The sequence below is a fragment of the Narcine bancroftii genome, chromosome 12, assembly GCF_036971445.1.
Source record: "Narcine bancroftii isolate sNarBan1 chromosome 12, sNarBan1.hap1, whole genome shotgun sequence".
Lineage (NCBI taxonomy): Eukaryota > Metazoa > Chordata > Chondrichthyes > Torpediniformes > Narcinidae > Narcine > Narcine bancroftii.
Genome location: NC_091480.1, coordinates 53,581,810 through 53,649,557, shown reverse-complemented (window position 1 = coordinate 53,649,557; position 67,748 = coordinate 53,581,810). Strand labels below are relative to the sequence as shown.

At 54.8% G+C, this 67,748-nt stretch overlaps 2 protein-coding genes across 2 annotated transcripts; both read right to left on the bottom strand.

The window, feature by feature from the left end:
- Positions 1–25,549: 25,549 nt before the first annotated feature.
- Positions 25,550–36,663, bottom strand: LOC138746624 (uncharacterized). The gene is made up of 3 exons (XM_069904914.1): positions 36,428–36,663; positions 32,210–32,495; positions 25,550–25,864 (listed from the first exon to the last, which is right to left on the bottom strand). Exons 1-3 carry the CDS (start codon positions 36,661–36,663, stop codon positions 25,550–25,552), a joined length of 837 nt encoding a protein of 278 aa, XP_069761015.1.
- A 3,047-nt stretch (positions 36,664–39,710) lies between these two features.
- Positions 39,711–50,141, bottom strand: LOC138746623 (uncharacterized). The gene is made up of 4 exons (XM_069904912.1): positions 50,098–50,141; positions 46,760–47,040; positions 40,885–41,154; positions 39,711–39,823 (listed from the first exon to the last, which is right to left on the bottom strand). Exons 1-4 carry the CDS (start codon positions 50,139–50,141, stop codon positions 39,711–39,713), a joined length of 708 nt encoding a protein of 235 aa, XP_069761013.1.
- Between the last annotated feature and the right edge of the window lie 17,607 nt (positions 50,142–67,748).

Here is a 67,748-nt window from a genome sequence, read left to right as displayed (position 1 = left end):
GTGAACACGGGTCCAAGACCTTGCTGTGTGCAGAGGTCAGTGGCATGTGGTTTGTGTAGGTGACAAAGACCCTTCCTTCTAACATGTACCGGAAATATCGTATTGCCAGTTACAGGGCCAACAGTTCATGGCCAAATGCACTGTATTCGAGTTCTGGTATCCAGAGATGTTTGCTGAAGAAGGCCAGTGGGACACCACTCTTCATTGACCCACTGGACTGTGCCAACCGCTCTGTTCAATGCTTCTGCAGTAAGGACTGGGGGGTGGGGAGGAAGTAAGAAGAGTCAGGATGAGCCAAAGATGTGGCATCTGCGAGTGCCTCTTCAGTGACCTGGAATGCTTCATCAATTTCGTGTCAATTGGAGGGCCTTGGTGACGAGTTTGAGGAGGTCAAATAGAGGTTGCATGAGGGTGGCTGCTCCCGGGAGGGAATGCTGATAAAACTTCACCATCCCCAGGAATTCCTGTCAGCCTTTGATGGTGCTTGACCTGGGGAAATGTCAGATGGCTTCTACCTTATCCGGCAGCAGTGTGGCCCCCTCTCGGGTGATACTGTGTCCCAGGAAATCAATGGTTTCCAGACCAAATTGACACTTAGCCAGGTTCATCGCATGTCCAAAATCCTGATGTCAGGGCTGGTGATGAGGACGTCATCCAGATAGATGAAGATGGAATTGAGGTCCCTGCCAACCATGTCCATGAGACACTGAAATGTCTGGGCTACATTCTTAAATCCAAAAGGCATCTGGAGGAACTCAAAGAGGCCAAAAGGTGTAATAATGGCCATTTTAGGGACATTGTAAGGATGCACCGGAATCTGATGGTGCCCTTGGATGAGGTCCACCTTCAAGAAAACCCAGCAGACCTGGAGCCATGTAGCAAAGTCTTGGATGTGTGGGATGGGGTATCTATCCGGGATGGTGACATCATTGAGCAATCTTTAGTCACCACATGGATCCCAACCGCTGGAGTTCTTCTGGACCATGTGCAGCGGGGACACCCAGGAGCTGTTTGAATGGCGGACGATACCCAACTCCTCCATGGCAGCAAACTCTGTCTTGACTTGGAGGAGTTTGTCCTGCAGGAGGCGCCGTGCACGTGCATATGCCTCATGCTGGTTTAGCGTCTGTAATGGAGGATTAAAACCATGTGCCCAGATGCTTTTTGCTTATGTGGAACTGACGACATTGGGTCCACACTCAGGTCACCTTACTTTCAGAACTAGCAGATGTAATTAAACTCAGCCATGGGGATTTATCTGAAGATACACTTTGAAATGGAATTCCACTGTGAGGCCCAGGGAAAGCAGTTGTCAAATGCAACACTCTGAAATTGACGAATTGGTCACAACCTGTCTTGCTCGAGAAGTTTTAATAAGTCTTTGTATCTACGAGATAAACCAGGAAATTATAACATCCTGGTTCCATAATAATTAATCTTCTAAATTGTACAATAGTATGTTCAGTTTTGATTTTGACTGACAAATGTTAGAAGGAGTAGGCGCATGATTAATTGTTTTTGGGGTATATAAGCCTGTGGTCCTGCTGCTGAAGCTTAGACTCTCCAAGGGGTGGGAGCACCCATTGTCAAGAAGGAAGAACAGCCAGAGTCCGAGCAATGTCCCGGTCAGGGGAGGTGGAGAAGCTGCTACCGGCGCCCTGACTACCTACTACAAGTGTGCAGTCGTTGCCTCGCTTCAGCAGTTGGGACCAGTCCAAGCGTTGATAAGTATAGTTGAGAAGGGCTTGCATATTGTAGTGTGAAATCAGCTTTTGAATTTGTAATAAACATTTGTATAAACTGAACTGCTCTCGGTGTGTGTGTCTATTTTCTTTCGGTAGCTCAAACACTGTGACCAATCTAAAACTTACAAAATGAGAGGTATAAGTTTACCCAAGACAATTGGTGCTGCGAGCAGGGTTGGTCTCAAGATGTTTCGCCGAAAGAAAGAGGTGAGCCCTGAGCAGTTCTTGATTCTTGGATGGACTTCCAAAGACGATGGGTTTGGCATGTTGGCCAATACCCTGTCTTTGTTGGGACCACCCATTAGTTGGGATGAGAAGTTAGACCCATCAAGTGCACCTCTGGGAGAGCGGGTTGCCACTCTCCTTCGAGAAAGTAAATTTCCTGATAAAAAGGGAATGCTGACGGATAGTTTTTGGTTGCTGGCCACAGCCTTATGCCACTCCGTTCAGCGTGAAGCAGAATCAGTTCAAAGAGAAGTAGAATCTCAGTGCAAGAGAAAGCAATTAGAGGAGGAGCTAAAAGCCATGCGACAACGCTGTTCCATGATGAGCGAGATTGTTCGCACCAGTCAGGACAGAGCCAAAGAATGGGAAAATAAGCATGTCCAAACAATCTGCCGTAATATGAAACTCCGGCAGCAGCTCTATGCAGATAAGGAAAGGCATGGAGTAGAAACCGATTCATATCGTATTCGTGCCATGATAAGGAATGGTGACGATCCTGATGTAATTGAGGATTGGGATGCGAATATCTGGAATGACAATGGTAATAATGCAGATACTCCTCAGCATGTGTCTAACATACTACCCTCTCCACCTGCTGTTCATGCCCACCCTATAAGGCAGCAGATTTCCCAAACAGACGGAAGGGGGAATGATGTAAGGGTAGAGATTGAAGGGATAGATACCCCAGTCTCCCATGTGGACCCAGGGGAAAATACCCAAACCCCTGCTTATGCTCTATGGCCTACCCCCTCTATGGGATGGCTTCGGCATCCTCCCCTAGACTGGGTGGAGGGCCCTGTGGGCCAAAGTGGGAATAGGGGTTGGAAGCAGTCATTGATATGTGACTTCTCTGTAAAAGAGCTGGCTGCCATTGGAGATCGATTTAGGCAAAAGGCAGGAGAAACTCTGGCAGCCTGGCTCCTGCGTGTCTGGGAACAAGGGGGGGGTAATGTATTTTTAATCCCTGAGGAATTGTTGGGATTAGGAACATTGTCTACTGATATCAGGGTCACTGCTGAGCTGCGGGGTAGAGGGAGAGAGATGGATTACATACTTACTACTCTAGGGGATGCCCTGCTACGAGTATACCCCTCACCAATAGATTGGGATTTACATTTGCAAAACAATTGGAGCACCCCAGAGGAGGGTATAGCAGTAATTCGTCAGCAGGCCCTAGCCTCTGCCTTGTATGCAGGGCGTTTGAGGCTGTGGGTAGATGGGGGGAGCCCTGATGAAGAGATATTCACTGCTGGAATGCATACCAGATGCATACCAGATTGGTTCGTTCCGCCCAGCCCACCACACGGGGATTGGTTCTGTCCGTGCTAATTGGGCACCCTGTGTCTGAGGCGATGCACGCCTTATCTGGGCTTCGAGAATTAGAATTGGGAGGTAAAATCCACTCACGTTCAGCCCAGGTTACATCAGACAAGCAGGATGAAAAGAGAGGGACTGCTGCTAACAACGGACCGACAAGAAAGGACCTTTTTCTAACCTTGTTAAAGTTAGGCGTACCTAAAAGTGATATTGATGGGAAACTTACTGCAGTCCTTTATAAGAGGAAGTCAGGGGAACATCTTCCCCAGCTGTTGAGTCCTCCTGGCACAGCTGTGCCTTCTGCTCCCACTGCTGCTTCTATCGAGCTGGCTTCTCCTGCTCCAGTTACTCGTGATGAGGTAAAACAATGGGTTAAACAGGCTCTTAAGGATAACAATAGCATGTGTTCCTGGAAGCCCCTGAACCCTTCTGAAGCCTGAAGGTGTGGGCAGGATTCCCGTGTCTACTCCATCGAGACACGGCGCACACACGGGAATCTGCGGCCCTACATACCGTTAACAATCCACTGGGGTGGGGGTAATGATCGCCAATGCTTGTCTTTGGTCGACACCGGTGCCGAGCACTCAGTGATTCCTGGTAACCCCGACCTCTGGACTGGACCGGCCTTTTGAATAGAGGGGTTGGGAGGAGCGGTCACCCTGGCAAAGGAAATAAAAGTCTGTGCCACGGTGGGTGATAGCCCTTCCCCTGTCTGGTTACATGCCCTGGTGGCTGCTACTGACAAGTGCATCCTGGGTATTAATATGTTGGACGGTATGGCCCTTAATACTAGCCAAGGGGGATTTGAATTTGGAATTCGAACTATTACAAAAAAACTAGTAGTGGGTCAGGCTAAGTGGGATCCTGTGATGGTGCCACCCCCCATGAAACCAGTGTGCATTCCACAATATCGTCTCCCCGGGGGGCAGGAAGAGATTACTGCCAACATCGATGCTCTGCAAGAAGAAGGGGTAGTGAGGCCCGCAACGTCGCCCTTTAATACCCCTGTTTGGCCGGTCCAGAAGCCGGACGGCTCCTGGAGAATGACAGTTGATTATCGTTTTTTGAACAAACATGTCCCACCACTTGCTTCAGCAGTTCCGGACATTGTCACCCTTATTGAAAACATTGCTACTGGGAACTCAGGAACATGGTATGCTGTCATTGAACTCGCTAATGCTTTCCTCAGTATTCTTATAGCTGAGGACTCACAGTATCAGTTCACCTTTACCTGGAAGGGGGCGCCAGTATACCTTCACCCACCTTCCTCAGGGTTATGTACACTCTCCCACTATTTGCCACAGCCTAATTGCCCATGATTTGGAGACCATTATATTGATGATGTGGCCTCCTGGAGCCTCTGGCAGAAACAAGAGGGTCGCTGAGTCCCACTGGGATTCTGGTCACGTACCATGCCCGAGGCTGCCACTCGTCATTCTGCTTTTGAACAATAGTTACTAGCCTGTTACTGGGCCCTGCTGGAGACTGAAAGAATGACAGGCGATGCAGATGTTCAATTGCGACCTGCACTTCCAATAATGAATTGGGTCCTGGCTAATGATGCTAATCTAAAGATCGGGAGGGCTCAGCAGTCTTCTATTGTTAAATGGAAGTGGTATATTCAGAGTCGTGCGACCAGAGGGCCTGAAGGGGTGGGCCACACACACAAACAGGTGGCTGATCTTCCGTCTCGTCATGAGGATGTTGAACCCACCTTGCCCCCTCCTTTACCCCCTTCACCAGTTCAGTGGGGTAAACTATATGATTTGCTCACTCCAGCAGAACAAGGGGATGCCTGGTTTACTGATGGTAGCAGCCGGTGGGTGAAAGGAAAGCAAAAGTGGAAGGCGGTGGCTTACCATCCCAGGTCAGGAACTCAGTCAGTATGCTGAGTTGAAGGCAGTCACTTTACCACTAGATCCTCATGATCACCCTCTTCGCCTGTTTACTGATTCCTGGGCTGTGGCTAATGGACTTGTGGTATGGATGCCTGATTGGCAAAAGAACAACTGGATGATACATGACCGCCCAGTATGGGGCAAAAGAGTTGTGGCAGCTGTTGTGGGATGCTTCCCACCACTGTGAGATAACCATTTATCACGTTGATGCCCATACCAATATGGCGACTAACATGGCACAACATAATGCAGTAGCAGATCAGCTTGCCACTATCAGCCGTGCTGATACCATCCCCCTGGCTTGATGGACACATGAACAGAGTGGTCATTTGGGGGAGAAGGGATCAGCTATGTTGGCCCGTACACATGCTTTACCCGTCCATCAGGATGATGTCCGCATGGTCGTACGTACATGCCCAGAATGTCAGCTTGTGAAGTTCCATACCGTTCCACCTGGTCCGCATGGCCGAATAAAACGGGGTGCTCACTCAGCTGCGGTCTGGCAAATTGATTACATAGGCCCCATGCTAGACTGTATGGGTAAACATTATGTCCTAGTAATGGTTGACACCTTTTCGGGCCTGGCTTTTGCTTTTCCCACCAAGACGACTGACCAAGCTAGCACTATCCAAGGACTAAACCATTTGATTTCTCGTTATGATATTCCAGAGGAGATTCACTCTGATAATGGCTTGCACTTCTCCGGGAAAGCAATCTGTGATTGGGCAAATGACAACGGTATTTTATGGGTTCACTATATTCCTTATTACCCGCAGGCTGCCGGGTTAGTTGAACGAATGAACGGCTTACTGAAGGAACAAATTCGTTTGTTAACACCACTGGGGACCCAGAAGGGGTGGTGCCATGTACTGCAGCAGGCAGTCGACAATTTGAATCATCACCCTTTAAAAGGAGGTACACCTTTCCACTGACTTCTTCACGCTCCTGAATTACAGCCTATTCCAGAGGAAAAACAGTCATTTCCCCCCATTCCCGAACTAGAGAATGTTGGACAAAAGGTATGGGTGGCACCACCAGGTAGTGGCCCTCCTGTAAAAGGGGAAATAGTGACACCTGCCCAGGGTAACACTCAGTGGGTAGCTATTGAGGGACAGGATGATTTTGTCTGTTTAAACACTGAACGCTTACGGTATCGTGAGTGACATGTGTCAGGTTTCTTTGTTCCAGGTTCTCCATTTTACACTCCTGGTGATCTGGCTTAACAGCTGCTTTGATGCCAGCAATTGGATTTGTAATGTCAAGGACGTTCCGAGGGAGTTCCCCGTGGGAAACACGGTCCGATGCATTACACCAAGGAAGTCCTCGGTCACCCGCCTCAAGTGCAGCTTATTGTTATTGTTATTGTTCAGCTTGTTTCAAAATCTGTTCGTGAGCTCCAGTATCTGGGTATTGTGGCCAACAAGGATAATTTGAGCCTTGGTTGGAATCCTTTCTCATGGCTAACTGCTACATTTGGGGGAGTGGGCCACACTATCCTACGTTGGTTGCTCGCGTCATTGCTTATCTTTGTAATTGTTGTTTTGATTTCTCTTTTTTCGCTCCCTCTGTACTCAAATACTGGTTAGGCCTCGCAAATGACAGATTGTGACCAAGGGGTGGAATGTAATGGAGGATTAAAACCATGTGCCCAGATGCTTTTTGCTTATGTGGAACTGACGACATTGGGTCCACACTCAGGTCACCTTACTTTCAGAACTAGCAGATGTAATTAAACTTAGCCATGGGGATTTATCTGAAGATACACTTTGAAATGGAATTCCACTGTGAGGCCCAGGGAAAGCAGTTGTCAAATGCAACACTCTGAAATTGACGAATTGGTCACAACCTGCCTTGCTCGAGAAGTTTTGATAAGTCTTTGTATCTACGAGATAAACCAGGAAATTATAACATCCTGGTTCCATAATAATTAATCTTCTAAATTGTACAATAGTATGTTCAGTTTTGATTTTGACTGACAATGTTAGAAGGAGTAGGCGCATGATTAATTGTTTTTGGGGTATATAAGCCTGTGGTCCTGCTGCTGAAGTTTAGACTCTCCAAGGGGTAGGAAGAAGGAAGAACAGCCAGAGTCCGAGCAACGTCCCGGTCAGGGGAGGTGGAGAAGCTGCTACCGGCGCCCTGACAACCTACTACAAGTGTGCAGTCGTTGTCTCGCTTCGGCAGTTGGGACCAGTCCAAGCCTTGATAAGTATAGTTGGGAAGGGCTTGCATATTGTAGTGTGAAATCAGCTTTTGAATTTGTAATAAACATTTGTATAAACTGAACTGCTCTCGATGTGTGTGTCTATTTTCTCTCAATAGACAATCTTTCTTCTTTCTTCTTTGGCTTGGCTTCGCGGACGAAGATTTATGGAGGGGGTAAAAGTCCACGTCAGCTGCAGGCTCGTTTGTGGCTGACAAGTCCGATGCGGGACAGGCAGACACGGTTGCAGCGGCTGCAGGGGAAAATTGGTTGGTTGGGGTTGGGTGTTGGGTTTTTCCTCCTTTGCCTTTTGTCAGTGAGGTGGGCTCTGCGGTCTTCTTCAAAGGAGGTTGCTGCCCGCCAAACTGTGAGGCGCCAAGATGCACGGTTTGAGGCGTTATCAGCCCACTGGCGGTGGTCAATGTGGCAGGCACCAAGAGATTTCTTTAGGCAGTCCTTGTACCTTTTCTTTGGTGCACCTCTGTCACGGTGGCCAGTGGAGAGCTCACCATATAACACGATCTTGGGAAGGCGATGGTCCTCCATTCTGGAGACGTGACCCATCCAGCGCAGCTGGATCTTCAGCAGCGTGGACTCGATGCTGTCGACCTCTGCCATCTCGAGTACTTCGACATTAGGGATGAAAGCGCTCCAATGGATGTTGAGGATGGAGCGGAGACAACGCTGGTGGAAGTGTTCTAGGAGCCGTAGGTGATGCCGGTAGAGGACCCATGATTCGGAGCCGAACAGGAGTGTGGGTATGACTACGGCTCTGTATACGCTTATCTTTGTGAGGTTTTTCAGTTGGTTGTTTTTCCAGACTCTTTTGTATAGTCTTCCAAAGGCGCTATTTGCCTTGGCGAGTCTGTTGTCTATCTCATTGTCGATCCTTGCATCTGATGAAATGGTGCAGCCGAGATAGGTAAACTGGTTGACCGTTTTGAGTTTTGTGTGCCCGATGGAGATGTGGGGGGGCTGGTAGTCATGGTGGGGAGCTGGCTGATGGAGGACCTCAGTTTTCTTCAGGCTGACTTCCAGGCCAAACATTTTGGCAGTTTCCGCAAAGCAGGACGTCAAGCGCTGAAGAGCTGGCTCTGAATGGGCAACTAAAGCGGCATCGTCTGCAAAGAGTAGTTCACGGACAAGCTTCTCTTGTGTCTTGGTGTGAGCTTGCAGGCGCCTCAGATTGAAGAGACTGCCATCCGTGCGGTACCGGATGTAAACAGCGTCTTCATTGTTGGGGTCTTTCATGGCTTGGTTCAGCATCATGCTGAAGAAGATTGAAAAGAGGGTTGGTGCGAGAACACAGCCTTGCTTCACGCCATTGTTAATGGAGAAGGGTTCAGAGAGCTCATTGCTGTATCTGACCCGACCTTGTTGGTTTTCGTGCAGTTGGATAATCATGTTGAGGAACTTTGGGGGACAATAAACAATAGACAATAGGAGCTGGAGTAGGTCATTTGGCCCGTCGGGCCAGCACCGCCATTTTAGATCATGGCTGATCATTACCATCAGTACCCCTTTCCAGCCTTATCCCCATAACCCTTAACTCCGGTACCCACAAGAGTCTTATCTAACTCTCTTTTGAACATAGTCAGCGAATCCGCCTCTACCACCCTCTGTGGCAGAGCATTCCACAGATTCACACTTCTCTGGGTAAAAAAATGCTTTCTCATCTCCGTCCTAAAGGGCCTACCCTGTATTCTTAAACTATGCCCTCTAGTCCTCGTCTCCCCCATCATTGGGAACAAGTAATCAGACTTCACCTTGTCTATCCCCCTGATGATTTTGTATACCTCAATCATGTCCCCCCTCATCCTTCTAAACTCCAATGGATACAAGTCCAGTTTTTCTAGCCTTGCTGCATATGACAACCCTGCCATCCCTGGAACTAACCTTGTAAATCTGCGCTGCACACCCTCTATAGCTAGTATGTCCTTCCTCAAGTTTGGAGACCAGAACTGGACGCAATACTCCAGGTGGGGTCTCACCAGGGCCCTGTATAACTGCAGAAGGGCGTCTCTGTTCCTATACTCCAATCCCCTCTTTATGAAAGCCAACATTCCATTTGCCTTCTTCACAGCCTTCTGAACCTGCATGCTAGCCTTCAGTGACCGGTGAACAAGTACACCCAGATCCATTTGCACTTCCCCACTCCCTAGCTTGTCTCCATTTAAATAATACTCAGCTTTCCTATTACTTCCCCCAAAATGAATAACCTCACATTTGTTCATATTGAAATTCATCTTCCATTTAGCCGCCCACTCCTCCAGCCTGTCCAAGTCCCTCTGCATTTTCCTTACATCCTCCTCACACCCCACACCGCCACCCAGTTTAGTGTCATCTGCAAATTTGCTCATGTTATTTATAATCCCCTCATCCAAATCATTAACATAAATTACAAACAACTGAGGACCCAACACCGATCCCTGAGGCACTCCACTCGTCACATCCTGCCATTCTGAAAAAGACCCATTTACTCCAACCCTTTGTTTCCTGGAGTGGTGGGGGTCCTTGAGGCTGCTTTTTGAGACTCCGCCTCTTAAAGATGGCCTTAATGGAGTGAAGCCTGGAGCCTATGATGGCACTGGCTGAGTTCAAACCCCTATTCCTGCCCTGTGCATCCTTTGCTGGTTTCTAAAACTCTCCCAACCCTCGTCACCATTGCTTTTGTTTTCAAGTTGGAGCTCGTTCTTGTACCATCCTTAACTACTTTAGTTAAACCACAGATGGATAACTTGATAGGCTCTATCAATAACCACAAAGTTGAGAGCAGGGGACTGATAGGTTTTAATAAATACAAGACTGTGGCTGGCCCTGATCCAGGTATAGGAATGCCAGAAGGGGGAAGGGAGGTCAACCTTTAAGGCCAGGTCATAAGGGGAGAAGACATAGGAGATACGAATCACTAGTGGGTGGACCAGCCCCATACATACAACAGCACACAGGTAAGGAACAATGTACAAGGAGATAACATATCACTACATAACTATTCCCCTTGAGTCTGTTTTTTCCGAGAAATAGACATTAATTGAAACTGATGGCCTGTTTCCCTCACAAATTAAAATGGAAAAACTGTAAATCTGAAATAAAACAGACAAAGCTGGAAACCCTCAGCAGGTTGGAAGGTTTTCAAACTGAAGCATTAATTCTGCTTCTCCCTCGACAGATGCTGCCTGACCTGCTGAGTGTTTGCATCTGCTTCTGTTTTTATCAACTATTTCTTCAAAATGTCTGATCAACCAAGATACTTTTTATATAGGTTCACTCTATCTTAGCCAATTCGACTTTCAACAAATGACTTTATTTGTTTTTTCAAGTCCTGTTTTGACTTGGGTTTTTCATTCTCAAACCAAATATGAGATTTAGATTTCAGGTTTATTGTCCAAGTACATACAGGACATCACATACAACCCCTAGATTCTTCTTCCTGTGGGCCAGGCAGAATTGCCACTTATTGGTAGTTCTACCTCCCCCCATACCCCACCCCCAGGCTTCCCCAACTCTCTACTTAATTCTCCCATCACCGGTCGGCCCAACACCCTCCCTCATGTGCCTTCCCTCCCTTATCCATCTATTACCTCCTGCCTGTGGGATTGTGCCTCTCCCTGTCACCATTTTGTTCAGGCGCCTGCCAACACATTGGTCACACCTTGATGAAGGGCTCAAGCCCAAAATATCAGTTATGAATCTTTATCTTTGGTACACTATGTAACCTGCTGAGTTTCTCCAGCCTCGTGTTTTTAACAACACAATCAAATTACTGGGTTATTGGCTAATTGTTACCTAATTACATTTTTCCCTACCAGTCCATCAGTTTTCCCAAACTTTTGAGATTTTAATTCAATTACTTTGATAATGAAATTGTCCTTCTGTTATTTTCCCCTATTGGAATATGCAGGAAAAAAATGGTACATCCAACATCAAATGTTGGTAAGGCAAAAAAAAACAGGAAACAGGATGGCATTCCTCTCTTTACCTTGGAATTGTCCTAACATGGGTGATAATAAACATAAATGTCGACAAGTGAGTTTGACCAAGTTTTGGCATAACTGTACTGATGTTTTCCTGCAAGCAGTCTCTCAGGGTCGAGGGATGTCTTCCACTCCAGTGCTGAGGGGACCGGTGAGATCAATGTTGGACCCATAGGCTCCACGATAGGTACTTGTAGCCAACCAAAATCAGGATTTATTGTCATGAACAAGTCACGAAATTCATTGTTTCGCGGCAGCGTCACAGCGCAAACATTTCTATAAACTGCCTTACAGAATAAATAAAAACAGTGCAAGAAACAGTCAAAGTAAGGCAGTGTCTGTGGTTCATTGATTACTCAGGAATCTGATGGCAGCGGGGAAGAACCTGTCCTTGTGTCACTGAGTGCCCGTCTTTAGGTTCCTGTACCTTTTTTCCAATGGAGGCAGAGCGAAGTAGGCATGGCCTGGGTGATGGGGGTCTTTGAGGATAGAGGCTGCTTTTTTAAGACACTGCCTCTAATAGATGTCCTCAATGGAGTCTGGTGCCCTGTCGCAGGCTGAGTTAACAACCCTCTGGAGTTTATTCTTCAACTGAGAGTTGGCGACTCCATACCAGACAGTGATGCAACCAGCCAGAATGCTCCCCACTGTCCACCTGTAGAAGTTTGCGAGAGTCTTTGGTGACATACCGAATCTCCTCAACACCTCACAAAGTAAAGACGCTGGTGATCCTTCTTCATGGGCTGATAGGGCCTGTTACTGTGCAGCATGTCTAAATTTAAGTTAAATAACCTGACATCACTAAGGGTATATATTTTTTTATTTAGACATACAGCAGCATGGTAACAGGCCCTTTCACTCCAGAGTCCATGCCGCCTAACTACACCCAACCAACCTACACCCCCAGTGCATTTCGAACAGTGGGAGGAACCCGGAGCCCCCCAGGGAAAACCCATGCAGACCCGGAGAGAATGTACAAATTCCTTACAGACAGCACGGGATTCAAACCCCAGTTCCGATTGCTGGCGTTGTAATGGCGTTGCACTGATCGCTTCGCCAACCACGCCACCCCATTTTACCATTGTAAAAGTAAAATACTGCAAATAGTGGAAAAATTGAAGTCAAAGGCACAGAAAAGCTGGAAAATCTCAGCAGGTCGGGCAGCAGCTGTGTGGAGAAGAAATATATTTACATTTCAGCTCAGGACCTTCCATCGGAACAGTTCTGACTACTTTCAGGTTTTATTTCAGTAACCATATAACCATTTACAGAGCAGAAACAGGCCATATCGGCCTTTCGAGTCCACACCAGTTTACTAGAACAATTCCACTAGCTCAAACCTCCCGCTCACCGCCAATAACCCTCCAATCCCCTCACCTCCATGTACACATCCTTTTTCTTTGGCTTGGCTTCGCAGATGAAGATTTACAGAGGGGTAATGTCCACGTCAGCTGCAGGCGCGTTTGTGGCTGACAAGTCCAATGCGAGACAGGCAGACACGGTTTCAGTGGTTGCAAGGGAAAATTGGTTGGTTGGGGTTGGGTGTTGGGTTTATCCTTCTCTTAAATGACAGAAGGGACCCTGATGCAACTATCTCATTCGGAAGTTCATTCCATTCTGCCACCACTCGCTGAGTGAAAAAGCCACCTCTAATATTTCTCCTAAAGTGTTTCCCCCTTACCCTTAACTCATGGCCTCTTGTTCCAACCTCCCCTGCTCTCAGGGGAAAGAGTCTGTTTATGTCTAGTCTATCTATTCCTTTCATAATTTTAAATATCTCAATCAAGTCCCCTCTCAGTCGTCTACGTTCCAATGAATAAAGTCCCAGTCTCCTTAATCTCTCCCTGTAATCCAGATACTGTAAGCCAGGCCACATCCTTGTAAACCTTCTCTGCACCCTCTTCACCTTATCTATATCCTTTCTATAATCTGGAAACGAGAACTGAGCACAGTACTCCAAACCTGGCATCATCTCCCAGATCCTATACTCTATACTATGATTCATGCAGGCCAGCATACCATATGCCTTCTTAACCACTCTGTCTAAAGCATGACGTCTCTGACATTTCCAGTCCCACAACAGCACAGCATAAGGTTGGCTCTGTGAAAGGGGCTCAGAGTTAGTCAGAACTGTGTGCAGACAAGCAAAATCAATTTCAACCAAGATGATTACAGCCAGCAGACGTAGCAGCTTCATTGTATCAATTCAGCCTCCAGCTGAAATATCAAAACGCCACTTATAATCTGGAAATAGGAAGTAACAGAGTCGTTGGAATAAACATGATGATTTGGTTCATTTGGAAGCTCTAAAACATGAGAACAAGAACGTACATATGGCCTCTTGGGGTGTGAATGGATTGCAATGGCTCTTCCATTCATTGATTGGGAGTTATTGAGAACTGATTTGCCTATTGACGATTAAATTGAATTTTATATTTTAAAAATGCTTTATGGATTAAAGCTATTGGATTCAGAAGTTAAGCAGGTTTTTTAATGTAAAAAATGATTTTTTCAAATGTCAAGATCACAGAGGTATGCTAGAAAGGTTTTTGTACAGAATTGATTTTGCAAAGCAATGTGCACAATAGAAGAGGGGATTGGACATTCATCAATATTCTTTAGATGAGCTGAAAAATGCTCATCTAACTACACACACTGACAGGCTGAGAAATGTTACTGTGGGTCCTCGGAGGGTTAAATCTCGGATGATATGCAGCTGAATATTCAGCAATTCAAGTGTGCAGACTCGACGTGTGGCATTTCCATCTGTGATTTATCTAAAGAGTTTAGACAGGTGCTTGACAAGCAGTCAGCTGATCAGCCTACAGGCTGTCAAACTCACTGAGACATCGGTTTGTTTCCCAATCGTGTCAAAGCTGTGATTACAATGTGTTTTACAATTAAACTGGTTCTGCAATACAGTGGTACAGTGGACCTTCAATTATCCCAAACCCTTGGAAGCAAGGGTTTTTCAGCGGGGTGGGGATTTACAATATGTAAGGGTTGCCTCTCTCTCGCAGTTGCAGATCATGCTTGAATCTAAAATGTCTCGGTTAAGATTTTAAGATTGACATGGTAACATAACAGCTACAAACGTTCAGTTCTTCAAGCTTTTTGATATCAATAACTCTCAATACTTATTAGGGGGAATCATCTCAGCAAATAGATCACAACCACCAAAAAAGGACATTGAAGGAGACAACTTATAAACTTTATATTTGTTATCAACCTTCTCTATGGAAAGAAAGCTTAATTATTGGAGCAAGTTTAGCTATTGTTACTGGATGGCAACAGTGGGCCAACTAGCAGAGACACCGCTCATAGCTCCAATGATCAAGTTCAAGCGGATTCTCATCCGATTGTACCAGAACAACCTGACGGAACAGCATCTCTGGTACTCAGTGTAAAACACACAGTCACACGCCCAGACATAACACACAAACAGACACACAATACACATGCACAGGTCATACGTACAAATATTAAAATGAATAAATATTTATTGTTAATTAAATAGTAGAGCCACGGAGGGGAAGTCGGAGGGAAGTGGTGATAATGGGAGGTCAGGGGTGAGGTGGAGGGAAGGGGAGGTCGGTGGAGATGGAGGGAATGTGAGGTCGGAGAGAGGAGGAGCGAAGGGGATGTTGAGGAGAGTTAGAGGGAAGGGGAGGTCAGAGGGGGAGGTGTGGGAAGGAGAGGTTGTGGGAGAGGAGGAGGGAAGGGGAGGACAGAGGGGAGAGGTGGAGGGAAGGGTGGTCAGGGGAGAGGTGGAGGGAAGGGGAGGTCAGGGGGAAGTGCAGGGAAGGGAAGGGCAGAGGAGAGAAGTAGAGGGAGGTCAAGGGGGTTGTGGAGTGAAGGTGACACCAGTGGGGTGGTGGAGGGAAGTGGGTGTCAGAGGGGGAGGTTGAGGGAAGGGGAGGTCAGAGGGGGAGGTTAGTGAAGGAGATGTCAGGGAGAAGTGGAGGGAAGGGGAGGTCAGTGGGGAGTTAAGGGAAGGGGAGGTCAGGGGAGAGGTGGAGGGAAGGGGTGGGAAGGAGAGGTGGAGGGAACGGGAGGGGGGTGGTGGGGGGGGTGAGGGGGAGGTAGAGGGAAGGGGAAGTCAGGAGGAGGTGGAGGGAAGGTGAGGTTAGAAGGGTGGAGGGAAGGAAAGTGCAGAGGATTGAGATGTAGGGAAGGAGTGGTCAAGAGAGGTGGAGGGAAGGGAACAGCAGAGGGGAGAGGTGGAGGGAAAGGGAAGTCATAGGAGAGGTGGAGGGAAGGGGAGGTCGGGGGATGGTGAAAGGAAGGCACGGTGGGGGGGAAGATAGAAGGAAGGGGAGATCAGAGTGGAAGTGGAGGTTAGTGGGAAATGGAGGGAAGGGGAGCAGGGGGGAGATGGAGGGAAGGGAAAGTGGATGGAAGGGGAGGTCAGAGGGGAGAGGTGGCAGGAAGGGTGGTCAGAGGGGAGAGGTGAGATAAGGAGAGATCAGGGTGAGGTGCAGGGAAGGGGAGGTAGGGAGAAAGCAAGATGAAAGGGGAGATCAGAGTGGAGAGGTGGAGGGAAGGGGAGGGCAGTTGAGAGGTGAAGGCAAGGGGATGTCAGAAGGGGAGGTGTATATAGGGGATGATGGGGAGAAGTGGAGGAAAGGGGAGGTTAGAGGGGGATGGACAGGGGAGAGGTGGAGGGTAGGGGAGGTCAGAGGGGTGATGAGGAGGGGAGGTGAGGTCAGTGGGAAGGTGAAAGGTAGGCGAGGTTGGGGAAGGAGGGAAGGGGAGATCAGAAGGGAAGCAGAGGTCAGTGGGAAATGGAGGGAAGGGGAGTTCAGGGGGAGATGGAGGGAAGGGGAGGTGGCGGGAATTGGAGGTCAGGGGAGAGGTGAGGGAAGTGGAGGGCAGGGAGAGGTGGAGGGAAGGGGAGGATAGAGGGGGAAGTGGAGGGAAATGGGGGTCGGGGAGAGGTGGAGGGAAGATGAGGTCAGAGTGATGAGGAGGAGGGAAAGTGGGAAATGGAGGGTAGGGGAGGTCAGCGGGCAGATGGAGGGAATGAGAGATCAGAGGGGAAGTGGTCAGTGGGAAATGGAGGGAAGGGGAGCTCGGGGGAGGGAGGGAAGGGGAGGTGGAAGGAATGGGAGGTCAGGGGATAGGTGGAGGGAAGGGGAGGTCAGAGGGGTGATGAGGAGGGGAGGTGAGGTCAGTGGGAAGGTGAAAGGTAGGCGAGGTTGGGGAAGGAGGGAAGGGGAGATCAGAAGGGAAGCAGAGGTCAGTGGGAAATGGAGGGAAGGGGAGTTCAGGGGGAGATGGAGGGAAGGGGAGGTGGAAGGTTTTGGGAGGTCAGGGGATAGGTGATGAAGGGGAGGTCGGGCAGAGGTGAAGAAGGGGAGGTCAGGGAGAGGTGGAGGGAAGGGGAGGTTAGAGGGGGAAGTGGAGGGAAGTGGGGGTCAGGGGAGAGGTGGACGGAAGGCGAGGATGGGGGGAAGATGGAGGAAAGGCAGAGATTGATGGAAGGGGGCGTCAGAGGGGAGGTGGAGGGAAGTGGAGGTCTAGGGGCTACAGTATGGAAGGGAAGATCAGAGGAGAGACGTGGTGGGATGGGAGTCAAAGGGGTTGTGGAGATAAGGGGACATCAGAGGGGTGGTGGAGGAAAGGGAAGGCCGGGGAGAGGTGGAGGGAAGGGGAGGTCAGGGGAGAGTTAAGGGAAGAGGAAGTGGAGGGAAGGGGAGTTCAGAAGAGAGGTGGAGTGAAGGGGTGGGGAGGTGGAGGGTAGGGGAGGGAAGGTGGTGGGAAGTGGAGGTGAGGGGAGGTGGAGGGAAGGGGAGGTGGAGGGAATGTGAAGTTAGAGGGGGAGGTGGAGGGATGGGAGGTCAGGGGAGAGGTGAAGGGGATGTCAAGGGAGATGTGGAGGGAAGGAAAGTGCAGAGCATTGAGGAGTAGGGAAGGAGTGGTCAGGGGAGGTGGAGGGAAGGGAACAGCAAAGGAGAGAGGTGGAGGGAAAGGGAGGTCATGGGAGAGGTGGAGGGAAGGGGGAGGTCGGGGAGAGTTGGAGGGCAGGTAAGGTCAGGGGGTGGTGAAAGGAAGGCGAGGTGGGGGGGGAGATAGAAGGAAGGGGAGATCAGAGTGGAAGCGGAGGTTAGTGGGAAATGGAGGGAAGGGGAGCTCAGGGGGTAGATGGAGGGAAAGGGAGGTGGGGGGAAGGGGAGGTCAGGGGGGAGGTGTAGGGAATGGGAGGTTCTGGGAATGGAGGAGGAAAGGGGAGGATAGGGAGAGGAGCAAAGAAGGGGAGTTGAGGGGGAGGGAAAGGGATGTCGGAGTGAGAGGCTGAGGGAAGGGAGGTCGGGTGGTGGTTGTGGGAAGAGGAGTTCAGGGTGAAATGCAGGGTAGGGAGGTCAGATTGGAGGTGGAGGGAAGGGGAGGTTGGAGGAGGTGTAGGGACGGGGTCATCGTGGGTAGATGGATGGAAGGGTTGGTCATGTGGAGGTGATGGAAGGAAAGTCGGGGGAGAGTTGGAGGGAATGGGAGGTCAGTGAAGAGGTAGAGGAAAGGAGAGGACAGAGGGGAGAGGTGGAAAGAAGGGTGGTCAGAGGGGAGAGGTGGAGTGAAGGGAGGTCAGGGGAGAGGTGGAGGGAATGGGAAGTCAGGGGGAAATGCAGGGAAGGGAAGGGCAGAGGGGAGAGGTGGAGGGAAGGGGAGTTCAGGTGGAGTGAAGGGGTGGGGAAGTGGAGGGAAGGGTAGGGGAGGTGGTGATGGAGGGAAGGGTAGATCAGAGTGGAGAGATGGAGGAAAGGGGAGGGCAGTGGAGAGGTGAAGGGAAGGGGAGGCAGTGGGGGAGGTGTGTATAGGGGATGATGGGGAGAGGTGGAGGAAAGGGGGGCTAGAGGGGTGGTCAGGTGAGAGGTGGAGGAAAGGGGGGGCTAGAGGGGGGTGGTCAGGTGAGAGGTGGAGGGTAGGGGAAGTCAGAAGGGTGAGGAGGTCAGTGGGAATTGAAGGGAAGTGGAGTTCAGGGGGGAAATGGAGGGAAGGTGCGGTGGAGTGAATGGGAGGTCAGGGGAGAGGTGAGGGAAGTGGAGGTCAAAGGGATGAGGAGGAAGGAATGTGAGGTCAGTGGGAAATGGAAGGAAGTGGAGGTCTGTGGGAAATGGAGGGAAGGGGAGTTCAGGGGGAGATGGAGGGAAGGGGAGGTGGAGGGAATTGGAGGTCAGGGGAGAGGTGAGGGAAGTCAGGCAGCAGTGAGGGAAGGGGAGATCGGGGAGAGGTGGAGGGAAGGGGAGGTTAGAGGGGAAGTGGGGGTCAGTGGAGAGGTGGATGGAAGGTGAGGTCAAGGGAGAGGTGGAGGGAAGGGGAGGTCAGGGGGGAGATGGAGCAAAGGGGAGGTAAGAGGGGAGTTAAGAGAAGGGAAGGTCAGGGGAGACGTTGAGGGAAGGGGAGTTCAGGTGAGAGGTGCAGTGAAGGGATGGGGAGGTGGAGGGTAGGGGAGGAGAGGTGGTGGGAAGGGGAGGTGAGGGGGAGATGGAGGGAAGAGGAAGTCATGAGGAGGTGGAGGGAAGGCGAGGTTAGAGGGGGAGATGGAGGAATGGGGAGGTGAAGTGTGGTCAGAGGGGAGAGGTGGAGGGGAGATCAGGAGAGAGGTGAAGGGAAGTCAGGGGAGAGGAGGAGGGAAGGAAAGTGCAGAGAATTGAGGTGTAGGGAAGGGTGGTCGGGGAGGTGGAGGGAAGAGAACAACAGAGGGGAGAGGTGGAGGGAAAGGGTCATTGGAGAGGTGGAGGAAAGGGGAGGTTGGGGAGAGTTGGAGGGCAGGTGAGGTCAGGGGTGGTGAAAGGAAGGTGAGGTAGGGGGAAAGATGGATGGTAGGGGAGATCAGAGTGGAAGCGGAGGTTAGTGGGAAATGGAGGAAAGGGGAGCCCAGCGGGGAAGGTGGAGGGAAGGGGAGGTCAGAGGGGGAGGTGCGGGAAGGAGAAGTCATGGAGTGGTGGAGGGAAGAGGAGGTCGGGTGAGGTGCAGGATAGGGTAGGTCAGGGGAAGTGGAGGGAAGGAGAGGTGGAGTGAATGTGAGGTCATGGGGAGGTGGAGGGAACGTGAGGCTGGGGGAGATTTGGAGGGAAAGGGAAATCTGGGGTGGAGGTGGAGGGAAGGGGGGAAGTGGAGGTCAGGGGAGAGGTAGATGGAAGGGGAGGTTGAGGAGAGGAGTTTGGGGAGAGATGGAAGGAATGGGTGGGCATGGGGAGGTGGAGGGTAAGGGAGATCAGATGGCTTCTGGAGAGAAGGGGACGTCAGACAGGGAGGTGGAGAGAAGGGGAGGTCGGGGAAGATGGAGGAAAGGGGAGAGGTGGAGGGTAGGGAGGTCAGAGGTGAGTGGAGGAGGGAAGGTGAGGACTGTGGGAATGTGGAAGGAAGGTGAGGTTGGGGGGAAGATGGAGGGAAGGGGAGATCAGGGGGAGATGGAGGGAAGGGGAGGTGGAGGGAATGGGAGGTCAGGGTAGAGCTGAGAGAATGGGAGGTCGGGGAGAGGTGGAGGGAAGGGGAAGTTAGGGGGAAGTGGAGGTCAGGGGAGAGTTGGAGGGAAGGGGAGGTCAGAGGGATGAGGAGGAGGGAAAGTGAGGTCAGTGGGGTAGTGTAAGGAAGGCGAGGTTGGGGGGAAGATGAAGGGAAGGGGAGATCAGAGGGGAAGTTGGCATCAGAGGAATATGGAGGGAAGGGTAGGTCAGAGGGGAGGTGGAGGGAAGGGGAGGTCGGTGGAGGTGGAGGTAGAGTTCGGTGGAGGTGGAGGGAAGTGGTGGTCAGGGGAGGTGGACGGAAGGTGAGGTCAGGTGGGTGGTTGAAGGAAGGCAAGGATGAGGGAAGATGGAGGGAAGAGGAGATCAGAGTGGAAGGGGAGGTCAGGGGAGATGGAGGGAAGGGGGAGATTGATGGAGAGCAGGGGAGGGAAAGGGAGGTCTGGTGTCTACAGAATGGAAGAGAAGATCAGAGGATAGAGGTGGTGGGAAGGGAGTCAAGGGGGTTATGGAGAGAAGGGGACATCAGAGGGGGTGGAGGAAAGGGGAGGTTGGGGTAGAGGTGGAAGGAAGGGCAGGTCAGGGGGAGGTGGAGGGAAGGGGATTGTGAGGGAATGGGTGGACAGAGGGGGTGAGGGAAGTGGAGGTTAGAGGCAGAGGTGAGGGAAGAGGATGTCAGGGGAGAGGTGAAGGGAAGGGGATGTCACGGAGAGGTGAAGGGAAGGGAAGGTCAGAAGAGGTCGAGGGAAGTTGAGGGGAGGTGGTGGGGAGGGGAAGTCAGGGGTGGGGGAGGGAAGGGGTGGTCAGGGAAAAGTTGTAGTGAATGAGAAGTCAGTTGGAGGTGGAAGGAAGGTGAGGTTAGAGGGGGAGGTGGAGGGATGGGGTGGTGAAGAGATTGTGAGTTTGGAGGGGAGTGGTGGAGGGAAGGGGAGGTCAGGGGAGAAGTGTAGGGAAGGAAAGTGCAGAGGATTGAAGTATAGGGAAGGGGAGGTCAGGGGAGGTGGAGGGAAGGTAACAACAAAGGGGAGAGGTGGAGGGAAAGGGAGGTCATGGGAGAGGTGGAGGGAAAGGGAGGTCATGGGAGAGGTGGAGGGATGTGGAAGTCGGGGGTGAGTTGCAGGGCAGGTGAGGTCAGAGGGTGGTGAAAGGAAAGCAAGATAGGGGAAGATGGAGGGAAGTGAGATCTGGATGGAAGCGGAGTTCAGTGGGAAATGGTGTGAAGGGGATCTCAGTTGGAGATGGAGGGAAGTTGAGGTGGAGGGAAGGGGAGGTCATTGGAGAAGTAAGGGAAGGGTAGGTTGGGGGAAAGGTGGAAGGAAGGGGAGATCAGGGGGTAGATGGAGGGAAGGGGATTTTAGAGGGGAGGTAGAGGGATAGGGAGGTCAGAGTGGAGGTGGAGGGAAGGGAACAGCAGAGGGTAGAGGTGGTAGGAAGGGGAGGTCGGAGAGAGGAGCAGATAATGAGAGGAGGGAAGGGGAGGTTGGGGGGAGAGTTGGAGGGCAGGTGGTTTCAGGGGGTGGTGAAAGGAAGGTGAGGTAGGGGTAAGATGAAGGGAAGGGCAGATCAGGAGAAGCGGAGGTCAGTGGAAAATGGAGGGAAGGGGAGCTCAGGGGGGAGATGGAGGGAAGGGGAGTTCAGAGGGGTGGTGGAGAGAAGGGGAGGTTAGGGGAGAGGTGAAGGGAAGATGAGGTCAAAGGAGGTGGTGTGGAAAGGGAAGGACGGGAGAGGAGAAGGTAAGGGGAGGTCGGGGAGAGGTAGAGGGAAGGGAGTTTGGGGGTGAGTTGGAGGACAGGTGAGATCAGGGTGTGGTGAAAGGAAGGTGAGGTAGGGGTAAGATGGAGGGAAGGGCAGATCAGAGGAGAAGTGGAGGTCAATGAGAAATGGAGGGAAGGGGAGCTCAGGGGAGTAGATGGAGGGAAGGGGAGGTGGAGGAAAGTGGAAGTGAGGGGAGAGGTGAGGAAAGGGGAGGTCGGGGAGAGGTGGATGGAAGGGGAGGTTGGGGAGAGATGGAAGGAATGGGTGGTCATGAGGAGGTGGAGGATAGGGGAGGTCAGGTGGGTTGTGGAGCGAAGGGGACGTCAGACAGGGAGGTGGAGAGAAGGGGAGGTTGGGGAAGATAGAGGGAAGGGGAGGTCAGAGGGGAGAGGTGGAGGGAAGAGAGGTCAGAGGGGAGAGGTGGAGGGAAGGGTGGTCAAGGGAAAGGTGGAGGGAAGGGGAGGTCAGGGGTAAGTGCAGGGAAGGGAAGGGCAGAGAGGAGAGCTGGAGGGAAGGGGAGGTCCGAGGGGGTGGTGAGGAAAGGGGAAATCGGGATGAGGTGCAGAGAAGGGGAGGTAGGGAGAAAGCAAGATGAAAGGGTAGATCAGAGTGGAGAGGTGGAGGGAAGGGGAGGGCAGTGGAGTGGTGAAGGGAAGGGGAGGTCAAAGGGGGGAGGTGAGGATAAGGGGATGACAAGGGCAAGGTGGAGGAAAGGGGAGTTTAGAGGGGAAGTGGTCATTGGTGGTAGGGGAGGTCAGAGGGGAGAGGGGGATGGAAGGTGAGGACTGTGGGGTGGTGGAAAGAAGGCAAGGTTAGGGGGAAGATGGAGGGAAGGGGAGATCAGAGGGGAAGCAGAGGTCAGTGGGAAATTGAGGGAATAGGAGCTCAGGGGGAGATGGAAGGAAGGGGAGGTGGAGGGAATGGAAGGTCAGGGGAGTGGTGAGGGGAGGGGAGGTCAGGGAGAGGTGAAGGGAAGGGGAGGTTAAAGGGGAAGTGGAGGGAAATGGGGGTAAGGGGAGAGGTGGAGGGCAGGGGTGGTCAGAGGGATGAAGAGGGGGAAAGTGAGGTCGGTGGGGTGGTGTAAGGAAGGTGAGGTTGAGGGGAAGATGGAGGGAAAGGGAGATCAGAGGGGAAGTTGGCATCAGGTGGATATGGAGGGAAGGGTAGGTCAGAGGGGAAGTGGAGGGAAGGGGAGGTCGGTGGAGGTGGTTCGGGGAGGTGGACCTCGGGGGAGGTGGAGGGAAGTGGTGGTCAGGGGATGTGGATGGAAGGTAAGTTCAGGGGGGTGGTTGAAGGAAGGTGAGGATGGGGAGAAGATGGAGGATGAAATCAGAGTGGAAGGTGAGGTCAGGGGGAGATGGGAGGAAGGGGGAGATTGATGGAAGGGGTGTCACAGGGGAGGTGGACGGAATGGGTGGTCAAGGGGCTAGAGGATGGAAGTGTAGATCAGAGGAGAGAGGTGGTGTGAAGGGAGTCAAGGGGATTGTGGAGAGAAGGGGACATCAGAGGGGTGGTGGAGGAATGGGGAGATCGGGGGAGAGCTGGAGGGAATGTAGATCAGGTGGAATTGGAGGGGATGTCAGGGGAGAGGTGGAGGGAAGGGGAGGTCAGAAGAGGTGGAGGAAAGGGGTGGGAAGGGGGAGGTGGAGGTAAGGGAACTCGAGGGTAGGTGGTGGAAAGGGGAAGTCGGGGTGGCGGAGGGAAGGGGTGGTCAGGGGAAACGTTGTGAATGGGAAGTCAGGGGGGAGGTGGAGGGATGTGAGGCTGGAAGGGGAGGTGGAGGGATGGGGAGGTGAAGAGAAGGTGATGTCAAATGGGAGAGGTGGAGGGAAGAGAGGTCAGGGGAGAGGTGAAGAGGAGGTCAGGGGAGAGGTGGAGGGAAGGAAAGTCAGAGGATTGTGGTGTAGGGAAGGGGAGGTCTGGGGAGGTGGAGGGAAGGGAACAGCAGAGGGGAGAGGTGGATGAAAAGCGAGGTCTTGGGAGAGGTGGAGAAAAGGGGAGGTCGGGGGAGAGTTCGAGGGCAGGTGATGTCAGGGGGTGATGAAAGGGAGGCGAGATAGGGGGGAAGATGTAGGGAAGTGTAGATCAGGATGGAAGCGGAGATCGGTGGGAAATGGAGGGAAGGGGAGTTCAGGGGGGAGATGGAGGAAAGGGGAGTTGGAGGGAACCAGAGGTCAAGGGAGAGGTGAGGGAAGGGTAAGTCCAGGGAAAGTTGGAGGGAAGGGGAGATCAAGGGGTAGATGGAGGGTGGGGGAGATTAGATGGGAGGTAGAGGGAAGGTGAGGTCAGAGTGGAGGTGAAGGGAAGGGGTGGTCAGAGGAGAGGTGAGTGAAGGGAAGGTCGGGGACAGGTGATGCGAAGGTGAGATCAGAGGAGGAGTTCTAGGGAAGGGGAGGTCTGGGAGAGGAGGAGAAAAGGGGAGGTCGGGGAGAGGTGGAATGAAGGGACATTTGGAGGGAGAGTATGGAGGGAAAGGGAGGTCGGAATGAGGGTCAGATGGAAGGGAGTTCGGGTGGTGGTTGAGGGAAGGGGAGGTCAGGGGAAAATGCAGGGAAGGGGAGGTTGGAGGAAATATAGGGTAGGGGATGTCGAGGGTAGATGGATGGAAGGGGTGGTCATGTGGAGGTGAGGGAAGGAGAGGTTGAGGAGTGTTGGAGGGAAGGGGAGGTCAGAGGAGAGGTAGAGGAAAGGAGAGGTCAGACGGGAGAGGTGAAGTGGAGGTCAGGGGAGAAATTTAGGGAAGGGTATGTCAGAAGAGAGGTGGAGGGAAGGGGAGGTTGGGGAGGTGGAGGGAAGGGAAGTCGAGGGGAAGTGGAGTGAAGGGGAGGTTTGAGGGTGAGGTGGATGGATGGGGAAGTGAAGAGAAGGAGAGGTCAGAGGGGAGAGGTGCAGTGAAAGGGAGTTCAGGTGAGAGGTGGAGGGGATGAAAGTGCAGAGGGGAGAGGAGCAGATAAGGAGAGGTTGGGGAGAGGTGGAAGGAAGGGGATGTTGGGGGGAGAGTCTGAGATCAGGTGGTTTCAGGGGGTGGTGAAAGGAAGGTGAGGTAGGGGGAAGATGGAATGAAGGGCAGATCAGAGGGGAAGCAGAGTTCATTGGGAAATGGAGGGAAGGGGAGCTCAGGGGGAGATGGAGGAAAGGGGAGGTCAGAAGGGAAGTGGAGAGAAGGGGAGGTTAGGGGAGAGGTGAAGGGAAGACGAGATCAGAGGAACAGGTGCAGAGAAGGGAAGGTCGCGGAGAGGTGAGGGAAGGGGTGGTCAGGGAAGAGGAGGTCAAGTGGAGTCAAGTGGAGGGAATGGGAAGCAGAGGGAAGGGGAGGTCAGAGTGGAGGTGGAAGGATTGGGAGGTCAGGGGAGAGGTAAAGGGAAGACCAGGTCAGAGTGGAAGGTGTAGGGAAGGGGAGGTCGGGGAAAGGATCAGGTAAGGGTTGGTTGGGGAGAGGTGGAGGGAAGGGGAGGTGAGGGGGAGGTGGAGGGAAGAGGGTCAGAGGGATAGTATGGAGGGAAAGGGATGTCAGAGTGACAGGCAGAGGGAAGGGGGTCGGGGGGTGGTAGAGGAAATGTGAGGGGAGAGGTGGAGGGAAGGGGATCAGGCAGGTTGTTAAGGGAATGGGAAGTAATAGGGTGAGGTGGAGGGAAGGTGAGGTCAGGGGGTGATGCAGTGAAGGGGAGGACAGAGGGGAGGTTGAGGGAATGGGGGTAGGAGGACAACAAGATGGATGGTAGATCAGAGTGGAGAGGAGGAAAGGTGTGGTGAGGATAGGGGATGATGGGGAGAAGTGGAGGGAAGGGGAGGTTAGAAGGGGAAATGGAGGGAAGGGAAGGTCAAGAAGGAGGTGGTGGGATGGGAGATCAGGGGGGAAGTGGAGGGAAGGGAAGGGCAGAGGGGAGATTTGGAGGGAAGGGGACATCAGAGGGGAGAGGAGGAGGGGATTGTGAGGTCAGTGGGGTGGTGGAAGGAAGGCGATGTATCAGGGAAGATGGAGGGAAGGGGATATCAGATTGGAGGCAGAGGTCAGTGGGAATGGAGGGAAGGGGAGCTCAGGGGGAGATGGAGGGAAGGAGAGGTAAGGGAAGGGGAGGTCGGGGACAGTTGAAGGGAAGGCTAGGTCAGAGGGGGAGGTGTAGGGAAGGGTTGGTCTGAGAGAGGGGGAGGTGGAGGGAAGGGGAGGTGGACAAAAGGTGAGGTCAGGGGGTGGTTGAAGAAAGGTGAGGATGGGGGAAGATGAAGAGAAGAGGAGATCAGAGTGGGTGGAGATCAAGGGGAGTTGGAGGATAGGGGAGGTCTGGGGGCCAGAGGATGGAAGGGTAGATCAGAGAAGAGTTGAGAATGGAGTCAAGGGGTTGTGAGAGAAGGGGACATCAGAGGGGTGGTGGAGGAATGGGGAGGTCGGGGGAGAGGTGGAGGGAAGGGGAGTTCAGGGGTTAGGTGTGGGAATGGGTGGTCAGAGGGGGAAGTGAGGGGTGGAGGTCAGAGGCGGAGGTGAGGGAAGTGGATTTCAGGGGAGAGGTGGAGGGAAGGGGAGGTCATAAGAGAGGTGGAGGGAAGGGGTGGGAAGGGGAGGTGGAGTGAAGGGAAGTCGAGGGGTGGTGGTGGGAAGGGGAAGTAGGGGGTGGCGGAGGGATGGGGTGTTCGGGGGAATGTTGTAGATAATGGGAATCAGAGGGATGGAAGGTGAGGTTGGAGGGGGATCTGGAGGGACGGGGAGGTGAAGAGAAGGTGTGATCAGAGGGGAGAGGTGAAGGGAAGGGTATGTCAGGAGAGAGGTGAAGGGGAGGTCAGTGGAGAGGTGGAGGGAAGGAAAGTGCAGAGGATTGAGGTGTAGGGAAGGGGAGGTCAGGTGAGGTGGAGTGAAGGGAAAAGCAGAGGAGAAAATTGGAGGGAAAGGGAGGTTGTGGGAATGGTGGAGGGAAGGGGAGGTCAGGGGAGAGTTAGAGGGCAGGTGAGTTCAGGGGTGGTGAAGGGGAGGAGGTAGTGGGGAAGATGGAGGGAAGGGGAGATCAGGTGAGAGATGGAGGGAATGGGAGGTGCAGGGAAGTGGAGGTCTGGGGATGGGTGAGGGAAGGGTCGGTCAGGGAAAGGTGGAGGGAAAGGGAGGTCGGGGGTAGATGGAGGGATGGGGAGGTTAGAGGGGAGGTAGAGAGAAGGGGAGGACAGAGTGCAGGTGGAGGGGAGGGAATGTCAGGGGAGAGGTGAAGGGGAGGTCAGGGGAGAGGTTGAGGGAAGGAAAGTGCAGAGGATTGAGGTGTAGGGAAGGGGAGGTCAGGTGAGGTGGAGTGAAGGGAAAAGCAGAGGAGAAAATTGGAGGGAAAGGGAGGTTGTGGGAGTGGTGGAGGGAAGGGGAGGTCAGGGGAGAGTTAGAGGGCAGGTGAGTTCAGGGGTGGTGAAAGGGAGGAGGTAGTGGGGAAGATGAGGGAAGGGGAGATCAGGTGAGAGATGGAGGGAATGGGAGGTGCAGGGAAGTGGAGGTCTGGGGAAGGGTGAGGGAAGGGTCGGTCGGGGAAAGGTGGAGGGAAAGGGAGGTCGGGGAGTAGATGGAGGGAAGGGGAGGTTAGAGGGGAGGTAGAGAGAAGGGGAGGACAGAGTGCAGGTGGAGGGGAGGGAATGTCAGGGGAGAGGTGAGGGAAGGGGAGGTTGAGGAGAGGTGATGCGAAGGCGAGGTCAGAGGGGGAGGTGTAGGAAAGGGGAGGTCTGGGAGATGGAGAGAAGGGAACAGCAGAGGGGAGAGATTGAGTGAAGGGGAGGTCAGGGGAGATGGAGGGAAACGAACCACAGAGGGGAGAGGTGGAGGAAAGGGGAGGTCCGGGAGTTGGAGTGAAGAGGAGATGGAGGGAAGGGGAGAGGTGCAGTGAAGGGGAGGTCAGGGGAGAGGTGGGGATGGAAAGTGTGGAGGAGAGAGGTGGAGGGAAGCGGAGGTCAGTGGGAAATGGATGGAAGGGGAGCTCAGGGAGAGATGGAGGGAAGGGGAGGTGGAGGGAATGGGTGGTCAGAGGGATGAGGAGGAGGGAAAGTGAGGTCAGTGGGGTGGTGGAAGGAAGGCTTGGTTGGGGGAACATGGAGGGAAATGGAGATCAGAGGGGAAGTTGGCGTCAGGGGGATATGCAGAGAAGTGGAGGTCAGAGGGGAGGTGGAGTGAAGGGGAGGTCATGGCAGAGGTGGAGGAAAGGGGAGGTCTGGGGAGAGTTGGAGGACAGGTGAGGTCAGGTGGTGGTGAAAAGAAGGCGAAGTAGGGGGAAGATGGAGGAAATGGGAGATCAGGGGGAGATGGAGGGAAGGGGAGGTGGAGGGAAGGGGAGGTGGAGGGAAGGGGAGGTGGAGGGAAGGAGAGGTTTGGGGAGAGTTGAAGGGCAGGTGAGGACAGGTGGTGGTGAAATGAAGGTGAGGTAGGGGGAAGATGGAGAAAGGGGAGATCAGGGGTAGATGGAGGAAAGGGAAGGTTAGAGGGGAGGTAGAAGGCAGGAGAGGTCAGAGTGGAGGTGGAGGGGAAGAGAGGTCAGGGGAGAGGTGAGGGAAGGGGAGGTCAGGGAGAGGTAAAGTGAAGGCAATGTCAGAGAGGGAGGTGTAGGGAAGGGGAGGTCTGGGAGAGGAGGAGGAAAGGGGAAGTCGGGGAGAGGTGGAAGGAAGGGGAGGTGAGGGGAGGTGGATGGAAGCAGAAGTCAGAGGGAGAGTATGGATGGAAAGGGATGTCGGAGTGAGTGGCAGAGGGAAGGGAGTTTGGTGGTGGTTGAGGGAAGGGGAGTTCAAGGGGAAATGCAGGGAAGGGGAGTTCAGATTGGAGGTGGAGGGAAGGGGAGATTGGAGGAGGTGTAGGGAAGTGGACATCAGGGGTAGATGGATAGAAGGGGTGGTTGTCTGGAAGTGAGGGGTCAGGGAGTGTGGAGGGAAAGGGAGGGCAGAGAAGAGGTAGAGGGAAGGAGTGGTCATAGGGGAGAGGTGGAGGGAAGGGGAGCTCAGAGGGGTGGTGAAAAAGGAGGTCAGAGGGGATGTGGCAATAATGTGAGGTCAGGGGGGAGGCGTATGGAAGGAAATGTCAGAGGGGAGAGGTGGAGAGAAGGGGAGGTCGGAGTGAATATGGTGGGAAGGGGAGGTCAGAGGGGTGGTGAAGGGAAAGGAGGTCAGAGGTGATGTGGCGATAATGTGAGGTTAGGGGGAGGTAGAGGGAAGGGAATGTCATAAGGGAGAGGTGGAGTGGAAGGGGAGGTCGGGGTGAATATGGTGGGAAGGGGAGGTCAGAGTGAAAGTGGAGGGAAGAGGAGGTCAAAGGGCTGAGGAGGATGGAAAGTGAGGTCAGTGGGAAATGGATGGAAGCGGAGCACGGGGGAGATGGAGGGAGGTGATCAGAGGGGAAGTGGAGGTCGGAGGGAAATGGAGGGAAGGGGAGCTCAGGGGGAAGGAAGGGAAGGAGAGGTGGAGGGAATATGAGGTCAGGGGAGAGGTGAGGGAAGGGAAAGTCATAGGGGAGATGTGGAGGGAAGGGGAGGTTAGGGGGGAAGTGGAGGGAAAATGAGGTCATTGGGGTGGTGGAAGGAAGGAGAGGTTGGGGGAAGGTGGAGGGAAGGGGAGATCAGAGGGGAAGTGAAGGGAAGGGGAGGTCGGGGGGAGGTGGACGGAAGGTGAGTTCAGGGTGGTGGTTGAAGGAAGGCGAGGATGGGGAAAATGGAGATGAGAGTGGAAGGGGAGGTCAGGGGGAGATTGATGGAAGGGGGAGATTGATGGAAGGGGGGTCAGGGAGGGACGGGGAGGTGAAGAGAAGGTATGGTCAGAGGGGAGAGGTGGAGGGAAGGGGAGGTCAGAGGAGAGGTGAAGGTGAGGTCAGGGGAGAGGTGCAGGGAAGGAAAGTGCAGACGATTGAGGTGGAGGGAAGCAGACATCAGGGAGGTGGAGGGAAGGGAGGTTAGAGGGGAGAGGTGCAGGGAAGGGGATATCAGAGGAGGTGGAGTTTGGGTGAGGTGGAGTTCAGGAAGGTGGAGGGAAGCTGAGGTCCAGGGGGTGGTTGAAGGACAGCGAGGTAGGGGGTAAGATGGAGGGAAGGGGAGATCAGGGGAGATGGAGGGAATGGGATGGGGAGGGAAGAGGAGGTCAAGGGTGAGGTGAGGGAATGGTCGGTCGGGGGAAAGGTGGAGGGAAGGGGAGGTCAGGTTGTAGGTGGAGGGAAGGGGAGGTCAGAGGGGGAAGTGGAGGGAATGGGAGGTCAAAGGGATGAGGAGGATAGAGAGTGAGGTCAGTGGGAAATGGATGGAAGGGGATTTCAGGGGGAGATGGAGGCAAGGGGAGATGAAGGCAAGGGGTGATCAGAGAGGAAGTGCAGGTCAGAGGGAAATGGAGGGAAGGGGAGCTCAGGGGGAAGGGAGGGAACATGGTCAGGTGAGAGGTGAGGGAAGGGGAGGTCAGAGGAGAGGTGAAGGGGAGGTCAGGGGAGAGGTGGAGGGAAGGAAAATGCAGAGGATTGAGGTGGAGGGAAGGGGAGGTTGGAGGGGAGAGGTGCAGGGAAGGGGATATTAGAGGAGGTGGAGTTCAGGTGAGCTGGAGTTCGGGGGAGGTGGAGGGAAGGGGAGGTCAGGGCGAGATGGATGGAAGCTGAGGTCAGGGGGGTGGTTGAAGGACAGCGAGGTAGGGGGTAAGATGGAGGGAAGGGGAGATCAGGGGGAGATGTATGGAATGGGAGGTGGAGGGAAGGGGAAGTCAGGGGTGAGGTGAGGGAATGGTCGGTTGGGGGAAAGGTGGAGGGAAGGGGAGGTCAGGTTGTAGGTGGAGGGAAGGGGAGGTCAGAGGGGGAAGTGGAGGGAAGGGGAGGTCAAAGGGATGAGGAGGATAGAGAATGAGGTCAGTGGGAAATGGATGGAAGGGGGAGTTCAGGGGGAGATGGAGGCAAGGGGAGATGAAGGCAAGGGGTGATCAGAGAGGAAGTGCAGGTCAGAGGGAAATGGAGGGAAGGGGAGCTCAGGGGGAAGGGAGGGAACATGGTCAGGTGAGAGGTGAGGGAAGGGGAGGTCAGAGGAGAGGTGAAGGGGAGGTCAGGGGAGAGGTGGAGGGAAGGAAAATGCAGAGGATTGAGGTGGAGGGAAGGGGAGGTTGGAGGGGAGAGGTGCAGGGAAGGGGATATTAGAGGAGGTGGAGTTCAGGTGAGCTGGAGTTCGGGGGAGGTGGAGGGAAGGGGAGGTCAGGGCGAGATGGATGGAAGCTGAGGTCAGGTGGGTGGTTGAAGGACAGCGAGGTAGGGGGTAAGATGGAGGGAAGGGGAGATCAGGGGGAGATGTATGGAATGGGAGGTGGAGGGAAGGGGAAGTCAGGGGTGAGGTGAGGGAATGGTCGGTCGGGCGAAAGGTGGAGGGAAGGGGAGGTAAGTGTTAGGTGGAGGAAAGGGGATGTTAGAGGGGAGGTAGAGGGAAGAGAAGGACAGAGTGGAAGTGGAGGGTTGGAGAGGTCAGGGGAGAGGTGAAGTGAAGGTGAGGTCAGAGGGGGAGGTGTAGGAAAGGGGAGATCTTGGAGAGGAGGAGGAAAGGAAGGGTCGGGGAGAGGTGGAAGGAAATAGAGGTGTGGGGGAGAGGAGGAAAGGGGAAGTTGGAGGGAGAGATTGGAGTGAAAGGGATGTCAGAGTGAGGGGCAGAGGGAAGGGAGTTCAGATGGTAGTTGAGGGAAGGGGAGGTCAGGGGGAAATGCAGGGAAGTGGAGGTCAGATTGGAGGTGGAGAGAAGGGGAGGTTGGAGGAGGTGTAGGGAATTGGACATTGGGGTAGATGGATGGAAAGGGTGGTCATGTGGAGGTGTGGCAAGGAGAGGTTGGGGGAGTGTTTGAGTGAAGGGGAGGTCAGAGAGGTAGAGGGAAAGAGAGGTCAGAGGGGTGGTTGAAGAAAGGCGAGGATGGGGGAAGATGGAGGGAAGAGGAGATCAGAGTGGAAGTGGACATCAGGGGTAGGTGGAGGGTAGGAGAGGTCTGGGGGCCAGAGGATGGAAGGGTAGATCAGAGAAGAGAGGAGTTGGGAAGGGAGTCAAAGGGTTGTGGAGAGAAGGGGACATCAGAGGGGAGGTGGAGGAATGGAGAGGTCAGGGGTGAGGTGGAGGGAAGGGGAGGTCAGGGGGTGGAGGGAAGGTGAGTTCAGGGGTTAGGTGTGGGAATGGGTAGTCAGAATGGGAAGAGAGGGGTGGAGGTCAGATGCAGAGGTGAGGGAAGTGGTTGTCAGGGGAGAGGTGGAGGGAAGCGGATGTCAGAAAGGAGGTGGAGGGAAGGGGTGGGATGGGGAGGTGGAGGGAAGGGGAGGTGGAGGGAAGGGAAGTCTAGGGGTGGTGGTGGGAAGGGGAAGTAGGGGGGTGATGGAGGGAAGAAGTGGTCGGGGGAAAGTTGTAGTTAATTGGAATCAGGGGGAGGTGGATGGAAGGTGATATTAGAGGGGGATCTGGAGGGACAGGTGGAGTGAAGGGAAATGCAGAGGAGAGAATTGGAGAGAAAGGGAGGTCGTGGGAATGGTGGAGGGAAGGGGAGGTCAGGGGAGAGTTGGAGGGCAGATGAGTTCAGGGGGAAGAGGAGATCAGAATGGAAGTGGATGTCAGGGGGAGGTGGAGGGAAGGGGAGATCTGGGGGCCACAGGATGGAAGGGTAGATCATTGAAAATAGGTGGTGAGCAGGGTGTCACAAGGGGGTTGTGGAGAGAAGGGGACAGAGGGGTGGAGGAGGAAAGGGGAGGTAGAGGGAGAGGTGGAGGGAAGGGGAGATCAGGGGGAGATGTAGGTAATGAGAGGTTGAGGGAAAGGGAGGTCAGGGCTAGATGGAGGGAAGGAGAGGTTAGGGGAGGTAGAGAGAAAGGGAGGACAGAGTGGAGGTGAAGGGGAAGGGAGGTCAGGGGAGAGATGTGGGAAGGGGAGGTCGGGGAGAGGTAAAGCGAAGGTGAGGTCAGAGGGGAGATGGAGGGAAGGGGAGGTCTGGGAGAAGAGGAGGAAAGGGGAGTTTGAGGAGAGGTGGAAGGAAGGGGAAGTGAGGGGGAGGTGGAGGGAAGGGGAAGTCGGAGGGAAAATATGGAGGGAAAGGGTTGTCAGAGTGAGGGGCAGAGGGATGGGAGTTCGGGTGGTGATTGAGGGAAGGGGAGGTCGGGGCAATTGCAGGGAAGGGGAGATCAGATTGGAGGTGAAGGGAAGGGGAGGTTGGAGGAGGTGTAGGTAAGTGGATATCGGGAGTAGATGGATGGAAGGGGTGGAGGTGAGGGAAGGAGCAGTTGGGGGTGTGTTGGAGGGAAGGGGAGGTCAGAGGGGAGATGGAGTTCAGAAGAGAGGTTGTGGGAAGGGGAGGTGGGGGAGGTGGAGACCGCGGAGGTGGATTGATGTGGAGGTGAAGGGAAGGGGAAGTTACAGCGGAGAGGAGCAGGGAAGAGGAGTTCAGGGGAGAGTTGGAGGGATGCAAAGTGCGGAGGGGTGAGGTGGAGGGAATGGGAGGTCAGGGGAGATGGAGGGAAGGGAATGGCATAGGGGAGAGGTGGAGGGAAGGGGAGGTTGAGGGGGAAGGGGAGTTTAGAGGGGGAGGTGGGGGAATGGGAATGTAAAGAGAAGGGGAGGTGAGAGGGGAGGTGCAGGGAAGGGGAGATATGGGGAGAGGTGGAGGGAATGGGAGGTCAGGGGAGACTTGGAGGGAAGGGGTGTTCAAGGGTGAGGTGGTGGAATGGGTGGTAAGAGGGGTAAGTGAGGGGTGGAGGTCAGAGGCGGAGGTGAGGGAAGTGGATGTCATGGGAGAGGTCGAGAGAAGGGGAGGTCAGAAGAGATGTGGAGGGAATGTGTGGGAAGGGGAGAGTTGGAGGGCAGGTGAGGTCACGGGGTGGTGAAAGGATTGTGAGGTAGGGGAACATGGAGGGAATGGGAGATCAGAGGGGAAGATGGCATCAGAGGGATATGCAGGGAAGGGGTCAGAGGTCAGGTGAAGGGAAGGGTTTATCAGTGGAGGTGGAGTTCGGGGGAGATAAAGGGAAAAGGAGGTCGGGTGAGGTGGAAGGAAGCTGAGGTCAGGGGGTGGTTGAAGGAACGTGAGATAGGGGATAAGATGGAGTGAAGAGGAGATCAGGGGAGATGGAGGGAATGGGAGGTGGAGGGAAGAGGAGTTCAGGGGTGAGGTAAGGGAATGGTCGGTCAGGTGAAAGGTGGAGGGAAGGGGATGTCAGAGTGTAGGTGGAGGGAAAGGGAGGATAGAGGGAAGGTAGAGGGAAGGGGAGGACAGTGGTGGAGGGGAGTGGAAGTCAGGGGAGTGGTGAGTGAAGGGGAGGTCAGGGAGAGGTGAAGCGAAGGAGAGGTCAGAGGGGGATGTGTAGGGAAGGGGAGCACTGGGAGAGGAGGAGGAAATGGGAGGTTGGGGAGAGGTGGAAGGAAGGTGAGGGGGAGGTGGATGGAAGGGGAAGACGGAGGGAGATTATGGAGGGAAAGGGATGTCAACATGAGGGGCAGAGAGAAGGGAGTTTGAGTGGTAATTGAGGGAAGGTGAGGTTGTGGCAGAGGTGGAGGGAACGTGAGGTCTGGAGAGAGTTGGAGGGCAGGTGAGGTCAGGCGGTGGTGAAAAGAAGGCAAGGTGGGGGGTAGATGGAGGAAAGGAGAGATCAAGGGGTAGATGGAGGAAATGGGAGGTTAGAGGGGAGGTAGAAGGAAGGAGAGGTCAGATTGGAGGTGGAGGGGAGGAGAGGAGAGGTAGAGGGAAGGAGAGGTAGAGGGAAAGAGCGGTGAGAGGAGTGAAGTGGAGGGAAGGGGTGGTCAAAGGGGAGATGGAGGAAAGGAGAGTTCAGAAGAGAGATTTTGGGAAGGGGTGGTGGGGACGTGGAGGTCGTGGAGGTGGAGGGAAGTAGAGGATAGGGGGGAGGGATGGGGAGGTGATGAAAAGTGGTGGTGAGAGGGGAGCTGTGCAGGGAAGGGGAGGTCAGGGGAGAGGTGGAGGGATGGAAAGTGCCGAGGGGAGAAGTGGTGGTAAGAGGAGGACAGTGGAATATGGAGGAAAGGGGAGCTCAGGGGGGTGATGGAGTGAATGGGAGGTGGAGGGGATGTTGGCATCAGGGAGATATGCAAGGAAGGGGATGTCAGAGGGGAGGTGGAAGGAAGAGGAGGTCAGTGGAGGTGGAATTTGGGTGAGGTGGAGGGAAGGGGAGGTGGAGGGAAGGGGAGGTCTGGGGAGGTGGACGGAAGCTGAGGTCGGGGGGTGGTTGAAGAAAGGCGAGGATGGGTACACAATGGAGGGAAGAGGAGATCAGTATGGAAGTGGAGGTCAGGGTGAGGCAGAGGGAAGGGGATGTCTGGGGGCAGGATTGAAGGGTAGATCAGAGAAGAGAGGTGATGGGAAGGGAGTCAATGGGGTTGTGGATAAAAGGGGACATCAGAGGGCTGCTGGAGGAAAGGGGAGGTCGAGGGAGAGATGGAGAGAAGGGGAGGTCAGGGTGAGGTGGAGGGAAGGGGAGTTCAGAGATGAGGTGTGGGAATGTGTGGTCAGAGGGGGAAGTGGGAGGTGGAGGTCAGAGGCGGAAGTGAGGGAAGTGGATGTCAGGAGAGTGGAGGAAGGGGAGGTCAGAAGGCAGGTGGAGGGAAGGGGTGGGCAGGGGGAAGGTGGAGGGAATGGAAGTTGAGGGGTGGTGGTTGGAAGGGGAAGTCGGGGGTGGCGGAGAGAACGGGTGGTCGGGGGAAACTTAGTGAATGGAAAGTCAGGGGGAGGTGGATCGAAGGTGAGGTTAGAGGGGGAGTTGGACGGACGTTGAGGTGAAGAGAAGGTGTAGAGGGGAGAGGTGGAGAGAAGGGTAGGTCAGGTGAGAGGTGAATGGGAGGTCAGGGGAGAGGGGGCGGTTAGGAAAGTGCAGAAGATTGAGGTGTAGGGAAGGGGAGGTCAGGGGAGGTGGAGGGAGGGAAAGGAAACGCAAAGGGGAGAAGTGAAGTGAAAGGGAGGTCGTGCGAGAGGTGGAGGGAAGGGGAGGTCAGGGGAGTGTTGGAGGGCAGGTGAGGTCAGGGGTGGTGAAAGGAAGGCGAGGTAGGGGGTAAAATGGAGGGAAAGGGAGATCAGGGGAGATGGAGGGAATGGGAAATGGAGGGAAGGGTAGGTCAGGGGAGATGTGAGGGAAGGGTCGGTGGGGGTAAGGTGGAGGGAAGGGGAAGTAGAGGGGATGTAGAGGGAAGGGGAGGACAGAGTGTAGGTGGAGGGGAGGGGAGGTGAGGGGAGAGGTGAGGGAAGGGGAGGTCGAGGAGAGGTAATGCGAAGGCGAGGTCAGAGGGGGAGGTGCAGGGAAGGGGAGATCTGGGAGAACAGGAGCGGGGAGGTGGGGGATAGGTGGAAGGAAGGGAAGGTGAGGGTTAGTTGGAGGGAAGGGGAAGTCGGAGGGAGAGTATCGAGGGAAAGGGATGTCGGAGTGAGGGGCAGAGGAAAGGGTTCGGGTGGTGGTTAAAGGAAGCGGATGTCAGGGGGAATGCAGGGAAGGGGAGGCCAGATTTGAGGTGCAGGGAAGGGGAGGTTGAAGGAGGTGTAGGGAAGTGGATGTCAGGGGTAGATGGATGGAAGGGGTGGTTGTGTGGAGGTGAGGGTAGTAGAGGTCAGGGAATGTTGGAGGGAAGGGAAGGTCAGAGGAGAGGTAGAGGGAAGGAGAGGTCAGAGGGGAGAAGTGGAGGGAAGGGGAGGTCAAAGGGGAGATGGATGAAAGGAGAGTTCAGGTTTTGGGAAGGGGTGGTGGGGGTCGTGGAGGTCGTGGAGGTGGAGGGAAGGGGAGGATAGTGGGGGAGGGGGAGGGATGGGGAGGTGAAGAAAAGTGGAGGTGAGAGGGGAGATGTCCAGGGAAGGGGAGGTCAGGGGAGAGGTTAGAGGGATGGAAAGTGCATCAAAGGTCTCCTTATCCCTGCTTAGTAAGAGTTACCCCCGGTAAGCGGAGGACAGTGGGGAATGGAGGAAATGGGAGCTCAGGGGGTGATGGAGGGAATGGTAGGTGGAGGGGAAGTTGGCATCAGGAGGATATGCAGGGAAGGGGAGGTCAGAGGGGAGGTGGAGGGAAGGGGAGGTCAGTGGAGGTGGAATTCGGGTGAGGTGGAGTTCGGGGAGATGGAGGGAAGTTGCGGTCAGGGGGTGGTTGAAGAAAGGCGAGGATGGGGACATGATGGAGGGAAGAGGAGATCAGAATGGAAGTGGAGGTCAGGGTGAGACAGAGGGAAGGGGATGTCTGGGGGACACAGGATGGAAGGGTAGATCAGAGAAGAGAGGTGATGGGAAGGGAGTCAAGGGGGTTATGGAGAAAAGGGGACATCAGAGGGCTGCTGGAGAAAAGGGGAGGTCGTGGGAGAGGTGGAGGGCAGGGGAGGTCAGGAGAGTTTTGGTGGGGAGGTGAGGTCGTGAAAGGAAGGTGAGGTAGGGGGTAAGAAGGAGGGAAGGGATGATCAGGGGGAGATGGAGGGAATGGGAGGTAGAGGGAAGGGGAGGTCAGGGGAGATGTGAGGGAATGGTCGGTGGGGGAAAGGGGAGATCAGGGGATAGATGGAGGGAAGGAGAATTTAGAGGGGGTGTTGGGGAGAGGTGAGGGAAGGCAAAGTCAGAGGGGGAGGTGCAGGGAAGTGGAGGTCTGGGAGAACAGGAGCAGGGAGGTGGGGATAGGTGGAAGGAAGGGGAGGTGAGGGAAAGGGAAGGGAAAGTCAGAGGGAGAGTATCAAGGGAAAGGGATGTCAGAGTGAGGGGCAGAGGGAAGGAAGTTCGGGTGGTGGTTGAAGGAAGGGGAGTTCAGAGGGAAATGCAGGGAAGGGGAGGTCAGATTGGAGGTGGAGTGAAGAGGAGGTTGGAGGAGATGTAGGGAAGTGGACGTCGGGGGTAGATGGATGGAAGGGATGCTTGTGTGGAGGTGAGGGTAGTAGAGGTCGGGGAGAGTTGGAGGGAATGAGAAGTCAGAGGAGAGGTAGAGGGAAGGAGAGGTCCGAGGGGAGAAGTGGAGGGAAGGGGAGGTGAAAGGGGAGATGGAGGAAAGGACAGTTCAGAAGAGAGGTGGTGGGAAAGGGAAGTGGGGGATGTGGAGGTCGTGCAGATGCAGGGAAGAGGAGGTCAGGGGAGAGGTGGAGGGAAGTGAACGGCAGAGGGGAGAGTTGAATGGCAGGGGAGGTCGGGGAGGTGGAGAGAATTGTAGGTGGAGGAAAAGGGATGTTAGAGAAGGGTAGGTCAGGGGAGAGGTGAAGGGGAGGTCAGGGGAGAGGTGAAGGGGAGGTCAGGGGAGAGATGGAGGTTAGGAAAGTGCAGAAGATTGAGGTGTAGGGAAGGGGAGGTCAGGGGAGGTGGAGGGAGGGAATGGAAACACAGAGGGGAGAAGTGAAGTGAAAGGGAGGTTGTGCAAGAGGTGGAGGGAAAGGGAGGTCAGGGGAGAGTTGGAGGGCAGGTGAGGTCAGGGGTGGTGAAAGGAAGGCGAGGTAGGGGGTAAAATGGAGGGAAAGGGAGATCAGGGGAGATGGAGAGAATGGGAAATGGAAGGAAGGGTAGGTCAGGGCAGATGTGAGGGAAGGGTCGGTGGGGGTAAGGTGGAGGGAAGGGGAAGTAGAGGGGATGTAGAGGGAAGGGGAGGACAGAGTGTAGGGAGAGGTGGGGGATGTGAAGGTGAAGAGAAGGGTAGGTGCAAGGAAGGGGCAGTATGGGGAGAGGTGGAGGGATTGTAAGTGTGGAGGGGAGAGGTGGAAGGAAGGTGAGTTCAGGGGAGATAGATGGATGGGAAATGCAGAAGGGAGAGGTGGAGGGAATGGGAATTCCGGAACGTGGTGGGAAGGGGAGGTGGAGGGAAGGGGAGGTTGAGGGGAGAGGTGCAGGGAAGGGGTCAGGGGAGAGGTGGAGGGATGGAAAGTGCGCAGGGGAGTCATGGATGGAAGCGGAGGTCAGTGGGAAATGGTGGGAAAGGGAACTCATGGGGAGTTGAAGGGAAGCGCAGGTGGAGGTAATGAGAGGTCAGGGGAGAGGTGAGGGAAGGGAGGACGGGAAGAGGTGAAGGCAAGGGGAGGTCAGAGGGATGAGGAGGGAAAGTGACATCAGTGGAGTGGTGTAAGGAAAGCGAGGTTGACGGGAAGATGGATGGGAGGGGAGATCAGAGGGGAAATTGAGTAAGGTGGATATGAAGAGAAGGGGAGGTCAGAGGGGAGGTGGAGGGAAGGGGAGGTGGAGGGAAGGGGAGGTCGGTAGAGATGGAGTTCATGGGAGGTGGACTTCGGGGGAGGTTGAGAGAAGGGGAGGTCCGGGGAAGGTGGACGGAAGGTGAGGTCAGTGGGTGGTTGAAGGAAGGGGAGGATGGGTGGAAGATGGAGGGAAGAGATCAGAGTGGAAGGGGAGGTCTTGGAGGCCACAGAATGAAAGGGTAGATGAGAGGAGAAACGTGGTGGGAAGGGAGTCATGGGGGTTGTGGAGAGAAGGGGACATCAGAGGGGTGATGGAGGAAAGGGGGAGAGGTGGAGGGAAGGGGAGGTCATGGGGGGTGGAGGGTAGGAGCATTCAGGTGTGAGGAGTGGGAATGGGTGGTCAGAGGGGGAAATGAAGGATGGAGGGCAGAGGCAGAGGTGAGGGAAGTGGATGTCATGGGAGAGGTGGAGGGAAGGGTAGTTCAGAAGGTAGTTGGAGGGAAGGGGTGGCAAGGGGGAGGTGGAGGGAATGGAAGTAGAGTGATGGTGGTTGGAAGGGGAAGTTGGGGGTGGCGGAGGGAAGGGGAAATCAGGGGAAAGTTGTAGTGAATGGGAATTCGGGGGGAGGTAGATGGAAGGTGAGGTTAGAAGGGGAGGTGGGGGGATGGGGAGGTGAAGAGAATGTGGTCAGAGGGGAGAGGGAAGGGTAGGTCAGTGGAAAAGTGAAGCAGAGGTCATGGGAGAGCTGGAGGGAAGGAAAGTGCAGAGGATTAAGGTGTAGGGAAGGCAAGGTCAGGGGCGGTGGAGGGAAAGGAAGAGCAAAGGGGAGAGGTGGAGGGAAAGGGAGGTTGTGGGAGAGGTGGAGGGATGGGAAGGTCAGGTGAGAATTGGAGTGCAGGTGATTTCAGTGGGTGGTGGAAGGAAGGCGAGGTAGGGGTAAGATGGATGGAAGGGGCGATCAGGGGCAGTTGGAGGGAATGGGAGGTCAGGAGTGAGGTGAGGGATGGGTGAATGGGGGGAAAGGTGGAGGGAAGGGAAGGTCACGGGGTAGATGGATGGAAGGGGAGGTTACAGGGGAGGTAGAGGGAAAGGGAGGACAGAGGGGAGAGGTGAGGGGAGGGGAGGTCGGGAGAGGTGCAGCGAAGGCGAGGTCAGAGGTGGAGGTGTAGGGAAGGAGAGGTCTGGGAGAGGAGGAAGAAAAGGGGGTCAGGGAGAAGAGGAGGAAAGGGGAGGTCAGGGAGAAGTGGAAGGAAGGAGAGGTGAGGGTTAGTTGGAGGGAAGGGGAAGTCGGAGGGAGAGTATCGAGCGAAAGGGATGTCGGAGTGAGAGGTTGAAGGAAGGGGAGTTCAGCTGGGAATGCAGGGAAAGGGAGATCAGATTGGAAATGGAGGGAAGGGGAGGTTGGAGGAGGAGGGAAGGGGAGGTTGGAGGAGATGTAGGGAAGTGGACGTCGGGGATAGATGAATGGAAGGGGTGCTTATGTGGAGGTGAGGGAAGTAGAGGTCGGGGAGTTTTGGAGGGAAGGAAAGGTCAGAGGAGAGGTAGAGGGAAGGAGAGGTCTGTGGGGAGAAGTGGACGGAAGGGGAGGTCAAAGGGGAGATGGAGGAAAGGAGATTTCAAAAGAGAGGTGGTGGGAAGGGGATGTGGGGGAGGTGGAGATCTTGGAGATGCAGGGAAGGGGAGGTCAGCGGAGAGGTGGAAGGATGGAAAGTGCGGAGGGGTGAGTTGGAGGGAAGAGGAGATGTGGGAGGTGGAGAGGTGTGGATGGAGAGAAGGGGATGTTAGTGGGGGAGGTGGAGGATGTGAAGGTGAAGAGAAGGGGAAGTGAGAGGGGAGGTGCAAGGAAGGGGCGGTATGGGGAGAGGTGGAGGGATGGAAAGTGTGGAGGGGAGAGGTGGAGGGAAGGTGAGGTCAGGGGAGATCGATGGACGGGAACTGCAGAGGGGCAAGGTGGAGGGAATGGGAGTTCCAGGAGATGGAGGGAAGGGGAGGGGAGGTGGACGCAAGGGGAGGTGGAGGGTAGGGGAGGTGGAGGGAAGGGGAGTTTAGAGAGGAGAGGTGCAGGGAAGGGGAGGTCAGGGGACAGGTGAAGTGATGGAAATTGCGGAGGTGAGTCGTGGATGGAAGTGGAGGTCAGTGGGAAATGGTGGGAATGGGAGGTCAGGGGAGAGGTGAGGGAAGGGAGGTCAGGAAGAGGAGGAGGCAAGGGGAGGTTAGAGGGATGAGGAGGAGGGAAATTGACGTCGTGGGGTGGTGTAAGGAAAGCGAGGTTGAGGGGAAGATGGAGAGGAGGGAAGATCAGAGGGGAAGTTGGGGTAAGGTGGATATGGAGAGAAGGGGAGGTCAGAGGGGAGGTGGAGGGAAGGGGAGGTCGGTGGAGGTGGAGTTCGGGGGAGGTGGACTTCGGGGGAGGTTAAGGGAAGGGGAGGTCCGGGGCAGGTGGACGGGTCAGGGGGGTGGTTGAAGGAAGGCGAGGATGGAGGGAAGAGGAGATCAGAATGGAAGGGGAGGTCTGGGGGCCACAGGATGAAAGGGTAGATTGGAGGAGAGTCGTGGTGGAAAGGGAGTCATGGGGGTTGTATAGAGAAGGGGACAACAGAGGGGTGATGGAGGAAAGGGGAGTTCGGGGGAGAGGTGGAGGGAAGGGGAGGTCATGGGGAGGTGGAGGGTAGGGGAGTTCAGGGGTGAGGAGTGGGAATGGGGGGTCAGAGGGGGAAATGAGGGGACAGAGGCAGAGGTGAGGGAAGTGGATATCATGGGAGAGGTGGAGCGAAGGCGAGGTCAGAAGGCAGGTGGAGGGAAGTGGTGGGAAGGGGCAAGGTGGAGGGAATGAAAGAAGAGTGGTGGTGGTTGGAAGGGGAAGTCGGGTGTGGCGGAGGGAAGGGGTGTTCAGGGGAAAGTTGTAGTGAATGGGAATTCAGGGGGAGGTGGATGGAAGGTCTGGTCAGAGGGGAGAGGTGGACGGAAGGGTAGGTCAGTGGAAAAGTGAAGCGGAGGGGAGAGCTGGAGGGAGCGAAAGTGCAGAGGATTGAGGTGTAGGGAAGGCAAGGTCAGGGGAGGTGGAGGGAAAGGAAGAGCAGAGGGGAGAAGTGGAGGGAAAGGGAGGTCATGGGAGTGGTGGAGGTATGGGGAGGTCAGGGGAGAGTTGGAGTGCAGGTGAGTTCAGGGGTGGTGAAAGGAAGGCGAGGTAGGGGTAGGATGGATGCAAGGGGTGATCCGGGGAGGTGGAGGGAATGGGAGGTCTGGGAGTAGAGGAGGAAAAGGGGGGGTCGGGGAGAGGTGGAAGGAAGTGGAGGTGAGGGGAGGTGGAGGGAATTGGAAGTCAGAGGGAGAGTATGTAGGGAAATGGATATTGGAGTGAGGAGTAGAGGGAAGGGAGTTCGGGTGGTGGTTGAGGGAAGGGGAAGTCAGGGGTAATGCAGGGAATGGGAGGTCAGATTGGAGGTGGAGGGAAGGGGAGTTTGGAGGAGGTGTATGGAAGTGGACGTCGGGTGTAGATGGATGGACGGGGTGATTGTGTAGAGCTGAGGGAAGGAGAGGTTGGGGGAGTGTTAGAGGGAAGTGGAGGTCAGAGGAGAGGTAGAGGGAATGAGAGGTCTGAGGAGAGAAGTGGAGGGAAGGGGAGGTCAAAGTGGAGAAAGAGGAAAGGATAGTTCAGAAGAGTGGTGGTTGGAAGGGTAGGTGATGAAAAGTGGAGGAGAGAGGGGAGATGTAGAGGGAAGGGGAGGTCGGGGAGAGGTGGTGTGATGGAAAGTGCAGAGTGGTAAGGTGGAGGGAAGGGGAGGTCAGGGGAGATGGTGGGAAGGGAACAGCAGAGGGGAGAGTTGAAGGGAAGGGGAGGTCGTGAAGGTGGAGAGAAATGTAGGTGGAGGGAAGGGACGTTAGAGGGGGAGGTGGGGGATGCGAAGGTGAAGAGAACGGTAGGTGAGAGGCGAGGTGCACGGAAGGGATGGTATGGGGAGAGGTGGAGGGATGGAAAGTGCAAAGGGGAAAGATGGAGGTAAGGGGAGCTCAGGGGAGATGGATGGAAGGGAACTGCAGAAGGGAGAGGTGGAGGGAATGTGAGTTCCGGGAGGTGGAGGCAAGGGGAGGTGGAGAGAAGGGGAGGTGGATGGATGGAAAGTGCAGAGGGGAGTGGTGGAGGGAAACGGAGGTCAGTGGGAAATGGTGAGAAGGGGAGCTCAGGGGGAGGTGTAGGGAAGCACAGGTGGAAGTAATGGGAGGTCAGGGGAGAGGTGAGGGAAGGGAGGTTGGGAATAGGTGGAGGAAAGGTGAGGTTAGAGGGATAAGGAGGAGAGAAAGTGATGTCAGTGGGGTGGTGTAAGGAAAGCGATTTTCAGGGGAAGCTGGAGGGGAGGGGAGATCAGAGGGGAAGGGGTAAGGTGGATATGGAAAGAAGGGGAGGTCAGAAGGGAGGTGGAGGGAAGGGGAGGTTGGTGGAGGAAGAGTTCGTGGGTGGTGGACTTCGGGGGAGGTTGAGGGAAGGGATGGTCCAGGGGAGGTGGAGGGAAGGTGTGGTCAAAGGGGTGGTTGAAGGAAGGCGAGGATGGGAAGAGGAGATCAGAGTGGAAGGGGAGGTCTGGTGGCCACAGGATGAAAGGGTAGATTAGAGGAGATACATGGTGGGAAGTGAGTCATGGGGGTTGTGGAGAGAAGGGGACATAGGAACATAGGAACATAGGAAGTAGGAACAGGAGTAGGCCAAAAATGGCCCATCGAGCCTGCTCCGCCATTCAATATGATCATGGCTGATCTAATTTATGACCTAATTCCACCTACCTGCCATCTCCCCATATCCCCTAATTCCTCTATCATGTAAAAATTTATATAACCGAATTTTAAATATGTTTAATGAGGCAGCCTCAGCCACTTCCCTGGTTAGAGAATTCCAAACATTCACTACTCTCTGAGAAAAAACTATTTTTCCTCATCTCTATCCTAAATCTACTCCCCCGAATCTTGAGACTGTGTCCTCTCGTTTTAGTTTCCCCGGCCAGCTCAAAAAACCTTCCTACATCTATCCTATCCATACCCTCATAATCCTATATGTTTCTATAAGATCTCCTCTCATTCTTCTGAACTCGAGCGAATACAATCCAAGACGATTTAATCTTTCATCATAAGTCAACCCCTTCATCCCAGGGATCAACCTAGTAAACCTCCACTGGACCGTCTCCAAAGCCAGTATATCCTTCCTCAAATATGGAGATCAGAACTGGACGCAGTACTCCAGGTGCGGTCTCACCAGTACCTTATACAGTTGCAACATTACCTCCCTACTCCTGAATTCAATTCCTCTAGCGATGAAGTCCAACATTCCATTTGCCTTCTTAATAACCTGCTGCACCTGCAACCTAACTTTTTGCGATTCATGCACAAGCACTCCCGAGTCCCTCTGCACAACAGCATGCTGTAGTTTTTCACCCTTTATATAATATTCAGCTCTTTTATTTTTCTTGCCAAAGTGGATAACCTCACACTTACTAACATTGTACTCCATCTGCCGTTCCACTCATCCAGCTTAACTATATCCCTCTGCAGATTCGCCACATCCTCATTACAATTTGCTCTTCCACTCAATTTGGTGTCATTCGCAAACTTGGCTACACCACATTTTGTCTCCTCCTCCAAGTCATCAATGTAAATGATGAACAGTTGTGGGCCTAACACTGACCCCTGCGGCACCCCATTTACCATTCTCTGCCAACCTGAAAAACTCCCATTTATCCCGACCCTCTGCCTCCTGTCAGACAACCAATTTTCAATCCAGGCCAATATACTTCCCCGGACTCCACTTTCCTGTAACTTACTGATAAGTCTTTTGTGTGACACCTTATCAAACGCTTTCTGGAAATCCAAATATACAACATCAACCTGTTCCCCTCTATCCACCGCACCCATTATATCCTCAAAGAATCCTAACAAGTTTGTCAAACAAGATCTTCCCTTTCTAAAACCATGCTACGTCTGCCTGATTGAACCTTTACGTTCCAAAAGTTTCACTATTTCATCTTTAATGACGGCTTCAAGCATTTTTCCAACCACAGACGTCAAGCTAATTGGCCGATGATTTCCAGTCTTCTGCCTACATCCCTTCTTAAAAAGTGGCGTGACATTTGCTGTCTTCCAGTCTGCCGGGACCTGCCCAGAATCCAAGGAATTGTGGTATATGACCACCAATGCATCAACTATAACTTCTGCCGTTTCCTTCAGAACCCTTGGATGCATATCATCAGGACAAGGTGATTTGTCTGGCTTTAGTCCCATTAGTTTCTCCATCATTACTTCCTTTGTAACAACTATTTTCTCAAGGGGTGATGGAGGAAAGGGGAGTTCGGGGGAGAGATGGAGGGAATGGGAAATCATGGGGAGGTGGAGGGTAGGGGAGTTCAGGGGTGAGGAGTGGGAATGGGTGGTCAGAGGGGGAAATGAGGCGTGGAGGACAGAGGCAGAGGTGAGGGAAGTGGATGTCATGGGAGAGGTGGAGGGAATGGAAGTAGAGTGGTGGTGGTTGGAAGGGGAAGTCAGGAGTGGCAATGGGAAGGGGTGCTCAGGGAAAAGTTGTAGTGAATGGGAAGTCAGGGGGGAGATGGATGGAAGATGAGGTTAGAGGGTGAGGTCGGGTCAGATACAGCAATGAGCTCTCTGAACCCTTCTCCATTAACAATGGCATGAAGCAAGGCTGTGTTCTCGCACCAACCCTCTTTTCAAACTTCTTCAGCATGATGCTGAAACAAGCCATGAAAGACCTCAACAATGAAGACGCTGTTTACATCCGGTATCGCACGGATGGCAGTCTCTTCAATCTGAGGTGCCTGCAAGCTCACACCAAGACACAAGAGCAACTTGTCCGTGAACTACTCTTTGCAGACGATGCCGCTTTAGTTGCCCATTCAGAGCCAACTCTTCAGCGCTTGACGTCCTGTTTTGCGGAAACTGCCAAAATGTTTGGCCTGGAAGTCAGCCTGAAGAAAACTGAGGTCCTCCATCAGCCAGCTCCCCACCATGACTACCAGCACCCCACATCTCCATCGGGCACACAAAACTCAAAACGGTCAACCAATTTACCTATCTCGGCTGCACCATTTCATCAGATGCAAGGATCGATGGAGATAGACAACAGACTCGCCAAGGCAAATAGCGTCTTTGGAAGACTACACAAAAGAGTCTGGAAAAACAACCAACTGAAAAACCTCACAAAGATTAATAATACAGAGCCGTTGTCATACCCAAACTCCTGTTCGGCTCCGAATCATGGGTCCTCTACCGGCATCACCTACAGCTCCTAGAACGCTTCCACCAGCATTGTCTCCGCTCCATCCTCAACATTCATTGGAGCGACTTTATCACCAACATCGAAGTACTCGAGATGGCAGAGGCCGACAGTATCGAATCCACGCTGCTGAAGATCCAACTGCGCTGGGTAGGTCACGTCTCCAGAATGGAGGACCATTGCCTTCCCAAGATTGTGTTATATGGCAAGCTCTCCACTGGCCACTGAGACAGAGTTGCACCAAAGAAGAGGTACAAGGACTGCCTAAAAAAATCTCTTGGTGCCTACCACATTGACCACCGCCAGTGGGCTGATATCACCTCAAACTGTGCATCTTGGCACCTCACAGTTCAGCGGGCAGCAACCTCCTTTGAAGAAGACTGCAGAGCCCACCTCACTGAAAAAAGACAAAGGAGGAAAAACCCAACACCCAACCCCAACCAATCAATTTTCCCTGCAACCACTGCAACCGTGTCTGCCTGTCCCACATCGGACTTGTCAGCCACAAACGAGCCTGCAGCTGACGTGGACATTGCCCCTCCATTAATCTTCGTCTGCGAAGCCAAGCCAAAGAAAAAAGAAAAAGGATGGAAGATGAGGTTAGAGGGGGAGGTGGAGGGACAGGGAGGTGAAGAGAAGGTGTGGTCAGAGGGGAGAGGTGGAGGGAAGGGTAGGTCAGTGGAAAAGTGAAGCGGAGGTCATGGGAGAGCTGGAGGGAAGAAAAGTGCAGAGGATTGAGGTGTAGGGAAGGGGAGGTCAGGGGAGGTGGAGGGAATGGAAGAGCAGAGGGGAGAAGTGGAGGGAAAGGGAGGTCGTGGGAGAGCTGGAGGGAACGGGAGGTCACGGGAGAGTTGGAGTTCAGGTGATTTCAGGGGGTGGTAGGGGTAAGATGGAGGGAAGGGATGATCAGGGTGAGAAGGAGGGAATGGGAGGTGGAGGGAAGGGGAGGTCAGGGGTGAGGTGAGGGAAGGATCGGTCGGGGGAAAGGTGGAGGGAAGGGGAGGTCGGGGGTAGATGGAGGGAAGGGGAGGTAGAGGGAAGTGCAGGACAGAGGGGTGAGGTGAGGGAACGGGAGGTCGGGAGAGGTGAAACGAAGGTGAGGTGGAGGTGTAGGGAAGGATAGGTCTGGGAGATTAGGAGGAAAAGGGGTTTCAGTGAGAGGTGGAAGGAAGGGGAGGTGAGGGGAGGTGAGGGGAAGTCGGAGGAAGAGTATGGAGGGAAAGGGATATTGGAGTGAGGGGCAGAGGTAAGGGAATTCGGGTGGTGGTTGAGGGAAGGGGAGGTCAGGGGTAATGCAGGGAAGGGGAGGTCAGATTGGAGGTGGAGGGAAAGGGAGGTTGGAGGAGGTGTAGGGAAGTGGACATCGGGGAGAGATGGATGGAAGGGGTAGTTGTGTGGAGGTGAGGGTAGGAGAGGTTGGGGGAGGGTTGGAGGGAAGGGCAGGTCAAAGGGGAGATGGAGGAATGGAGAGCTCAGAAGCAAGGTGGTGGGAAGGGTAGGTGGAGGATGTGGAGGTTGTGGAGGTGGTGGGAAGTGGAGGATAGAGAGGGAGGTGGAGGGATGGGGTGGTGAAGAAAAGTGGAGGTGAGGTGAGATGTGCAGGGAAGGGGAGGTCAGGGGAGATGGAGGGAAGGGAATGGCAGAGGGGCGAGTTGAAGGGAAGGGGAGGTCGTGAAGGTGGAGAGAAATGTAGGTGGAGGGAAGGGATGTTAGAGGGGAGGTGGGGATGCAAAGGTGAAGAGAAGGGTAGGTGAGAGGCGAGGTGCACGGAAGGGATGGTATGGGGAGAGGTGGAGGGATGGAAATGGCAGAAGGGAGTGATGGAGGCAAGGGGAGGTCAGAGGGATGAGGAGGAGGGAAAGAGAGGTCAGTGGGGTGGTGTAAGGAAAGCGAGGTTGAGGGGAAAATGGAGGGAAGGGGACATCAGTGGGCAAGTTGGCGTAAGGTGGATTTGGAGAGAAAGGGTGGTCAGAGGGGAGGTGGAGGGAAGTGGAGGTCAGTGGAGGTGGAGTTCGGGCGAGGTGGACTTCGTGGGAGGTTGAGGGAAGGGGAGGTCTGCAGGATTTGCACGGAAGGTGAGGTCAGGGGGGTGGTTGAAGTAAGGCGAGGATGGATGGAAGATGGAGGGAAGAGGAGATCAGTGTGGAAGGGGAGGTTTGGGGGCCAGAGGATGAAAGGGTAGATCAGAGGAGAGACGTGGTGGGAAGGAAATCATGGGGGCTGTGAAGAGAAGGGGACATCAGAGGGGTGATGGTGGCAAAGGGAGTTCGGGGGAGAGGTGGAGGGAAGGAGAGGTCATGAGGAGGTGGAGGGTATAGGAGTTCAGGGGTGAGGAGTGGTCAGAAGGGTAAATGAGGGGTGGAGAACAGAGGCAGAGGTGAGGGAAGTGGATGTCAGGAGAGAGGACAAGGGAAGGGGAGGTCAGAAGGCAGGTGGAGGGAAGGGGTGGGAAGGGGAGGAGGAGGGAAGCAAAGTCGAGGGGTGGTGGTGGGAAGGGAGTCGGGGAAGGGAAGGGGAGATCGAGAGAAAGTTGTACTGAATGGGAATTCAGGGGGCAGGTGGATGGAGGTAGAGGGGAGGGTCGGTTGGGGGGAGTTCAGGGGGTAGATGGAGGGAAGGGGAATTTAGAGTGGAGGTAGTGGGCAGGGGAGGACAGAATGAAGGTGGAGGGGAGGGGAGGTCGGGGAGAGGTGTGGGAATGTGAGGTCGAGGAGAGGTGAAGCGAAGGCAAGGTCAGTGGGGGAGGTGAAGGGAAGGGGAAGTCTGGGAGAAGAGGAGGAAAGGGGAGGTCAGAGAGAGGTGGAAGGAAGGGGAGGTGAGGGGTAGTTGGAGGGAAGGGGAAGTTGGAGGGAGAGTATGGAGGGAAAGGGATGTCGGAGTGAGGGGCAAAGGGAAGGAAGTTCGGGTGGTGGTTGAAGGAAGGGGAGGTCAGGGGGAATTCAGGGAAGGGGAGATCAGATTGGAGGTGGAGGGAAAGGGAGGTTGGAGGAGGTATAGGGAAGTGGATGTCAGGGGTAGATGAATGGAAGGGGTGCTTGTGTGGAGGTGAGGGAAGAAGAGTTCAGGGAGTGTTGGAGGGAAAGTGAGGTCAGAGGGGAGGTAGAGGGAAGGAGAGATCCGAGGGGAGAAGTGGAGGGAAGGGGAGGTGAAAGGGGAGATGGAGGAAAGGAGAGTTCAGAAGAGAGGTGGTGGGAAGGGGAGGTGGGTGACGTGGAAGTCATGGAGATGCAGGGAAAGGGAGGTCACGGGAGAGGTGGAGGGATTGAAAGTGCGGAGGGAGTGATTTGGAGGGAAGGGGAGGTCAGGGGAGATGGAGGGAAGTGAACGACACAGGGGAGAGTTGAAGGGAAGGGGAGGTCGGGGAGGTGGAGAGAAGTGTAGGTGGAGGGAAGGGGATGTTAGAGGGGGAGGTGGGGATGTGAAGGTGAAAAGAAGGGGAAGTGAGAGGGGAGGTGCAATGAAGGGGCGGTTTGGGGAGAGGTGGAGGGATGGAAAATGCGGAGGGGAGAGGTGGAGAAGGTGAGGTCAGGGGAGATGGATGAATGGGAACTGCAGAGTTTAGAGGTGGAGGGAATGGGAGTTCCGGGAGGTGGTGGGAAGGGGAGGTGGAGAGAAGGGGAGGGGAGGTGGAGGCAATGGGAGGTGGAGGGAAGGGGAGTTTAGAGGGGAGAGGCGCAGGGAAGGGGAGGTTAGGGGAGAGGTGTAGGGATCGAAAGTGCAGAGGGGAGTCGTGGATGGAAGCGGAGGTCAGTGGGAAATGGTGGCAAAGGGAGCTCAGGGGGAGATGGAGGGAAGCACAGGTGGAGGTAATGGGAGGTCAGGGGAGAGGTGAGGGAAGGGAGGTCGGGAAGATAAGGAGGCAAGGGGAGGTCAGAGGGATGAGGAGGAGGGAAAGTGACGACAGTGGGGTGGTGTAAGAAAAGCGAGTTTGAGGGGAGGGGAGATCAGAGAGGAAGTTGTTGTAAAGTGGATATGGAGAGAAGGGGAGGTGGAGGGAAGGGGAGGTCAGTGGAAGTGGAGTTCGTGGGGGGTGGACTTCGGGGAGGTTGAGGTAAGGGGAGGTCTGGGGGTGGTGGACCGAAGGGGTTGGTTGAAGGAAGGCAAGGATGGGTGGAAGAGGAGATCAGAGAGGAAGGGAAGGTCTGGGGGCCACAGGATGAAAGGGTAGATCAGAGGAGATACGTGGTGGGAAGGGAGTCAAGGGGGTTGTGGAGAGAAGGTGACATCAGAGGGGTGGTGGAGGAAAGGGGAGGTGGAGGAAGAGGTGGAGAGAAGGGGAGGTCAGGGTGAGGTGGAGGGAAGGGGATTTTAGGGTTGAGGTGTGGGAATGTGTGGTCAGAGGGTAAAATGAGAAGTGCAGCTCAGAGGTGAAAGTGAGGGAAGTGGATGTCAGGATAGTGGAGGAAGTGGAGGTCAGAAGGCAGGTGGAGGGAAGGAGGTGGGAAGGGGGAGTTGGAGGCTATGGGAGTTCAGGGGTGAGGTGTGAGAATGGATGGTCAGAGGGGGAAATGAGGGGTGGAGATCAGAGGCAGAGGTGAGGGAAATGGATGTCATGGGAGAGGTGGAGGGAAGGCAAGGACAGAAGGCAGGTGGAGGGAAGGGGTGGGAAGGGGAGGGGAAGGGAATGGAAGTAGAGTGGTGCTGGTTGAAAGGGGATGTCGGGAGTGGTGGATGGAAGGGGATGTCGGGGGTTGTGGAGGGAAGGGGTGCTCCAGGGAAAGTTGTAGTGAATGGGAATTCAGGGGGGAGGTGGATGGAAGGTGAGGTTAGAGGGGGAGGTGGAGGGATGGGGAGGTGAAGAGAAGGTGTGGTTCGAGGGGAGAGGTGGAGGGAAGGGTAGATTAGTGGAACAGTGAAGTGGATGTCATGGGAGAGCTGGAGGGAAGGAATGTGCAAAGGATTGAGGTGTAGGGAAGGGGAGGTCAGGGGAGGTGGAGGGAAAGGAAGAGCGGAGGGGAGAAGTGGAGGGAAGGGGATGTCAGGGTAGAGTTGGAGTGCAGGTGAGTTCAGTGGGTGTTGAAAGGAAGGCGAGGTAGGAGTAAGATGGAGGGAAGTGGTGATCAGGGGGAGATGGAGGGAATGGGATATGGAGGGAAGGGGAAGTCAGGGGTGAGGTGAGGGAAGGTTCGGTGGGGGAAAGGTGGAGGGAAGGGGAGGTCAGGGGGTAGATGGAGGGGAGGGGAGGTTACAGGGGAGGTAGAGGGAAAGGGAGGACAGAGGGGCGAGGTGAGAGAAGTGGAGGTTGGGTAGAGGTGAAGCGAAGGTGAGGTCAGAGGGGGAGGTTTAGGGAAGGGGAGGTCTGGGAGAGGACGAGGAAAGGGGGGGTCAGGGAGAGGTGGAAGGAAGGGGAGATGAGGGTGAGGTGGAGGGAAGTGGAAGTCAGAGAAAGTATGGAGGGAAAGGGATGTTGGAGTGGGGGGCAGAGGGAAGGGAGTTCGGGTGGTGGTTGAGTGAGGGGGATGTCAGGGGGAAATGCAGGGAAGGGGAGGTCAGATTGGAGGTGGAGTGAAGGGGAGGTTGGAGGAGGTGTAGGGAAGTGGACGTCGGCGGTAGATGGATGGAAGGGGTGGTTGTGTGAAGGTGAGGGAAGGAGAGGTCGGGGGAGTGTTCGAGGGAAGGGGTGGTCAGACGAGAGATAGATGGAAGGACAGGTCAGAGGGGAGAGGTAGAGGGAGGGTGAGGTCAGAGTGGAGATGGAGTTAAGCAGGTGATGGGAAAGGGCTGTAGGGGACGTGGAGGTCATGGAGATGAATGGGAGGTTAGAGGGGGAGATGGAAGGATGGGGAGGTGAAGAGCAGGGGAGGTCAGGGAAGAGGTGGAGGGATGGAAAGTGTGGAGGGGAGTGATGGAGGGAGCAGTAGGTCAGGGGAGATGGAAGGAAAGGAACAGCAGAGGGGAGAGGTGGAGGGAAGGGGAACTCGGGGAGGTGGAGGGGTGGAGGTGGAGGGAAGGGGAGGTTAGAGGGGAGAGGTGCAAGGAAGCAGATGTCAGAGGAGAGGTGGAGGTAAGTGGAGGTCAGTGGGGAATGGAGGAAAGGGGAGCTCAGGGGGAGATAGAGGAAATGGGAGGTCAGGGAAGAGGTGAGGGAAGAGAAGCTGGGAGGTGGAAGGAAGGGGAGGACAGAGATGAGGAGGAGGGAAACTGAGGTCATTGGGGTGGTGGAAGGAAGGCAAGGTTAGGGGAAACATGGAGGGAAGGGGAGATCAGAGGGGAATTTGGCATCAGGAGGATATGCAGGGAAGGGGAGGTCAAAGGGGAGGTGGAGGGAAGAGGGCAGTGGAGGTGGAATATGGGTGAGGTGGAGTTCGGGGAGGTGGAGGTCAGGAATGTGGACAGAAGCTGAGGTCAGGGGGTGGTTGAAGGAAGGCGAGGATGGGGTAAAATGGAGGGAAGAGGAGATCAGAATGGATGTCAGGTGGAGGTGGAGGGAAGGGGAGGTCTGGGGGCCACAGGATGGAAGGGTAGATCAGAGAAGAGAGGTGGTGGGAAGGGAGTCAAGGGGGTTGTGGAGAGAAGAGGACATCAGAGGGGTGGTGGAGGAAAGGGGAGGTCGAGGGAGAGGTGGAGAGAAGGGGAGGTCAGGGGGAGTTGGAGAAAAGGGGAGTTCAGGGGTGAGGTGTGGGAATGGGTAGTCAGAGGGTGAAGTGAGGGGTGGAGGTCAGAGGCGGAAATGGATGTCAGGGGAGAGGTGGAGGAAGGAAAGGTCAGAAGACAGGTGGAGGGAAGGGGTGGGAAGGGGAGATGGAGGGAATGGAAGTCAAGGGGTGGTGGTTGGAAGGGGAAGTCGGATGGTGGCGGAGTCAGAAGGGTTGGTTGGGGGAAAGTTGTAGTGAGTGGGATGTCAGGGGGAGGTGGATGGAAGGTGAGGTTAGAGGGGGGGTTGAAGGAACGGGGAGTTGAAGAGAAGGTGCGGTCAAAGGGGAGAGGTGGAGGGAAGGGTAGGTCAGGTGAGAGGTGAAGGGGAGGTCAGGGGAGAGGTGGAGGGAAGGAAAGTGCAGAGGATTGATGTGTAGTGAAGGGGAGGTCAAGGGAGGTTGAGGGAAGGGAACAGCAGAGGGGAGAAATGGAGGGAAAGGGAGTTCGTGGTAGAAGTGGAGGGCAGCAGAGGTGAGGGGAGAGTTGGAGGGCAGGTGAGGTCAGGGGTGGTGAAAGGAAGGTGAGGTAGGGGGTAAGATGAAGGGAAGGGGAGATGAGGGGTAGATGGAGTGAATGAGAGGTGGAGGGAAGGGGAAGTCAGGGGAGAGGTAAGGGAAGGGTCGGTTGGGGGAAAGGTGGATGGAAGGGGAAGTTAGGGGGTAGATGGAGGGAAGGAGAGGTTAGAGGAGAGGTAGAGGGAAGTGGTGGACAGAGTGGAGGTGGAGGGGAGGGGAGGTCAGGGGAGAGGCAAAGGAAGGGGAGGTCAGGGAGAGGTGAAGTGAAGGCGAGGTCAGAGGGGGAGGTTTAGGGAAGGGGAGGTCTGGGAGAAGAGGAGGAAAGGGGAGGTTGGGGAGAGGTGAAAGGAAGGGGAGGTGAGGGGGAGGTGGAGGAAAGGGGAATTCGGTGGGAGAGTATGAAGGGAAAGGGAAATCGGTGAGAGGGACAGAGGGAAGGAAGTTCGGGTGGTGGTTGAGGGAAAGGGAAGTCAGGGGGAATTGAAGGGAAGGGGAGGTCAGATTGCAGGTGGAGTGAAGGGGAGGTTAGAGGGAGAGGTGGAGGGATGAGGAGGTGAAGAGAAGGGGAGGTGAGAGGGGAGAGGTGCAGGGAAGGGAAAGTCAGGTGAGAGGTGGAGGGATGGAAAGTGCGGAGGGGTGAGGTATAGGGAAGGGAAGTTCAGGGTAGATGGAGGGAAGGGAATGGCAGAGGGGAGCCGTGGAGGGAAGGGGTGGTCGGGGAGTTGGAGGGGTGGAGGTGGAGGGAAGGGGAGTTTAGAGGGGGAGCTGGGGGCTGGGAAGGTGAAGAGAAGGGGTGAGAGGGTAGGTGCAGGGAAGGGGAGGTATGGGAACAGGTGGAGTGATGGAAAGTGCGGAAGGGAGTAGTGGAGTGCATGAGAGATGGATGGAAGGGAACTGTAGAGGGGAGAGGTGGAGGGAAGGGGCGGTCTGGGAGTTAGAGGGAAGGGAAGGGCAGAGGGGAGAGTTGGAGTGAAGGGGAGGTCAGAGGGGAAAGGTGCAGGGAAGGGGAAGTCAGGGGACACGTGGAGGGATGGAAAGTGCGGAGGGGAGTGGTGGAGGGAAAATGATTTCTGTGGGAAATGGAGGGAAGGGTTGGTCAGAGGGGAGGTGGAGGGAAGGGGAGTTCAGAGTGGAGATGGAGTGAAGGGGAGGTCAGGGGAATAGTAAGGGAAGGGGAGGTTGGGGGAGAGGTGAAGGGAAGGCGAGGTCTGAGGGTGAGGTGTAGGGAAGAGGAGTTCTGGGAAAGGAGGAGGGAAGGAGAGGTGAGGAGGTGGAGGGAAGGGGAAGTCAGATGGAGAGTATGTAGGGAAAGGGATGTCGGAGTGAGAGGCAGAGGGAAGTGAGTTCGGGGGTTGGTGGAAGGAATGGATGGTCAGGAGTGAGAGGTGGAGGGAAAGGAAGTTCAGTGGGTTTGTGGAGGGAAGGGAAAGTCATAGGGGGAGGTGGAGGGAAGGAGAGATCCGGGGGATGATGGGGGAAGGCGACATCAGAGGGGAGGTTGAGGGAAGGGGAGGTAGTGGGACAGCAAGATGGAAGCCTGGATGAACATGGAGAGGTGGAAGGAAGGGGAGGGAAAAGGAGAGATGAAGGGAAGTGGAGGTCAGAGGGGGAGGTGAGGATCAAGGACAATAGGGAGAGGTGGAGGGAAGGGGAGGTCATGGAGGAGGTGGTGGAAAGGGTAACTCAGGGGGGAGGTGGAGGTAAGGGAAGATGAGGTCAGTGGGGTGGTGGAAGGCGAGTTTAGGGGGTTGAGGGAAGGGGAGGTCAGAGGGACAGGTGGAGGGAAGGGGAGGTCAGAGGGGGAGGTGGAAGGAAAGGGAAATCAGGGAATTATGGAGGGAATGGGATTTCAGAGGGGAGAGGTGGAGGGAGTATAGGTTAGGGGATAGGTGGAGGAAATGGGAGATCAGGGGTAGAGGGAGGGAAAAGAAGGTCAAAGTGTGGTGGAGAGAAGGGGAGGTTGGGGAAGAGGTGTAGGGAAGGGGTGGGTGGGGTGGTGGAGGGAAGGGAAGAGTAGAGGTGGAGGCAAAGGGAGGTTGGGGGAGAGATGGAGGGAAGGGGAGATCGGTGGGAGAGTTGGAGGGGAGTTCAGAGGGGAAGTGCAGGTAAGGGGAGGAGAGGTGAAGGGAAGGCAATGTCAGAGGGGGAGGTGTAGGGAAGGGGAGGTCGGGGAGAGATGGAGGGATTGGGAGATGGAGGAGTGAGGGAAAGGGAAGTTGATGTCTGGGAGAGGTGGAGGGAAGGGGAGGTGGAGGGAAGGGAACCTCAGAGGGGAGGTGTAGGGAAGGGGAGGTGAGACAGGAGGTGGTGGGAAGGGGAGGTGGAGGGAAGGGGAGTTCAGAGGAAGTGGAGGGAAGGAGAGGTCATGGGGAGATGGAGGGAAGGGTATGACAGGGGAGGTGGAGGGAAGAGGAGGTTGACGGGAGGTGGAGGGAAGGGGAGGTGGCGGGAAGTTAGAGGGAATGGGAAGATGGGGCAGGTGGATAGAAGGAGAGGTTGTGGAGGTGGAGGGAAGGGGAGCAGGATGAGGTGGAGGGAAGGGAAGGTCAGGGAGAGATGGAGCGATGAGGAGGTTGGGGGTTATTGGAGGGAAGGAGACGTCGTGTGGGTGATGGAGGGAAGTGGAGCTCAGTGGAGAGGGGAGGGGTGGAGAGAGTATAGGTTAGGGGATAGGTGGAGGTAATGGGAGATCAGGGGTAGAGGGAGGGAAAAGAAGGTCAAAGTGTGGTGGAGAGAAGGGGAGCTCAGTGGAGAGGTGGTGGGAAGGGGAGGTCGGGGGATGTGGGGTGAAAGGTAGGTCGGGGTACGTGGAGGGAAGGGGTTTATGGTGGATGTGACGAGAAGGGGAGGTCAGGTGGAATTGGAGGGAAGGAGAGGTTGGGGGAGAGGTGTAGAGAAGGGGTGGTCGAGGGTGGTGGAGGAAAGGGAAGGGCAAAGGGGAGAGTTGGAGGCAAAGGGAGTCTGCGGAGAGGTGGTGGGAAGGGGAGATTGGGGAGAGTTAAATCGAAGGGGAGGTCTGGGGAGAGTTGGAGCGAAGGGCTGGTCGGGGCTAGGTGAAGGAAAGGTGATGTCAGAGGGTGAGGTGTAGCGAAGAGGACATCGGGGAAAGGAGGAGGGAAGGGGAGGTGAGGGGGAGGTGGAGGGAAGGGTGTCGGAGGGAGATTATGGAGGGAAAGGGATGTCCGAGTGAGGGGCAGAGGGAAGGGAGGTCAGGGTGGTGGAGGGAATGGATGTAGGGGAGGTTATGGTGAGCTGTTGGCAAGGGGAAGTAGGAGGGTGAGTATGGAGAGAAGGGGAAGTTGGAGGAACAGTATGGAAGGAAGGGGATGTTGGAATGAGTGGCAGAAGGAAGGGGAATTTGTTGGTGATGCAGGAAAGGGAGGTCAGGTTGAGGTGGAGAGAATTGAAGGTGGAGACAAGGAGTTTAGGGGGTTGTGGAGGGAAGGGGACATCATAGGGGGAGTTGGAGGGAAGGGAAGGGCAGGGGGAGAGGTGGAGGCAAAAGGAAGTCGGGGGAATGTGGCACAAAGGGGAGGTCGGGGGGATGTGGAGGGAAGGGGAGGTCAGGTGGGATATGTAGGGAAGGGTAGGTCAGAGGTGAGAGGTGGAGGTAAGGGCAGGATAGAGGGAAGAGGTGGAGGGAAGGGTATGTCAGGGGAAAAGTGGAGGGAAGGCAAGGGCAGAGGGGAGGTGTAGGGAAGGGGAGGTCAGGGGGATGTGGAGGGAAGGTGAGATCAGTGGGGAGGGGGAGGGAAGGTGAGATCAGTGGGGAGGTGGAGGGAAAGGGAGTTCGTGGGAAAGGTGGAGGGAAGGGGAGGTCGGGGAAGGTGTAGGGAAGGGGAGGTTAGGGAGAGGTGTAGGCAAGGGGAAGTTGGAGGGAGAGTATGGGAGGAAGGGATTTGGAGTGAGTGGCAGAAGGAAGGGGAGTTTGGTTGTGGTAGAGGAGAGGGAGGTCAGGGAGAGGTGGAGAGAAGGGGAGGTAGAGACAATGGGAGTTTAGGGGGTTGTGGAGGGAAGGGGACAACATAGGGGGAGTTGGAATGAAGGAAAGAGCAGAGGGGAGAGGTGGAGGCAAAGGGAAGTCAGGAGGGATGTGGCTCGAAGTGGAGGTCGGGGATGTGGAGGGAAGGGTAGGTCAGGGGAGGTGCCGGGTAGGGGAATTCAGTGGGTGTTAGAGAAAAGGGAAGGGCAGAGGAGAGAGGAGGAGTCAAAGGGAGGTGGGGAGAGGTGGAGGGAAGGGGAGGTCGGGGCAGTTGTACGGAAGGGGAGTTCAGAGGGGAGGTGTTGGGAAGGGGAGGTCAGGGGAGAGGTGGAAGGAAAGGAAGGGCTGAGGGGAGAGATGGAGGGAAGGGGAGGTCTGGGGAGAGTTGGAGGGAAGCAGAGGTTGGGAAAGTTGGAGGGAAGGCGAGGATGGGGCGAAGATGGAAGGAAGGGGAGATCAGAGGGGAAGCGGAGGTCAGGGTGAAATGGAGGGAAGGGGAGGTGTGGAGAGGTAGAGGGAAGGGTAGAGGTGGAGGGAAAAGGAGGTCAAAGTTTAATGGAGAGTAGAGGAGGTTGAAAAAGTGGAGGAAAGGGGAGTTAGGAGGAGTTGGAGGGAAGGGGACGTCAGGGGGGTGGAGGTCGGGGAGATGTGTTGGGAAGAGGTGGTCAGGGGAGAGGTAGATGGAAGATGTGATCGGGTGGTGGTGGAGGGAAGGGAAGGGCAGAGGGGAGAGTTGGAGGTAAGGGCAGAATAGAGGTGTGAAATAGAGGGAAGGGTATGTCAGGGGAGAGGTGGAAGGGAAGGACTGAGGGGAGAGATGGAGGGAAGGGGAGGTTGAGGAGAGGTGGAGGGAAGAGGAGGTTGAGGGAGAGGTGGAGGGAAGGGGAGGTCAGATGGAAGTTGGTGGGAAGGGGAGGAGAGGTAGGGGATGTGGCGGGAAGGGGAGGTGGAGGGAAGGGGAGTTTGGAAGAAGTGGAGGGAAGGAGAGGTCATGGGGTGAAGTGGAGGGAAGGGGAGGTTGGGGAGAAGTAGAGTGAAGGGAAGGGTAGAGGTGGAAGGAAAAGGAGGTTGAAGTGTAATGGAGAGTAGAGGAGGTCGAAAAAGTGGAGGAAAGGGGACGTCAGTGTGGTGGAGGTCGGGGAGATGTGTCAGGAAGTGGTGGCCAGGGGAGAGGTGGATGGAAGATGTGATCGGGTGGTGGTGGTGGAGGGAAGGGAATGGCAGAGGGGAAAGTTAGAGGGAAGGGTAGGTCAGAGGGGAGAGGTGGAGGTAAGGGCAGTATAGAGGTGTGAAATGGAGGGAAGACTATGTAAGGGGAAAGGTGGAGGGAAGGGAAGGGAAGAGGGGAGAGGTGGAAGGAAGGGGAGGTCGTGGAAAGGTAGAGAGAAGGGAAGGTCAGGGGAGAGTTGGAGGGAAGGTGAGGTCGGGGGTTGTGGATGGAAGCTGAGGTTGGGGGGCTGGATGGAAGGAGAGTTCAGAGGGGAAGGGAAGGTCGGGGGATGTGGGGCGAAAGGTAGGTCGGGGAACGTGGAGGGAAGGGGATTATGGTGGATGTGACGAGAAGGGGAGGTCAGGTGGAATTGGAGGGAAGGAGAGGTTGGGGGAGAGGTGTAGGGAAGGGGTGGTCGAGGGTGGTGGAGGGAAGGGAAGGGCAAAGGGGAGAGTTGGAGGCAAAGGGAGGCTGCGGAGAGGTGGTGGGAAGGGGAGATTGGGGAGAGTTAAATCGAAGAGGAGGTCTGGGGAGAGTTGGAGCGAAGAGCTGGTCGGGGCTAGGTGAAGGAAAGGCGATGTCAGAGGGTGAGGTGTAGCGAAGAGGACATCGGGGAAAGGAGGAGGGAAGGGGAGGTGAGGGGGAGGTGGAGGGAAGGGTGTCGGAGGGAGATTATGGAGGGAAAGGGATGTCAGAGTGAGGGGCAGAGGGAAGGGAGGTCAGGGTGGTGGAGGGAATGGATGGTCAGGGGAGAGGTGGAGGGAAGGGGAGATCAGGGTGTTTGTGGAGGGAAGGTGAAGTCGTAGGGGGAGGTGGAGGGAAGGGGAGGTCCGTGGGTAATGGAGGGAAGGCGACGTCAGAGGGGAGGTGGAGGGAAGGTAGGTCAGAGGGGGAAGTGGTGGGAAGTGGAGGTCAGAGGGTAGGTGGTGGGAAGGTGAGGAGAGGTCGGGGAATGTGGCGGGAAGGGGATGTGGAGGGAAGGGGAGGTCAGGGGGAGGTGGAGGGAAGTGGAGGTCGGGGAAGAGATGGAAGGAAGGGGTTGGTGGAGGGAAGGGAAGGACAGATGGGAGGTGCAGGAAAGCAGAGGTCGGGAAGAGATGGAGGGAAGGGGAAGTCAGGGGTAGTGGTGGAGGGACATGGCGATCGAAGGGTGGTAGAGAAGAGGAGGTCTAAATTGTGGAGGAAAGCATATTTTGGACAAGTTTCAGGGAAGGGCAGTGGGGAGAGGTGGAAGGAAGGGGAGGTCAGGGTAGAGGTAGAGGGAAGGGGAGGTCAGGGTGAGAGTTGGAACGAAGGTGAAGTCAGGTGCAAGATGGAAGGTGAGATTGGGAGAAGATGGAGGGAAAGGGAGGTCAGCGGAAAGATGGAGGGAAGGGAAGGGCAGAGGGGAGGTGAAGGGATGGGGAGGTCAGAGGGAGGTGGAGGGAAGGGCAGATGGAGTGGTGGAAGGAAGGGGATCGGGGGAGAGGTAGATTGAAGGGGGGTTCGGGGGGAGAGTTGGAGGGAAGGTGAGGACGGGGGTGGTGGATTGAAGGCGAGGTTGGGTGGAAGATGGAGGAAAGGGGAGATCAGTGGGTAAGGGTAGGTTGGGGGGATATGGTGCGCAAGGGATGTCGAGGACCTGGAAGGAATGGGAGGTTAGGCGGAAGATCAAAGGGTGTGGATTTCAGGATGAAATGGAGGGAAGGGGAAGTCAGGGGAGTTGGAAGGAAGGGGATTTCAGAGGGGAGGTGTAGGGAAGGGGAGGTCAAGGGAGAGATGGAGGGAAGGGGAGGTCATATGGGGAAGTGGTGGGAAGGAGAGGTCAGAAGGGAGGTGGTGGGAAGGGGAAGAGAGGTGGGGGATGTGGCGAGAAGCAGAGGTAGGGGGAAAGGTGAAGGGGAGGTCGGGGTGTTGGAGGGAAGGGAAGAGCTGAGGGGTGAGGTGGAGGGAAGGGGAGTTCGGGGAGAGGTGGAGGGAAGGGGAGGTCAGGGGAGAGTTGGAGTGAAGGTGAGGATGGGGAAGATGTAAAGAAGGGGAGATTAGAGGGGAAGCGGAGGTCAGGGAGAAATGGAGGGAAGGGGAGGTCAGTGGAGAGGTGGAGGGAAGTGGTGGTCAGTGGAGAAGTGGAGGGAAGGGGAAGAGAGGTCGGGGGTATGTGGAGGGAAGGGGAGGTCAGGGGAGCTGGAGGGAAGGGGAGGTTGGGGGATAGGTGGAGGGAAGGGGAGGTCGTGGGGTGGTGGAGTGAAGGGAATGGCAGAGGGGAGATTTGGAGGAAAGCGGAGGTCCGGGAGAAGTCGAGGGAAGGGAGCTCAGGTTTAGAGGTGGAGGGAAAAGGAGGTCGAAGCGAGGTAGAGAGAAGAGTAGGTCGAAAAGTTGGAGGGAAGGTGATGTCAGGAGGAGGTGGAGGTTGGGAGAGAGGTGTAGGGAAGAGTTGGTGGGGGTGAGATGGAGGGAAGGGGTGGTCGGGGTGGTGGATGGAAGGGAAGGGCAGATGGGAGAGTTGGAGGGAAGGTCAGTTCAAAGAGGAGATGATAGGAAAGGGAGGTCAGAGTGGAGATTTGGAGGGAATTATAGGTCAGAGCGGAGAGGTGGAGTTAAGGGTATAGAGGGGAGAAGTGGAGGAAGGGGATTCAGGGGAGAGCAGGAGGGAAGGGAATGGCAGAGGGGAGAGGTGGAGGGAAGGGGAGGTCATGGCAGAGGTGGAGGGAAGGGGCGGTCGTGGGAGAGGAGGAGGGAAGGGGAGGTAGAGGAGAGTTGGATGGCAGGTAAAGTCAGGGGGTGGTGAAAGGAAGGCGAGGTAGGGGGAAGATGGAGGGAAGGTGAGGTCAGAGGGGAGATGGAGGGAAGAGGAGGTCAGTTCAGAGGTGGAGGGAAGGGAAGTCAGGGAGAGTTGAGGGAAGGTGAGATCAGGGGAGAGTTGGAGGGAAATTGGGGATGGGGAAGATGGAAAGAAGGGGAGATTAGAGGGGAAGCGGAGGTCAGGGGAAAATTGAATGAAGGGGAGGTCAGAGGGGTAGTTGAGGGAAGGGGAGGTGGGGTGATAGGAGGAGGGAAGGGGAGGTCGAGGGAGAGGTGGAGGGAAGGGGAGGTCAGGGGAGAGATGGAAGGAAGGTGAGGTCATATGGGGAAGTGGTGAGAAGGGGAGGTCAGAGGGGAGATGGTGGGAAGGGGAAGAGAGGTAGGGGATGTGGCAGGGAGGGGAGGTCAGGGGAAAGGTGAAGTGGAGGTTGGGGTGTTGGAGGGAAGGGAAGGTCTGAGGGGTGAGGTGGAGGGAAAGGGAAGTCGGAGAGAGTTGGAAGGAAGGTGAGGTCAGGGGAGAGTTGGAGGGAAATTGAGGATGGGGAAGATGGAAGGAAGGGGTGATCAGAGGGGAAGCAGAGGTCGGTCAGGATGAAGGAGGGAAGGGGAGGTCAGAGGGGAAGTGGATGGATGGGGAGGTCGGGAGAGAGGTGGAGGGAAAGGAAGTTCGAGGGAGAGGTGGAGGGAAGGGGAGATCAGAGGGGAGGTGGTGGGAAGGGGAAGAGAGGTAGGGGATGTGGTGGGAAGGGGAGGTCGGGGAAAAGATGAAGGGGAGGTCGGGGTGGTGGAGGATAGGGGAGGTCAGGGGAGATTTGGAGTGAAAGTAAGGATGGGGAAGATGGAAAGACAGGGAGGTTAGAGGGGAAGCGGAGGTCAGGGGAAATGGAGGAAAGGGGATGTCAGAGGAGCGGTGAAGGGAAGGGGGAGTTCGGAGGAGGTGGAGTGAAGGGATTGTAAAGGGGAAAATGGAGAGAAAGGGTGGTCAGATGGGAGGTAGAGGAAATGGGAGGTCAGGGAGAGGTGGAGGGAAGGGAAGGTCAGTGAGAGGTGCAGGGAAGGGGAGGTCTGGGGAGAGGTGGTGGGAAGGGGAGGTCGGGTAGATTTGTAGGGAAAGAGAGGTCAGGGGAGAGTTGGAGGGAAGGCAAGGATGGGGGAAGATGGAAGGAAGAAGAGATTAGAGGGGAGCAGAGGTTAGGGGGGAGCAGAGGTTAGGGGGAAATGGAGGGAAGGGGAGGTCAGAGGGGTAAGTGGTGGGAAGGGGAGGCCAGAGGGGTGGTGGTGGGAAGGGGAAGAGAGGTCGGGGAGATGTGGCATGCAGGTGAGGTGGAGGGAAGGAGAGGTCAGGGGGAGCTAGAGGGAAGGGAGGTTGGGGGGAGAGGTGGAGGGAAGGGGAGGTTGGGTGGTGGTGGAGCGAAGGGAATGGGAGAGGAGAGATTTGGAGGAAAGCGGAGGTTGGGGAGAGGTCGAGGTAAGGGAGGTCAGAGGTAGAGGTGGACGGAAAAGGAGGTCTAAGTGGGGTAGAGAGAAGAGTAGGTCGAAGAGGTGGAGGGAAGGTGATGTCAGGGGAGGTGGTGGAAGGAGAGGTCATGGGGAGAAGTGGAGGGAAGGGAAGATCGGAGGAAGTGGAGGGAGGAGGGGTCGTGGGGAGAATTGGAGGGAAGGGTAGGTCAGGGAGATGTAGAGGGAAGGGAAGGGCAGAGGTGGAGGGAAAAGGAAGTCGAAGTGTGATGGACAGTAGAGGAGGTCAGAAAAAGTGGTGAAAAGGGGAGTTCGGAGGAGGTGGAGGGAAGGGGAGGTCAGGGGGAGGTGGAGGGAAGGTGAGATCAGTGGAGAGGTAGAGGGAAGGGCAGTTCATGGGAAAGGTAGAGGGAAGGGGAGGTCAGAGGGGTGGAGGTGGGAAGGGGAAGAGAGGTCGGGAGTATGTGGCGTGTAGGTGGAGAGAAGGGGAGGTCAGGGGAATCTGGAGGGAAGGGGAGGTTGGGGGAGAGGTGGAGGGAATGGGAGGTCGTGGGGTGGTGGAGCAAAGGGAATGGCAGAGGGGAGATTTGGAGGAAAGCGGAGGTCCAGGAGAGGTCAAGGGAAGGGAGCTCAGGTTTAGAGGTGGAGGGAAAAGGAGGTCAAAGCGAGGTAGAGAGAAGAGTAGGTCGAAAAATTGGAGGGAAGGTGATATCAGGGTGAGGTGGAGGTCGGAAGAGAGGTGTAGGGAAGGGTTGGTGGGGGTGGTGGAGGGAAGGGAAGGGCAGACGGGAGAATTAGAGGGAAGGTAATTTCAAAGGGGAGATGATAGGAAGGGGAGGTCAGAGGGGAGATTTGGATGGAATTGTAAGTCAGAGCTGAGAGGTGGAGTTCAGGGTATGATAGAGGGGAGAGGTGGAGGAAGGGGATTCAGGGGAGAGGAGGAGGGAAGGGAATGGCAGAGAGGAGAGGTGGAGGGAAGGGTTGGTGGGGGGTGGTGGAGGGAAGGGAAGGGCAGACGGGAGAATTAGAGGGAAGGTAATTTCAAAGGGGAGATGATAGGAAGGGGAGGTCAGAGGGGAGATTTGGATGGAATTGTAAATCAGAGCTGAGAGGTGGAGTTCAGGGTATGATAGAGGGGAGAGGTGGAGGAAGGGGATTCAGGGGAGAGGAGGAGGGAAGGGAATGGCAGAGAGGAGAGGTGGAGGGAAGGGGAGGTCATGGGAGAGGTGGAGGAAAGGGGAGGTCATGGGAGTGGTGGAGGGAAGGGGAGGTAGGGGAGAGTTGGATGACAGGTGAGGTCAGGGGGTGGTGAAAGGAAGGTGAGGTAGGGGGGAAGGGGAGATCAGAGGGGAAGTTTGTCTGCATGTTTTGTATTGGGGACCAGAGAACACTATTATGTCAGATTGTACTTATGCAATGAAAATAAATCTGACGACTTGAAATAGGACAGGAAATCACAAAAATAGGTTATATCTAAAAATAGCATGTGATAGTGATGTAGAGTCCTTTGTTTTGTTCTCTGCACTTTTCTTGGAGCTGTCTGAGGGCAAAGACCATGTCAGCCTCACAGTTCGGCGGGCAGCAACCTCCTTTGAAGAAGACCGCAGAGCCCACCTCACTGACAAAAGACAAAGGAGGAAAAACCCAACACCCAACCCCAACCAACCAATTTTCCCCTGCAACCGCTGCAACCGTGTCTGCCTGTCCCGCATCGGTCTTGTCAGCCACAAACGAGCCTGCAGCTGACGTGGACATTTACCCCCTCCATAAATCTTCGTCCGCGAAGCCAAGCCAAAGAAGAAAGATGTGATAGTAATTTTTTAATGTGATTTTTGTGATCAGCAGCCTAAAATCCATACAATACACCCAAAAGTGTTCAGGAATAAAAATCTTCACTGTCCGGGCACTCTCCAACCGGATGGCATTAACATCAACTTCTCCAATTTCTGCTAGCCCACTCCCTGTTCTCCCTCCCTTCCCCATCCCTCTGTCTTTGTTCCTCCAGCTCTTCACTCTCCATTCACCGAGACATTCCCCCCTCTTGCACCCTCCCTCTCTTACCCACCTATTATCTCCTCCCTGTGGGCCTGTGCTCCTCCCCCTACCCCTCCCCCATTCGTGTTTTGCTCATATCGTGATGAAGGGTTCAGGTCCTAAACATTGCTAGATAAAGGACACTGTTTGACCTGTTGAGTTTCTCCAGCTTTGTGTTGAAACTTCAACCCTCGTGTCTGCAGACTGGCACATTCCATCAATCACTGCCAGAGAACTGCACAATGGCTAAGCCACTGTCTGTAGGAACAGTAAAAGAGAAAGGGGTGAAGGGGCAGGGGGAGGAGCACAGGCCAAGTCATAACTGGACATAGGTGGAAGGACAGGAGAGGAAAGGTGAGAATTGATACGGAGAGGGTGGGGGTGGGTGGCTCTGTGAATGGTGAGTTGGATGTAAGGAGACAGGGGGGAAAGGGGAAGAGAGAGAGACAGAGCTAGAGACAAGAAGGAAGGGGGAGCGGTGGAAGGGGGAGATTTTGGGAAACCAGAGGTGGATATTAATGCCATCCAGTTGGAGGGGGCCCAGACAGAAGATGAGGTGTTCCTCCAATTTGCGGGTGGTTTCAGTCTGGTAGTGCAGGAGACTGATGACAGACACGTTTTCAAGGGAATGGAACGGGGAGTTGAAATGAGTGGCCACTGGGAGATCCATGCTATTGCGACGGACAGAGCCGAGGTGCTCAACAAAGCGATCTCCCAGTCTGCGTCCAGTCTCTCTGATGTAGAGGAGACCACAGCGGGAGCACCGGATGACCCCTGGAGATTCACAAGTGAAATGTTGCTTCACTTGGAAGGACTGTTTGGGGCCCCGAATGGTACTAAGGGAAGAAGTCTGGGCGCAAGTGGAGCATCTCCTGCGGTCACAGGGGAAGGTGCCAAAGGGACTATTGGTGGCGAGGGAGGAGGGGACAAGGGAGGGAGGCAGCGATGGGAGGAGAGGGGTGGGGGAAATCATGCAGCAGGCAGCCGAAAAGGTGGAGGGGAATGTTTTGGATACGGAGGCCAGCAGGTGAGGATAAGGGGAACTGCTACCTGACTCATTGAGAACCTCCTGCTTCTCTTTGGTTGCTCAAGGTTCCATCATCTGTTGTTCTTGTGTTTCTTCAATACTTTGTGAAACTGTATACTGAGCTATGACTGACATTATTTTGATCATCAACAACATTGATCGAAGTAAATATGTAGAATACAATATTGTAGCAGCTACTGTGGTAGATGCTATTAAATAAAAGCAAACACACAAAGGTAGTCAACTCAAGACTGGTTTATTGCAGACATGCACAGACCTTTTATTAGTGAACAGTTAAATCTATGAGCCATTAGCTCCTTTAGGCAGGGGCTTCATCTGATCCACTCGCTGTACTTTGGCGCCAAGCACTGCTAGTCCGGGATGTGTCAGGTAAGTCTGAGAATTGATGGTGGCGGTTCGTAATACCGCACTGTGCGCCCACTACAATATGATATTTAAAAATAATAAATTTGATCCATAATTTAGATGACATATCTCAGAATATATGAAGAAAATGGAAAGGCTTACACTCTTCTTCTTACAGAAAAATCCCTGGTGTCTGGCACCTATGGGGAATTGGTAGATTCCGGGTAAGTGTATTTTCCAGTTACTTGAGATTGTGTGTTGTGTGCCTTGGCGAATGAACCACGAGGGTGCGCCAATTTAAAACTTTAATTTTTTTACCTATTTATTTTCCACTTTTTTTTTCCGGGTTGCCTGATGCTGCTGGTTGCTTGAATTCTGGATTACGAGGATTATGATGTTTTTCTATGGATCTCACCAAATTGCCCTTGTGTTTGCCATATTTTCTCTTTTGCTTCGGATGACCAGCCACTTAGCCCCTGACTTTTTCTTCTGCAATTCCTCTGGATTGAGGATGACTTTGTTCCACTCTAGTTTTGTGGATCCTGGGACGACAGATGAAGCCAATGCGAGGATGGTCACGGATGTCTTGGAGTCATGCAGGGCAGAAACTGCCCTCTTAACCGACTGCACCTGATCCAACCATCAAACAAAGTTCACAGTTCAGATTTATTGTCAGACTACATAAATGTGGGCCAGGCAGAATTACCAGTTATTGGTAGTGCAAACAAAACTGGGCTCAAAGTCAAGTTTATTGTCACCTGATTGTACAAGTACAACCCGATGAAACCACATTCTCCAGTCCTCATGGAAAGCACGCAGACACACAACCAAACGTAACACTCACAGACAATCAATACACATGCAGGACAAGTGTTCATATATACAAATAAATAAATATTGTTTCATGAATATGAGCATCTCGGAGGGTCAGTGTGAGCAGTTCCTTTGGTCGTTCAGCATTCTCAATGCCCGTGGGAAGAAGATGTGTAGAGAAAAAGGGAGAAATATAAACAAGGATATATAAACAAACTGACTGTCCAATACAGAGAGAACTAAAGAAAATCAATAACATTCTCAAGTAAGAGTCCTTAAATGAGTCCCTGATTGAGTTTGTTGTTGAGGATTCTGATGGAGAGGGGGAGCAGCTGTTCCTGAAACTGTTGGCACGTGTCTTGTAGCACCGACACCTCTTTCCTGACACCCATCTGCACTAATCCCAGTTTTTTCTCTTACATTTCCCTTCAACTTCCCCTGATTCTCCCAGCATCCACTTACACCAATTTACAGCAAGCAATTTACCTATCGAACAGCACAATCTGGGCATGTAGGGGGGACCAGATCACCCAGGGAAAAGCATTAAAGTCACAGGGAGAACAAGTGGGTGAAGAGCTGGAGAGAAAGAGACAGAGGGATGGGGAAGGGAGGGGGTATGGGGAGTGGATTAGCAGAAACCAGAGAAGACGATGTTAATGCCATCTGGCTGAAGAGTGCCCAGACAGAAAATCCAGGGTTGTTACTTCAATTTATGGGTGATCTTGGTGGGACAGACACATCAGCACGGGTGTGGGCCGCAGATTTGAAATGGTCAGCCACTGGGAGATCCCTCCCTTCTGGCCTCCCACCTACCCCTTCTGACTTTCCCAGTCCTTCACTTCCTCCCCTGATCCCCCCCCACCCTCCTCCCACTAACACCCTCCACCACCTGGACTTCCACTACATCAGTTTATGGCATTGCTGGCTCTTTCTTAGGTGAAAGGTGACTGCAAGGTGCAGTCGTTTCCTTTTGTTGAACCCGAGAGTAACCAAAAATTATCTCAGGCAGAA

What these genes read in the sequence shown, in the direction of transcription:
- LOC138746624 (XM_069904914.1), bottom strand. Translation starts at nt 36,663, where the DNA reads ATGTCCCCATCCTCGCCTTTCTTCAACCACCCCCTGACCGCAACTTCC. An exon ending in CTGTCCTCCGCTTACCGGGG is followed by an intron (nt 32,496 to 36,427) that starts GTAACTCTTACT and finishes CTCTTCTCCCAG; the next exon opens with ACCTCCCCTTCCCTCCATCT. An exon ending in CTTCTCTCCACAACCCCCTT is followed by an intron (nt 25,865 to 32,209) that starts GTGACACCCTGC and finishes TCTGGCCCCCAG; the next exon opens with ACCTCCCCTATCCTCCAACT.
- LOC138746623 (XM_069904912.1), bottom strand. Translation starts at nt 50,141, where the DNA reads ATGTCACCTTCTCTCCACAACCCCCTTGACTCCCTTCCCACCAC. An exon ending in ACCTGAACTCCAACTCTCCC is followed by an intron (nt 41,155 to 46,759) that starts GTGACCTCCCGT and finishes TGTGGCCCCCAG; the next exon opens with ACCTCCCCTTCCATTCTGAT. An exon ending in TCCTTACACCACCCCACGAC is followed by an intron (nt 39,824 to 40,884) that starts GTCAATTTCCCT and finishes CTCCTCTCCCAG; the next exon opens with ACCTCTCCTTCCCTACACCT.